General features: G+C 43.6%; 1 protein-coding gene across 1 annotated transcript; it reads left to right on the top strand.

Moving 5' to 3' along the window:
- The first annotated feature begins 34,757 nt into the window (after window positions 1–34,757).
- Window positions 34,758–55,527, top strand: OLFM4 (olfactomedin 4). Its single transcript, XM_046664733.1, has 5 exons — window positions 34,758–34,928; window positions 39,856–40,008; window positions 45,350–45,562; window positions 46,558–46,717; window positions 53,498–55,527. Exons 1-5 carry the CDS (start codon window positions 34,758–34,760, stop codon window positions 54,307–54,309), a joined length of 1,509 nt encoding a protein of 502 aa, XP_046520689.1. The 3' UTR covers window positions 54,310–55,527.
- The last annotated feature ends 16,562 nt before the right edge of the window (window positions 55,528–72,089 follow it).

Raw genomic sequence — 72,089 nt, 5'->3', positions numbered from 1 at the left:
ATTGCTAGAAGGGATCTTAGAGGTTAACTGGTTCATTTGACTCATTCTACCAATGCAGAAACAGAGTCTCAGATAAGTTGATTTGCCCAGACTCTTCAGTAAGTTGGGAGCAGGGACCAGACTGACTGTACATGTGGTCCTGCTTTGGGAGCCCATGTTCTGGGATGTGGTGGTTCCCAAGTCTGGCAGAGTGTCAGGATATCTTGTGAGCTTTTAAAAAAATAAGCTTTCAGGAGAGTCTGATTAAGGCGGGGTTGGAGTGAGGCCCAGGAATATGTTTTTTCAGTGCATTCCCGGCCTGCAGATCAGCCCATTGGTGTAGCTTAAGGAGCAATCAGCTGGGAGCTTCAGTTCTGGTTCTTCCTCCATCCTGCTGTGTGACTTGAGTCAGCCAACCTTTCCCTTCTCAGTCGTCTCATCTAACTCTTGAAGGGGTTGCACTGGTTGAGATCCTGGTCACCTCTGTCTCTCCTAATCACTCCCTTACACCACTTGGCTCAAGCTGACACTGAAGTTTGGATAGGATCAGGCTTGGAGGGAGGGCAGGGCTAACAGAAGTGGTAGAGAGAAGGTAGCTCTGTGAGATGAGCCTGGCTGGGGAGGAGGTTTCCTGTAGAGAAGGATAGGGAGTCTTAGTCACGTGGCTAGAGGAGGGCTTCAGCACGGAGAGCTCTGTGGGGCGGGTATGGGCTTTAGACATCATCGTACAGAGGAGCACTTCCCAAACTGTGTTCTGTGGAACATGAGGCCTTTGAGAGTCTCTGAAAGCCACCTCTGTGTCAACAAGTTTGGGCGATGCTACATCCTGTATCACGGTCTAGAAGATTTATAATGCATATTAAGAGCTCGAAAGAATCTGACTAACTTTACTTAGTCTGGAATGTTTCAAACTTCTTCCATCACAGAGCAGCTTAAAAAAAACATTAACTAATGTTCCATGGAACACATTTTGGGGAGCACTGTTATAGAAAACAGGGAGTCATTATAAGTTCTGTGCTTAGTTTTAGAGAACTGTTAGAGGAACTCGGGGAAGTGATCATTAGAAAGAACACTTAAGAAGAGCAGGAAATGAACTGGAATTTCTCAGCTTAGAGAGAAGAAGCCTCACACAATACATTTTTAGTTAGATGAATTGCTGTAATGAGCGATGTGATTGATTGTTCCTCATATTCACTGAGCATCAAGCCATAAGGAGTGGGCTTAACAGTCAGGCCTGGAGATTTAGAGGAAGAAAATGGAAATCTTTCTGATAAGGGATATAAACTAGAATTGTTTATCTAGGGAAATAATGTAATTTCCAGAGTCTCATCCATTTCATGTAATAAAATCAGCAGATAGCCTAGATAATAACTCGAGTCCCTGTATTTTTTCTTCTCTGTCTTTTGATATTCAAAGATCCACACAGCTACCCGGGAGCCACAGAGCACCCTGGCAGTCTAAACAAAGATCCAGCAGCTTACAGAACCGTATATTTGGAAAGAACTCAGCATCTGGGCCAACTTCCCACCAAGGCAGGAGTGTTTTTGCAACATATCTGCCCTGTGGCCTTCAGGAATATGCTGGGAACAACTCCAGTGCCTGGGAAATCATTACTTTTCTAGGCAGCTCATTTTATTTATGGATGGCTTTGTTAGCAAGCTCTGCCTTACCATGAACCAAGATATGTTTCACTGCCTCTTACACACTCTAGACCTAGTTATTTGTGTTGGAGCTCCACAGAATATGCTCGTTACATTTTTTCTACGGGATGATCCTTCAGATGTTCAAAGACAAATATCATGTCTGCACTAATCTTTTTCCAAAACAGGTAGTCCAAGTCCTTCAGCCATTTCTCCCTAACATATGGTTTCTGGAATCTTCACTGCTCATCCAGAGAATATGGGTCAATCATCACAAACTACAGCTGGGTTACGACCTCTTTGGATCTGGGCAGAGTCTTACTGCAAAGAGGCCACGTGTGCAGGGCAAGTCCCTTAGAGTTCACTCTCTGAGCATTCAGACCAGTCCAGCATGTCTGGAAGGCAGAGCCAGCAGATCCTTTTGGTCTATTTACATGTGGGATTAACAGGCCACAGGAAGAAACCCACCCTAATGTAAAAAAATGTTGATAAACACCAGTTTGGCAGGTTGATGGACACTCAGGAAAGGGCATTGTGGGAGGGTGTTAGGAATTAGAAAAGGTTGGACCCGTCGTTTCTCTAAGTCACTGAGTGCAATAGCCAAAGCTGCTTTGTCAACCATATCAACAAGGTGAAATGTGGAGATGCAGGAGATGTCACAGCAGCCTCCTGCATCGCGTCTTCCCAGCAGTTACACCATCATTATTGGGAACAGGTGAGGAGGTTTCAAGGGGTAGTGTATTTGGGACTGTATATGAGGCATCCCTGAGGGGGAGGGCAGGAGTGACTCAGTGACATACTATTCATGACTCTTCCTGAGACCACATCCACCCCTAGACCTCACCAGCCTGGAAATATGAGCCAGATTTTATTCATTTGTTCGATTCTTTCCCACTTCCAATAAAGAATTGCATTAGTCAGTTTTTGTTGTTTAGCAATCTTGTCACGCAGTTAACAAAAGTACTTTTTTTCACACAAACCACTATCAAGTTCTCTTGCATATTGCAGTAAATTCCTTGAGTCTAAGTGCAGGATTTTACATTTGTCTCTATTACGTTTAATTTTATTTATATGAATTTGTTGATGTTTTGAAAATTGTTTTTTCTAAAGTGCTAGGTATTCCTCCTATCTTGGAGTCCCCTTCACTTTTGATAAACAAACCTTTCATTTCTTCCATTTCTTTCTTGCCCATCAGACAAGAAGGGAGAGAGAGTTTTGTGGAACGTTACTAGAGCCTTCGCTTGAGTAAGATACTAGCCTTCTAATCTACTCTTTGAATTAAAATGTCCAGCTGGACATTCATTCACAGAATAGGACTATTTTCCAGAGTGTGTTTCTCAACCTTGTTCACAGGGAAATCAAGAACGACTATTGAAATGACTTACTAAACTCAAGATACGTATGTAATAGTTTGATATTTTTTTCTTTATATTTGCTATTCATGGGAATTTGGGCTTGATGGGAAAATGAACATATGTTCTACCAGACAGGACCTTCCTGTCGCTGGGTGATGCAGGTCTTGCCCTCCCAGTCACAGGCACACCCAACAGTTCATTGGGTAACAAGCAACAACTGCCTCTCACAGCGTCAAGTTCAAACTCAGTTTACAAGGCTTTAGGTAACCAGCTTACCTTCTCAGCCTTGCGTTTCTTTGTGTTCCCTTCATACTCCTATTCTCTTAATAGGCCACACTCTCTAAACTTCTGGCTACTGATACCTTGCTTCCACTTCCTGGACACTCTTCTCTTTCATTTTGTTTGAGTAGTCCTACTCATCCTTTAGGTTAGATCTAACTTCTGTAGGAAGCCAACCTAGATTCCCCCATGATGGATTAGGTCTCTTTCCCACATTTTCCTTCCCATTCTGGATTTAACCCAGTTGTAGGACCTGCCACTCAGGCGTCCTTGCCTGTGGACTTCTTCTCCCACTTGGCTGTTAACTCCTGGAGAGCAGGGACTGTGTCTGGTGCATAGTAGGCTCCCAGTAAGTCAATTAATAACTCCAGGCTGTGAGCTCATAGGGCACCGAGACACATTAGAGTATTCTGAAAGATCTCAAGGTCCTTTGTCAATATTTGGAGTATGGCCTTGAGCAAGTCATTGTCTTTTTGGGGCTTCAGTGTCTTTATCTGTGAAATGAAGATGATGTCTAAGGCTCTAGGCTAATGCAAAGACAATTCAAGTGAAAACAAGTAGCCCTGATCTGGATCTGCTGAGATAATTGGGAAAGGGTTCAACCCACTCACTTCTCTGAGTCTCCGTTTCTTTATTAGATAAAGAGGCTGAACTCTGCACAGTAGATGAGCATGGAATCAGAGACAGATAGACGGCTGTTGAGCAAGTCACTTTGTGCCTCAGTTTCCTTATTTACAAATTCCTCATTACTTGGCAGAATCCTAGTGAGGACTAAATGAGCCAGCCCCAGTAAGTAGAGGAAAGAATAAAACTAGATTGAGCACAACTCTGTGTTAAGTGTATTCGTAATGTCACAGCACTTTAACCTCCCAATGACTTGTATGGTAGGTCTTAGACATATCCATTTTATCAAAGGAGGAAATGGTTCAAGGTCATACTGTTTGTAAGTGGCAGAACTGGCTTCCCAAGGTGACTTCAAGGCCCATGGCTGTCCCATTTCTCCCTGTGGCTCCTCCTTTGTTCAACCCCCAGCATGGGGCCGGGCACAAAAGCTCTCTCCATCTTTCCAGGTCTAAGTCCGGCTGTGGGACCTGCTCCAGCCTCAGGAAGGGGCTGGTGCTAACAGGAGGCTCTCTGGCCTGCAGATGGAGCGAGGTCTGGCCGGAGCCTGCTGGCACAGTTGGCATGGCTGGCGTGAAGCCCTGCTCACAATCTCTCTCCAGAGCCATGGAGCAGGCACAGAGGCGTCCAGGCAGCGTGCGCAGTTTATAAAAAGCCACCAGGAGCACCGTCCTGGGACTGCAGTCATTTATCCACACTTTTTCCTTGTAAAATGTTACTGACTGTTTTACACCAAGGGCAGTTTATCCTGAATGGGCTGTACAGGCATTCAATTCACCTCTACTTTTTGCCAACTCTGCTGTTTTCCCCCCTTGCTCCTGAAGTTATATATGATTCTGAGAGAGGAAGCCATTTTCTATCTGAGGGGAAAAAAAGAGCTGACGACTTTAAACAGAAACCTTCCATCATAGGAAAGAACATTTGGTTGGAGAGATAATGCTGTTGTTTTTAAAAATGGAATCCTGCTTCAGTGGTGTTACATTCTTCTAAAATTGACCCCATTTCCGGTCAGGTGCTAAGAACTTTACAGAGACGATCCGTATTCGCGCACCTTGTGAGGGGAAAATGGAGGATAGATATGATCAGCTCTATTTTTCAAATGGGAAAATGAAGCTCAAAGAGGTGAAATCACTTGTTTAACACCACAATGGAAGGCTGCCTGCTGGGGCAAATTGGGGTTAATAGTGAAGAAACAGAAAGAAAGCACCTTTGACCCGGAAGCTCCCCCTCTTCCACCCCATCGCCATCCCCTCAACCAGCTCATGTACTTTTCTCCCAGTTTGTGGGACTAGTATGTTGTGATCGATTTGCAGATGAGGAGACTGAGTCTCTGTGACATTAGCGATTGGCTGAAAGTCACACACTTCGTTATTGCAAAGCAGGTCTCCAGCCTAAACCTTCTGAGTCCAGACCCTCCAGTGGCCTTCATTAGTACCCGCCACTCGCCTGCCCCAGCTTTCACAGAGAATCTAAATATAATGGATGGCTGCTGCGGAATGCCAGGGTATTTTAATTTATAGAAAAGAATGATGGGGTTCAGGTGAATGCCCTCTTCTGTATATTCTCTTTGGAATGAAGCTCAGCTTTATTGTCCTTTCACTTCCCGTTAGTTCTAGCTAAAGTGATTCCATAATGACATATAAACCCAAACATGAGTAATTGATGGCAGCCTCAGGAGCTTGAGCAGGATAAAACCAGACCAACTAGAATCTCCAGGGTGAAGAATTAACATTTATTGGTTTAGTGAAATGAATTTATGTTCCAATAAAGCCAGTTACGGACTAGACAGTGATTTAATGAGGTGCCTTCCATAAAAAGAGCAAATATGAACTTCCGGGCCTGGGATAGATTGTAACTGACATGCCACCTACTAAACCCGTTTTTCAGCTACGTTCAGAAAAAGCTATGAAATTTCCTTAATCCATGAAATTTGTGTTTAACCCATTCTGTCTACAGAGTTGAAAGTTGAAGAGAAATTGAATCAGCATCTCTAAAGTGTGAAGGCTTCGTTTGTTCATTCCTCCCACGAGATCAGGACTCTGAGCTCTCCTGGAAGCTTGAAGAATGACGATTAGGACAAATGCCACCATAAAAGAAAAGAAAAGAAATACTAAATCTAGATATGCATGACACCCTGTAAGTCTAGGAGCTTCTTTCTCTGGGTCTGTAGGAGGATGGGGAGGAGGAGGGGCCGAGAGAATAACGATCTGCAGCGCCTTCTCTGGGGTGGGGCGGTGGGCAGAGATGGCGATCCTTGACTACTATCCCTCAGCCCTTGGGCGGTCCATTTCTGCCATTATCTTGACCCCTACCTCCTACTTCTCTCTTTGCTTCTTCTTCAAGGGAACTGAGGAATTGGTTTTCTTTAATAATAAAATTCTCAGGGCAAAACCTCAGAGTTATCTTGACTCTTTTTCTTTTGTATCCCATATCTAACCCATTGGGAAATTCCATAGGCTCTACTTTCAAAACATCTCCAGAATCTGACCACTTCTCACTGTCTCCACTGCTACCTCCCTAGTTCAGCCTCTACCCTCTCCTTGCCCGGGTGACTTCAATGACATCTGAATTGGTCTTCCTGGTTCTATTCCTGATTTCCCTCCCAACCCCACACATACATTTACAATCTGGTCTTAATGCAGCAGCCAGAGGGGGACGCTTTTAGAATAAAAGTCGGATCCTGCCTCCTCTCTGCTCCAGTCTGCCAGTGGCTTTCTATCTCTCACAGAGTAAAGCAAAAGTCATGATAATAAATGGCCTACAAGGCCCTACACAGCCAGGCTCTCTCCCATGCACCCCCTTTCTTTGCCCTCCACCCCGATCACCACATCCCTGGCTCTTTCTGCTGCAGCCTCGCTGGCCTCCTTGCTGTTTCTTGAAGGCAGTAGGCATGCTTCTGCTTACATTGCTCTTTTCCCAGATATCTCTGTGGCTCACTCTCTTACCAACTTCACTGTTCTTGCTTGCTCTCACCTTGTCTGTTGAAGTCCACTCTGACTACCCTATTTAACACTGTAACCCCTCCAAGGCCCTCTGATCCTCCAGATCCATCTCTGGTTTTTTTTTTTTTTTTTTTTTTGGTGAGGAAGATTGGCCCCTGAGCTAACATCTGCCCCCAATCTTCTTACATTTCTTGAGGAAGATTGTCGCTGAGCTAACATCTGTGTCAGTCTTCCTCTATTTTGTATGTGGGATGCTGGGACAGCATACCCTCATGATGTGTGGTCTGTGCCTGGGATCTGAACCTGCAAACCCCAGGCCGGCGAAGTGGAGCATGCAAACTTACCCGGTATGCCGCTGGGCTGGCTCCTCCATCTCTGCTTTTTCAGAACACCTATTACTTTTTGACATGCTAGTTAATTCACTTATTTCTTATGTTTTTAGTTTATTTTCTGACTCCCTCATTTGAATATTAAGCTCTGCCAAGGCTGGAATCTGCCTCTTTTGTTTACCGATGCAGCCCAAAAGGTTGTGCCTCTAGGATGCTGTCCTCTAGGACAGTGCCTGGGGCATTGGAAGTCCTTCGTAGATGTATGTTGAATGAATGATTGAATGAATGAATGAGAAGTCTGCTGAAAGCCATCCTAAAATAGATTCAGTACGGAGGTGAGCAGCAGGACAAATTCAATTTTGTTTTCACAGTCTGATAATTTTGCAGCCTGATTTTTGTTATATGTTTTATTTTTAAGTCTGGAAAATAATATATATTGAATTGGATTGAGGCCATATTTTCTATGTCTATAAAGTTTTAAGATCTTGTGCGAAAGAATTTCAATTAGATAAAAAGAATTTTTATTTGAAAAATTACTCTTAAATCCTATGTTGTTGGATCATATTCAAAATTTTGAGATTTGAAACTAAGTGGAATAGCATTAGCAAGAGTGCTCCCTCTTATGTCACCATTGACACTGACAAAATATTTGAGTGCCCACTGGGTGCAGAGCACTGGAAAAACCCCCATTAAATACGTGGCCCACACAACTGGGCTGCTGTGAGGGCAGATGTTCTAGTTTGGGAGTTTTCTGTTTCCAGTACTTCTAAACAGGGATATCAGATTTCGAGCATTTAAATGAACTTAGTGAGGAGTGGCTGGTAAGTGTAAAATGTGGTCAACAGTGAAGAAAGCCAAAAAGCAGATTGGTTCAAGCGGAAATATCCTGAAGCACTTGGGATGATTTTTTAAATTATACTTTATCAGGCAAAATGTAGAGCAGAGTTGTCATCTAATTCACATTTGTACAGCATTGTGCAGCTTACAACGCACTTGCTTATAATAGATCATCTCAAGTGTATAGTCTCTGGGAAAAAATTTCCCAAAGCCATTGTCTCTCGCTGGGCAGTCAGTCTGTAGAGTTCCGTCTTGCAGCCCCGGAGGCCAATGGCTCAATGTTGCGTGGGGGAGGAGGAGCCCCCAGGTGGATCCCCCAAATGGGAGGCGGGCAGCCGGGACTTTGCCGCCATGCTGCCTGGCTTCAAATCCAGCTTTGCCTCTTACTTGATGTGACTCTTGGTGCCTTGGTTTCATCATCTGTAAAATGGGTTTAGTAATAGTAGCTCCTTATAGGGCTCCTATGAGAATTAAATGAATGTATAAAAGGACAGTGCTTACAGCAATTCCTGGCACCTGAGAGGACTCCCATGCATGTCAGCTGTTAGTCCTAAGGAACAGTCGAAGGATCTGCTTGTCCCTCATCTCTCCTTCAGTGTTTTGGTCAGAATGTTGGAGAATTTCTCCTTGGAGTCACTCCTTTGGATAGATAATCTTAACATTGTCAAGCAATAGAACCATATGAAAATCAGGTGAAACATGTGGACCCTTTTCCAGAACAGCAGACATATACACATGTATATACAACGTTAACTATAATTTCAGCAAGTTTATAAACTCCTGAATTCCAGATCAAGAATCTCCAGGTTAGGGCATTGTGTTTCCAGAGGCTCAGCTTAAATTGTCCCTGGGTGAATCATCACATGAAGCCACCGACGCCTGTGACCACGCTGGTACGAGTTATTTGACCTGTCGGTCTAGAACATGGAGCAGTGGAAGGGCAGACTCAAGGGGATTCTGGTGTGGCCCCTGAGAGATTTGCGAGGAGCAACTTGAAGTAGATAGAGACACAGACAGAGGAACAGGTGTCTCCAACAACCAGCTTTCCCAGCATAATTATTCTCCCGGGGCGCCTCTCCTCACCGCCTTCCAGCTGCCCAGCTCTCCTCTGAAGCCAGGGTAAGCCTGACACTCTCTCCTCTTCTGCCTCCTGGAAAGCTCAGTCATTTCTCCCTGGGGGCAGGAAGCTATTGAGAAGCCCTGAGAGGGAGAGAGACATCCCAGTGAAAATGAGGAAGGTATGAGCAGATCAGAGCCAGGACTGGAGCGTGATCTGACAAAGGGAGTTATACCATGGAAGCAGAGCTGTGTAATTGGATGTCAATATATGTGTTTCAAAACACCGTCTCCAGGTATCCCAACTTCCCAGGGAGATGAAAAAGAATCTTTCAATATGAAAGCTTGTTACATCTCAAAGAAAGCCCGCTGGTGCTTCCCAAGGACAGAGCGGGAAAGTAGAGTCACAAGAGCTGCATGACACGGGGTGTCTTTGACACCTTCTTCCATCACAGCTGGAGGGGTCTTTAGATTTCTGTTCTGTGTCCCTTTCTCTTCTGCTGCTTCCAAGAGTAGGGCAGGGTAGTCTGATAGTCAGCTTTTGGTTTGTGGGGGTAGCAGCCCAGTAGTTCGGGCCCAGATCCGCTCTGTAGAGGAAAATGCTGATTCTCCATATTTCCTCTGCTGCTAGAAGAGGATAATAAAAGCATTTTTTTTTTCTCCTCTTGGGGACTTGATAAAGATTAATTAGATGCTGCCTATGAAGTGTTTTACGCTTTGGCAGAAGAAGGTGCTGAGCACTATTTCTAAAGTGAAGTTCTTTAACCCATTCCATGAAATAGGGATCTCCACTCATTAATTGGAGTCTGGGTGGATGCCACCCATTCTTCAAAGTAAGATGGCTAGTAGGGTGGTGGTGGTAGTGGGGATTTGACAATGGAAACAGTGATTAATGTAATCTACCCACTTCCATTATGAACTGTGGGTGTTGGTTGAACACACCTGAAGGAGAGAGAACAGTGTGACCCACGTCACAGCAAGCGGGGCTCCCTCTGAGCCTTCTCGTCTTAGCGGTTGGTGAGAAAGGGAGGGGGCATCGTGACTGATGCCAGAATCCCCAAGATGGGAGTTTCCCCATGGCTTCCTGCAAGGCAGACAGCCAGACGGCAACACCTTGGCTCAAAAAGTCAACTTTTCTTCTTGGCCAGGCCAATTGTCCAAGTCCAGAAGTAGGCCTGTGGGTGGAGCAACTGTACCCCATGTTATTCCCTGTGTGAGAAGGGTCTTCTCATGAGTTCCTTCTCAGATGGTCTTCCTCACTTTCAGAGTGAAGTGTAGTCAGATACCTGTTCTGAACAGAAGATTCTGTTCAGAGGATTCTGAACAAAGTCTTGAATCAAGAAAACTTCTTTCATTCATTCATTTAATAAATATTTATTTGGCATCTACAATAGTCATAATTCTACATACTGGGGAAACAGCTGTGATCAAGATAGTCAAGGTTCCTGTTCCCAAGGGACTTACATTCTAGCAGAAGAGACAGCCAATGAACCAATGAAACAAATTCCCCTATTTGTTTACATCAGGATGTAAGCTCTACAAGGGCAGGGTTTTTTCTTTTTGTTTTTTTAATCTATTTTCTTCATTGCTGTATTCCCAGCACCTGGAGTAAGCCCTGATAGCTAGATATTAGGTGCTCAATAAGTATTTGCTGAATAAATGAATGAAAAAGGTAATTTCAGATAGTGGTAAGCACAATGAAGGAAATGAATTGGAGTGTAGGTAGGAGATGAAGATGGAGAAGCAAGCAAGAGTTGGAAGATGTAAAGTCTTGCAGGCTTTGGGAAGAGTTTGGATAAGAGCAATGGATTTTAAGCACAGAAAGTATGTAACTTAATTTATATTTATAAAAGACCACTCGAGTGCTGGGGGAGAACGGGCAGGAGCAGGAGAAAGTGGAGGCAGGGAAACCAGGTAGGCAGGTGTGTTGGTGGTCCAGACCAGAGGTGGCGATGGCTTGCCCCAGGCAGTAACCATGGATGTGCTGGGCACTGGCCAGGTTCCCGATGCATTTTGGAGGTCGAATGAGTGGGATTTGTTGAAGGACTGAATGTGGAGACTAGGCAAAGAGAACAGTCAAAGATGACTCTGGGGGTTTGGCCTGTGCAAATATATAGATGATGGTGCCATTTACTAAGAGCTGAATACTGAGGCTTCTGGAATAGTGGCCCCAGAGGTAGATGAGATTGGGCAGGGTGTGGTGGGAAACTCCTAAAGTTGGTTCTTCCGGGGTGAATATTGGGCACCTGGCACATTTTGGTTAGACTTGTGGAGGAGCAGGATGGGAAAGGGTAGGTTTGCACATGACAAGGCCAGGTAAGAGGCAAGCTTTGCAATCATACTATTTTTTTTCCACTTCATTGAGGTATAATTGACAAATAAAATTGCAAGATATTTAAAGTGTACACTGTGATAATTTAATATATGTATATATTGTAAAATGATTCCTCCTACCTACTTAATTGACACATCATCACTTTATTGACTGATTGATTTTTGTGGGAACAATTAAGTTCTACTCTCTTAGAAAATTTCAATTATACGATACAGTGTTATCAACTAGTTGCCATGTTTTACATTAGCTCTTCTGACCTTATTCATCTTGTAGCTGAAAGTTCGTACCCCTTTACCAGCCTTTCCCTATTTCCCCCAGCTCTCAGCCCTGGAAACCACTTTTCTACTCCGTTTTTCTATAGTTTGACTTTTTATTTAGATTCCACATGTAAGTGACATCATGCAGTCTTTCTTCCAGTCTTGTCGTTCTCTGTCTGGCTTATCTCACTTACCATAATGACCTCAAGGTCCATCCATGTTGTCACAAATGGCAGGATTTCCTTCTTTCTCAAGAACTATGTTGCATTGTTTATATATATACCACATCTTCTTAATTCATTCATCTGTTGATGAACACTTAGGTTGTCTCCATATCTTGTCTACTGTGAATAATGCTGCAATGAACATGGGAGTGCAGGTACCTCTCTGAGATCCTGTTTTCATTTCCTTTGGGTAAATACCCAGAAGTGGGATTGCCGGATCATACAGTAGCTCTATTTTTAGTTTTTGAGGAAACTCCATACTGTTTTCCATAAGGGCTACAAGAATTTACATTCTTACCAACAGTGCAAAACTGTTCTCTTTTTTCCACATCATTGCCAACACTTTTTATCTCTTGTCTTTTTGATGACAGCCATTCTAACAGGTGAGAGGTGACAGCTCATTGTGGTTTTGATTTGCATTTCCCTGATGATTAGTGATGTTGAGCACCTTTTCATGTATCTGGTAGCCATTTGTATGTCTTCTTGGGAAAAATGTCTATTTAGTTCTTTTGCCCAGTTTTTAATGGGGTTGCATTTTTTTTTTTTTTTTTTTTTTGCTATTGAGTTGTATGAGTTCTTGATGTATTTTGGATATTAACCCCTTATCAAATATATGATTTGCAAGTATTTTCCCTCATTCTGTAGGTTGCCTTTTCATTTTGTTGATCATTTCCTTTGCTGTGCAGATGCTTTTTAGTTTGGTGTAGTCCCACTTATTGATTTCTGCTTCTGTTGCCTTTGCTTTTGGTGTCAAATTCAAAAAATCACTGCCAAGACCTATGTCAAGGAGCTTACCCTGTATGTTTTCTTCTTGGAGTTTTCTGGCTCCAGCTTTTAATTCAAGTCTTTGTCCACTTGGAGTTGATTTTTGTGTATGATGTAAGCTCGAGGTCCAGTTTCATTCTTTTGTATATGGCTGTCCAGTTTTCCCAACACCGTTTATTGAAGAGACTATCCTTCCCCTATTGTATATTCTTGGCCCCTTTGTCATAAATTAATTGGCCATATATACATAGGTTTGTTTCTGGGCTCTTTACCTGTTCCATTGGTATATGTGTCTGTTTTTATGCCAACATCATACTGTTTTGATTACAATAGCTTTGTAATATAGTTTGAAATCAGGAAGTGTGATGCTTCCAGCTTTGTTTTCTTTCCCAAGATTGCTTTGGCTATTTGGGGCCTTTTGTGGTTCTATACAAATTTTAAGATTATTTTTTCTACTTCTGTGAGAAATGCCATTGGAATTGCCTGAATATGTAGATTGCTTTGGGTAATATGGACATTTTAACAAGATTAATTCTTCCAGTCCATGAGCGTGGATATCTTTCTGTTTATTTGTGTCTTCAATTTCTTTCATCAATGTCTTACACTTTCAGTGTTCAGATCTTTCATCTTCTTGGCTAAATTTATTCCTAAGTATTTTATTCTTTTTGATGTAATTGTAAATGAGATTGTTTTCTTAATTTCTCTTTCTGATAGTTTATTATTACTGTATAGAAATGCAACTGATTTTTGTATATTAATTTTGTATCCGGAAACTTCACTGAATTTTTTAATTAGTTCTAATAGCTTTTTGGTGGCATCTTTAGGGTTTTCTATATATAATACCATGTCATCAGCAAAGACAGTTTTACTTCTTCCTTTCTGATTTGGATGACTTTTATTTCTTTTTTTTGCCTAATTGCTCTGGCTGGGACTCCTAGTACTTTGTTGAATAAAAGTGGTGAGAGTGGGCATCCTTGTCTTGTTTCTGATCTTAGAGGAAAAGCTTTCAGCTTTTCACCATTGAGTATGATGTTAGTTGTAGGCTTGTCATATATAGCCTTTATTATGTTGAGGTACATCTCCTCTATACCCAGTTTTTTGAGAGTTTTTATCATTGAATTTTAAAAAATACTTCTTCTGCATCTATGAGATTATCATGAGATTATTATTCTTCTTTTTACTAATGTGCTGTATCACATTCATTGATTTGCAGGTGTTGAGCCATCCATGCATCCCTGGAATAAATCTCACTCGATCATGATATATGATCCTTTTAATGTACTGTTGAATTTGACTTCCTAATATTTTGTTGAGGATTTTTGCATCCATATTCATCAGGGATATTGGCCTATAATTTTCTTTTCTTGTAGTATCCTTGTCTGGTTTTGTTATCAGGGTAATGCTGACCTCTTAAAATGAGTTTGGAAATGTTCTCTCCTTTTATATTTGTTGGAAGAGTTTGAGAAGGATTGGTATTAATTCTCTTTAAATGTTTGGTAGAATTCACCAGTGAAGCCATTTGGTCCTGGACTTTTCTTTATTGGGAGGTTTTTGATTACTGATTCAATCTCCTTACAAAGAATTGATTAGTTGTAATGTCTCCTCTTTCATTTATAATTTTATTCATTTGAATCTTCTTTCTCTTTTCTTGGTAAGTCTAGCTAAAGGTTTGTCCATTTTGTTTATCTTTTCAAAAAACGAGCTCTTAGTTTCACTGATCTTTCCTTAGAATTTTTAATATTTATACCCTAAAGGGTCTTAGAAATATCCAAACCAAAGGTTTACCTTCCTCTCTCTGCTTTTAAAAGACAAGGACTCTTTTCTTCAAGTGAAAACTTACATAAAGCCTAATATGTAAGATAATTTAATTGTTCTCCTGACTCCAAGTCCAGGTCTTCTGTATTTGGCTGCCTTTTTTCATGCCTAGCCAGATGTATTCACAAAGGCAGCAAATATGTCTCATTCCAACCCACTGGTGGATTGATATCAGAAATTGCTAAGGTAGAGATTCATTCCTTTGACTTAATATTTCATTACCCATAAAACACAAAGCCCGTGGTGGCAAAGCACAATAGGACATTATTAAGCCCCACCGGTCCTTAAGAGTTTAGTGGAACCAAGTTTACATTCTTTCTTTGGAGTCAGTTTTGCTAGATAGAGGAAAAGTGGCTGCATCATGAAGATTATGAGTATGAGAAATGGGGCAAGGTCTAGGGAAAAGCTCCAGCAAGGAAGAGAGGCCTTGTAGGTTAGTCTTGCTGAAGCCTGTTGCATTTGATCATTTTTGCCTTCTAGATTTGCCCGCCTCACACCATCCCCAGGAAACTTTGAGTGCCTTAACTTCCTGTTGGTTTTGATAAATTTTGCTGACACACTGTATCTTCCTTCCCTGGTTTCTGGGCAATATTTTATGTTTTAGTTAGTGGCAGATAATTCAGAAAGGCCTCAGCCTCCTTCCAGGTGAGACACGCATAACGGCCAGCTAGACCCCTCCACCCTGCTGCCCTCTCACCCTCCAGTTATGGAGATAATCCAGGGGACTACTGGCAAGAACAGGGAATGGTTCTTTTACTTGGTTAACTGTAAACCCTCAGGGACTCTCTCAGCCCTGCCAGGTGGCTTTGCACATCATGGGTAGGAGAGAGATCTTCTTCAGGAAACAATTGCCAACGAGGTAGTCATCTCACACTACTGTTACACATTCCACGAGAGCTGATGAAAGCTGTAGGCATTTCCCCCAGTGTATGCACATCCACCAAAATTGTATGTTATTTTAAGGGGCTGATGGAACCCTTGAAGTCCCATCTCTAGAACCTCTAGGGGTGCATGGAGACCAGGTTAAGAATTCCTGAAGGAAGCTGGACCCTAGAGGCCATCACTGCCTTGGAGGCAGTCACTGGTGATTGCTACCAACCTAGCCTATTAAAAACCTGCAAACCAAACTGACATAGACCACAGAAGACAATGATTGAAAATGAGAAAGTCACTCACTTCTTCCCTGAGCTTCAGGTTTCTCAACCACAAAATGGGGATAAGAATAAGACCCCCTACTTAGCGCAAAGGGTTATTGTGGGCATCAAATTGTTTTTAAACTGTTACATATTATATCAAGGATCAAAAATCCAAATGCTGGGGCTGGCCCGTGGCCAAGTGGTTGAGTTCGCGTGCTCTGCTTCTGCAGCCCAGGGTTTCACCAGTTTGGATCCTGGGCATGGACATGGCACCCCTCATCAGGGCCTGCTGAGGCAGCATCCCACATAACACAATCAGAAGGACCTACAGCTAGAATATACAACTATGTACTGGGGGGCTTTGGGGAGAAGAATTAAAAAACAAAACAAAACTAAAACAAAGAAAAAAAAGAAGATTGGCAACAGTTGTTAGCTCAGCTGCCAATCTTTAAGAAAAAATAAAAATCCAAATGCCTCTAGGGGTGAGGGTGAGGGCCAGTCAAGTAACATAAACCTGTTGATTAGGGCCAGATGTAAGTAATAGAGAATGGTGGGGTCTGTGGCTCACTGAGACATGCATGTTGTAAAATTCAAATTTTATGAAACAATGTGGAGCCCTAAGAAACATCTGTGAGCCGAATTTGGTTTTGGGTCACAAGTTTTAGATCCCTGAAAAATGTAAAACAGGGCACTCTACTAGCTGTTGTGTGGGCAGTCCAGATGGCACGACGAAGGCCATAAACATAAAAAATGTGCCTAGCGTAGAAGGCTGATAACTTAGAGTGATTTGGAGTGGGCTTCTCCTTCAAATATCTCCCTCTCAGGCCTTCCAGGAACTGAAATCCTAACCATTAGGGTATGGGGAGTTGAGGTGGGGAGCAGTGATGATTACGGGATTAATGGTTCTCATTAAGATGTAAATATGTTATCTATAATGGAAAACCTATTGATTCTCTTTTGGCCCTTACGTTAAGCATTTTAAGACAGTAATCAAAAACCTCTGTAAGCTGTAATTATACCCTTTAGCTTTAATACTGCCATTTAACTACCTACTATGTATAAAGTACCTTATTAGGGGCTGAGATTACATCGATGAGTATGACTTAGCCCTGCTGTCAAGGCTGCAAGGGCCAAGGTGGTGCCTTTTGTCCACTCCTGGATATGTGATGCCCCACAGTGCCCAGGACATAGTGGGAACTTAGTAAATGGATGGCAGCTAGGCAACCCAATGACCCTCTGACGTGTATGACAAATGCTGAAAGTGAGGTGTAGTGGGGACTGGGAGTGAGTTTATCAGATTAGCTTGAGAAGGGAGAAGAGGTTGGGGAGATGGACATAGGTCGGGGGAGGGGGAGGGGTTGGGGATTGTTGAGGAAGGAAGGGATTCTGCGGGGACCTCAGCAGGTCTGGGAAGCTTGGGGGGTGGAGTCCCAGGAGAGGAGGATGTCAGTGAGCAGGGGAGCTGAGGAAGAGCTGGAAATGGGGAGACCAGCTGGAGCAGAGAGGGTGGCTGGATGGCTCTGAGGACTGGTGGAGCTGGTGGGGCTGGCTGAGAGGCTGTGCCAGGTGGGCAGTCTAGCTGGGCTGTTAGCAGGCTTCTGACCTGGGAGGGCTTCCCATGGGGTCCTACCAGGCGAGTGGAGAGTCACAGAGGCCAGTGTCCCAGGCAGCAATGGACTCTGTGAGACCTATAGCTGGCTTCATGGGAACATTCCTTGGGTATGAGTTACAGCCCTTTTCCCAAGCCCAGTGTTCTCATTCTTTCCCAGCACCTAGTGAAAAGGCTGTCTTAATCCTCTCCCAGACTTAAGCGATAATTTTAATAACTGCAGGGTTTTATGTTGGTAATTTGTCGCTGATAACAGAGCTGTTAATTGCGGCTCTTATCAACAGCAGTTAGGGCAGGGAGGCTTGATGCGAAAACAATGCTCCCAGGTGTAACTTGGATTCCCTCCCAGGTTTGGCAACTTGACTTGATTTCAAGGTCAGAGCATCCTGTCAGAGCCAGGAGGTGAGGATCTGGGCTTTACTCATGTATCTGTGAGTATTGGTTTTTTGTGGTTCCGCTAATCTCACTTGCAACATTTCAGCCGTGTTTCCTGCCCTTCCAACACTCAGTACAGGGAGCCAGAGTATGTGCAGGTACTGCATGTGCCTGACATTTCATTTCTGGAACTACTGAATGATTTGCCTCTTCTTTAGTCTCCACAAGCCTGATTTGCTCATTTAAAAAATAGGCACAGTCGGGGGTCGGGGGTAGGGGGGGCGGGCAGCCAGCCCAGTGGTGTAGTGGTTAAGTGGTTAAGTGCACAGCAGCCCAGAGTTCACAGGTTCGGATCCCAGGTGGGGAACACCACTCATCAAGCCATGCCGTGGTGGCATCTCACATACAAAATAGAGGAAGATTGGAACCAGATGTTAGTTCAGGGACAATCAATCTTCTTCAAGCAAAAAGAAGAAGATTGGCAACAGATCCTATCTCAGGGCCAATCTTCCTCACCAGAAAAAAAAAAATTGGGACAATCATATCTAACTCATAAGTTGCTGTGAGGAAGTGTGGTGTGGTTGAAAGAGCATGGATTTTGGAGTCAGATGGACAAAGGTTTTAATTTCTTCTCTCCCACTTACCACATTACTGTGTGGTCTTGGGTTATTAATAACTTTTTAAGTCTGAGTTTCCTCAACTGGTAAAATGCACGTAATCACACTGCCTTCCATTTGGCACAGAGAAGGTGAGCTGAAAGGATAGTCCCTTCCCTCCCTTCCTCATCTAGATGGCTCATCCTTAAAGTCTTAGCTCCCTCGTGGACAGGTAGTGGAGGCTCATGATGGAGTCTTATTCTCTCACCTTCCCTGGGCTCCACCTGTCTCAGCCACTCTTACCCTTTGCTGCCAAATGACCACTCCTCTCCTCGTCATCCCACTCCCCCAAGAGGTTGGCCTCAATTACCTCTTGGGAGGAAAGCAATCTGATTAAATTGATCCCTATCAATGTGCCAAAGAACAACCTACCTTTAAGCTTTACAGAAAGCTTTTTCCATTTTCAAATGGAATTCCGAATTAATGGCAGAATTACCCTGGTAGAAGTTCGGGCTGGAGGACAAAGGAAGGTACAGAATTTCAGGCATTATGGAGGAGGCAATGGTGTTAAGGTTGGGAAGGTAGCATGACGTTGAGGTCGATCAATTACTCAGCCCCGTTGCCTGCAGTGCCTTCCCCTGAAGCTATCGCTGGGCAGGGTGTGAACAAAGGCCACAGCTATTTGAGAGCTAAATCCAGAGTGAGATGCTATCTACATGCACCCAAATGCTATTCCCTCAAAGATCTGGAGGATTAAGATCTGGCCTGCTGTTCAAATTATTGTCTAGAATTTGCATGGCCCCGTTTTACTTTCAAAGTTCTTTTTATTCATTAATTAGTTATTCATTTATTTAATGCAGTTTTTAATTGTGTGCTTATTCCATCTTGCAAAGGTGGAATTATTCAGAGGAACATTTAGAAGAAATTAACAGTATGACAGGGCTTATAATTGTGCTTTAATCTTAAATTAATATCCCTCCTGTTTTCACGTTACCAGAACAATTATCCCGAACGGTACCAGAAGCAGGAAATTATGTATTGCCCTATATATGGCATTCCCTCCCGGAGAGCACACCATTTATCACGGCTTTTTAATCTCCTCCATGTGCATTGGAAGATAAAACATCTCTGCAATATTTCAGTGTTTGGAGAAGATAAAAGCCCTGCGTACATTTCCGTTTGTGTCACCCAGTTCCGCTACTGCGTCTAACTGGGTCAGAGTTCAGCAGGGTTTGATACGCCTTCAGGAATGTGGCTGTTTATCTGGAGTTTCTGCGGACCCTCTGAAAAAAATCACATAAGTAACCCTACCCGGAAAAACTGGAAACATGCATGTTTCTCTCAATATTTCCTTCTCCCAGCACTTCCTCTTTTTAATGCTAGCCCAGTGTGCCTGGAGACATTCGCTGAGCTAAGAGTGAAGAAGGCAAAGCCAGAATTTAGATCCTTGGACTGGCCGTGGATGTCCTTTCCCTTAGAGAGGAGCCCCTAACTTCATGCTGCAGCCCCCAAATGGAAGCGCTGTCCCCACCTGGTCTGCCCTCAGGAGAGGCCTGAGAAAGATGCTCTGGATCCTGGAGAATGGCCTATCAGAAACTGTGTTACTCAGAGAAACATAAGCAACAGGGCAAACCAATATAAACAGGAGCCATACAAACCACATGGCTCACATGACTGTGGGGGAATGCTGAGTCCAAAATCTGTAGATCAGGCTGGAAATTCAAGTAGGAGTTGTCATTGAGTCTTGAGTCTGAAGGTTGGAAACTCAGGCAGAATTTCTACACTGTGGTCTAGAGGCAGAATTCCTTCTTTTTTGGGAAATCTCAAGTCTTTGTTCTTAAGACCTTCAACTGATTGAATGAGGCCCCCCACATGATGAGGAGTAATCTGCTTTAGCTAAAGTCAACTGATTGTAAATGTTAATCACGTCTGAAAAATACCTTCTCAGTAACGCCTAGCGTAGTGTTTGACTAAACAGCTGGCACCATAGCCTAGCAAAGGTGACACATAAATTTGACCATCACAGAGACCAAGCACCCTGCTGACTGTGAGTCCATAGTACCTTCTTCACATGACAAGCAGTGAATTCCAAGGCTACCTCTTGCCCTGCCTGTGCCTGGTGAGCTTGTGCAGCAGGCAATTTCCTCTGTCAACTGGATTTCATCCTTTGGAGAAAAGCCATGTATGTCCCTTGCAGGATGGCCAAGGTTTCTTTCTGTGCATATCTTCCTTTCTTGTGGCATCACTTCCCTTCTTCCTGTCTCAGCTCTCTTGACCTCCCATGCGGAGCACAGGGTCCTCTTCCACAACATCATGTTTAAAGAGCAAACTATTTCATATACGTATAATATACATACAGAAAGAGCACAGACCATAAGACCACAGCTTGATGAATTTTCACCATGCAGCCTTCCTCATCTAACCAGCCCTGGACCAAGAACCAGAGTATTCCCACTTCTCAGATGCTTCCCTAGTGCCACCACCCCTGTCACTACTCCCTGGCCCAAGGGTTATCTCTCTCCTGACTGCTGGCACCACACATTAGTTTCCCTTTATTCTGAGTTTTACACAATGGGACAGTACAGTAAGTCATCTTTCACCATACCGTAGTCTTGTGTGGAGCAATATTGTGATGGGAAGCACTCTGAGTGGCTGTGTCCCCTCCTTCCATCTATCCTTGCAAACAACAAACATGGCTGGTCTGTTACACATGGACATTGTGCCAGAGACTGTGGACACACACGGTTGCCCAAGTGCTGTTACAGAACAGCACCTGGAGGCTCTGTGGGGAAAGCGGGCAGGGGCCCAGCCTCAGCTGTCTCACAGCTGACTGCAGCCCCTGGTCTGTGCTCTCAGAAGCCCCTCTAAGTGAAGGCAGCACTCCCGATTTGCCCTGTGGACAAATGGTACTGGAGGTGCTCTCTTGAACTTTCCCTTCCAGGCTGGTACCGTTCTGTTTCTCCTGACCCACCTGTTCTAGCCTCTCAGGACACTCCTGGTTCTCTGTTATTTATCTATTTTAAGGAAGATTAGCCCTGAGCTAACATCTGCTGCCAATCCTCCTTTTATGGTTGAGGAAGACTGGCCCTGAGCTGACATCTGTACCCATCTTCCTCTACTTTATATGTGGGACGCCTGCCACAGCATGGCTTGACAAGCAGTGTGTAGGTCCACATCCGGGATCTGAACCAGCGAACCCCAGGCTGCTGAAGTGGAACATGCCAGTTTAACTGCTGCACCACAGGGCTGGCCCCTCTCTGTTATTTTTGGATAAACTGGTTGCTGATAAGCACTGTGGCTGATAACAATTTACCACATTATCCCCTCTGATAAGGTGTTCTATCTTAATAATGCCATAACCACTGAGCAGCTCTGCTCCAGTGCAGCGACCCAAGGGGTTTATTTGCTTCCATCTCCTTCAGTGGCATCTTGCCTCCAGACCTCTCAATAGGATGTTACCCAAGGTTGTATCCTCATGTCCCTCTCTTTATTACATTGCCCTTAATCACAGATATTAGTTCCTTCCGTACCCCTAAGCACCCCTGACACTTCCCCAGGCCCCAGACTGCGTTTCCTCATGGGGATCTTGCCCATGCCTCAGACTCCTGCTCCCAAAACACCCTCTTCCCCTCCCCCACCATCACCCTGCCACTCTCCTTGTCCAGCTCTCCACAGGTCACCAGTCCTCTTCACTCTGCCTGCGAGATGCCTAGTCCCCTTGCCACCACCCTCCTTCTCTCCCTTCGGCCTCTGTCTGGATTGTTGAAAATGCTGCCCTTCCCGCTTGATCACCTTCCATCCCCATGTTCCCTGCATCACCATCAGGTTCGTTTTCTAGTCAGCCTCCAATTGCTGCTCAGTGCCTAGGGGACAGAGCCCCACTCGTTGGCCGGGCATCTAAGCCCTCTGTGACCTGTCCCCAGAAACTCATCTCAGCAGAGATCCTGTGATTTCCCCCAGGCACCCTCAGTCACAGCTCAGCCTTCCCCACTCCTGTCGCTTGTGCTGCAGCTGCTTCTGTGGGACACAATGCTTTAGCACCAGGCAGATGGGAGGGATCACAGAGATCAAGCCCCTTACCTCGCGGGGTATCCTGGTCTCTCCTGCACACCACACAGCCCAGTGGCCTGGGAAGCCTTTCCTGATGAGCTGGGCAGGAGGTGATCTTTCCCTTCCTGAACTCCGCCATATTGATGATCCACATGGCTCTTACTTTATGTTAGAACTATTTTATGTCTGAATGTTTCCCCTCCCTGTTGCTGACAGAATGAGGCTCCCCCCACCCCGACCCACCAAAATGTCCCTGTTCTAGTCCCTGGCCCTTGTGAATATGTTATGTTACGTGCAAAGGGGAATTAAAGTTGCAGATGGAATTAAGGTTGCTAATCAGCTGACCTTGAGATGAGGAGATGACCCTGGATTATCCATGTTAACCCAATGCAATCACAAGAGTCCTTAAAAGTGGAAGAAGGAGGCCAAAAAAAGAGCCAGTGTCAGAGTGACGTGGAGTGGGCAAGACCTGAGCAGACACTGCTGGCTTTAAAGATGAGGGAAGTGACCATGAGCCAAGGAATACAGGCAACCTCTAGAAGTCGGAAGAGGTAAAGACACAAATTCTTCCTCAGAGACTCTAGAAGGGAGCGAAGCTGTGACAACACCTTTGATTTCTGCCTGGTGCGATCTGCTCTATAACTGTGACTCAATAAACCTGCATCGTTTCAGCCCCCCAATTTTGTGGTAATTTTTTACAGCAGCAGTAGAAAACTAATATACTCCCCAACTAGATTTAAGCATTTAGAGGGAGGACACATTTCTTATATTCTTTGTATCCCACAGGGAATAGCGTGCTGCCTTGTATACTATAGGTGCTCAATAGATGTTTGCTCGATGGCCCCTGGCTGGTTCCAGGAAACTGAAGAGGGCAGAGCTGGGCTTTGAGCCTTCCCACTGACCCCTCAGAGCCCATAGGCCCTCCTGGGCTCTCATTCTGGCCTCTAGTCATCAACCTTATCTGTATCCCATTCCTGATAGTATGTAATCTCTGTTAATGGATAATATTTTAAGGCTGGACCCCTTCTTGGAAATATTTACATTTAAAGGAGTAACCCGGGAGCTATAAACACATCACACCCAAAGGCATTAAGCCATAGTGGCAGAACTAGGCAATGATGCCTTTGGCCTTGAAAAGGCTTCCTATCTGGTCCGTAGCTCTCATTGTCCATTTCCACTTTGGTGAACAAGGGGCCAGAAGACATGGGTCCTAAACTTGGCTTCTCCACCAACTTTCAGGGTGTTGTTTGAAGAACTCCTTAACCTTCCTGACCCTGAGAAACAGGTTAATTAAGCTCTCTCTGGCTCAAGGCTGTAACTCCAGGCTACCTCAGGAAATGGGGGTGAGGTTGACCCTGCCCAGAAATTCAGCAAGTGAGGCAGTGAATCTGGAACATACCCATGTTTGTTTGGACACCACTGGAAGACACACCATATTTATCCCGTGGCCTTCCACACTCCTGGCACACCGAGGGTAAGAATCCTGCAATCTAGGTGCTTAGCTTGGCTACCATGTGTCCATCTTAAATGTGACCTTTAAATTACAATAAACATGGGCACATTACACACTCATCATCTCACTTGCTGAATGTCTGGGCAAAGTCAGCCCTCACTCCTGCTTCCTGAGGTGGCCCGGAGTTACAGTCACTTGGGCCCGAGGCTGCTGGCTCTGCTCTCATTCGCACTTTTCCTTCTCGCCAGATGGGACTTCTCCTTTTACCCTGACCCTGGGCTCAGATAGGTGAGCAGAACTTGGAGCTGGCTGCCCACTTCCCTTCCTGGACAATCACACTTCTCCGTTTTCTTCCCCCGTGCCCCACCCGGGTTAATTCCCGACCCTCTTGCCTAACCTCCTGGTGTAATTAGCTTTGTTACATCCTCTGCTGTGTGGAGCAATGGGGTTCCCCCTTCCGCTCAGGCACGCCTGTGTCCTGCTGGATGGAGCAATGGGTTGTCCTTGTGTGATTGGGGTCACAATCAGTGTTCTGGTCTCAGCTCTGCCACCAGCCAGCTGGGAACTCTAAGCAGCTCTATGGGCTATCCATTCTTCAATTAAAAAGAGGGGCTTAAAATAGATGGACCTAGAAAATGGGCCAACCAAGAAACTGCTCGGAATTTTTTAAGGACTCCCATTACCTCAGGAGGAAGAGCAACCTCCTCATTATGGCTCACAAAGCCTTTCAGATCTGCTCTGTCTTTACCTGGAGGGCTTCAGTCTTACTCTCCAACTCAGACTCTAAGTTTTGGCAACAATGAATGGCTTGAAGCTCCTAGACATGCCAGATTGTCTCTTATTCCTACAAGTTTGCAGATGATGCTCTCCTGTCTTCATCACATTTTCCATGTCCTTTCCTGCCTCTTTCTCCCTTTGATTCTTACTTACTTCTGGGGGTTCAACTATGACTTCACTTCCTGAAGTTGTCTTTCTGACCCTGCCTCTTCGGGGGTCAGAAAGGTGCTGAATTAGGTGCTACTTTCTTACAGGCTGCTAATAGCTGCCTTTATCTCTATTTTGGCACAATTCTAATAGTCTTCTTACTTGTCTGAGTCCTCTCTATGCCCAACAGCCTATAGGCTTCTTGAAGACAAGATGTGATTTGCTCACTGTAGACTCCTTAGTGTCTAGAGCTGTACTGGCCAATATGGTAGCCACTACCCATAGGTGGGTACTGAATACTTGAAATGTGGCTACTCCTAGTTGAGATGTGCTGAAAGTATAAAATACACAATGGACTTAAAGACTCAGAACAAAAAAAGAATGAAAAATAATTTTATATTCTCATTCATAATTTTTTATATTGACTACTTGTTGGAATGATAAGACTTAGGATATACTGGGTTAAATAAAATATATTATTATATTAATATCACCTCTTTCTTTTTACTCTTTTTTGTATGGCTACTAGAAAATTGAAAATCACATATGAAGCTTGCATTTGTGGCTTGTGTCATATCTCTGTTGGACTGTGCTGGTCTACAGTGTATTGCCTGGTACATCTGTTGAGTGAATGAGTTGGTAGATGGATCTATAGGAAAGCATAGGTGACTGTCTTCCCATCTCAGCCTCAGCTCATGTTGCTTTAAGTGCTGGCTTTGCTCCAGGTATCACCCCACAGCCCTCTCATGCTCAGTGGTTTGAGCTTGGCAGCCTGGCTCTTGGTTGTCTGTGGGCCTTCGCCCCCAAGGGATGGAGAAAACTGGGGTGGAACACCTTGCCTTCAGCCTATGGACCCACAAGAGTAAAATATTAACCTGACATCCTCAATTGGGAACAGGACAGATACTCATTCCAAACAATGGCAACACTAATATCATCAGGGCCATTCATTCCTGGCAGCAGTGGGTGAGGACTCTTTTCTTACTGGAATTTCTTGTTTTATAGTATTTTTATAATATCTGATACTGTAATCAAGCAATATATTTTGATTGATTTGGGAATTTTCCAAGGTTCTGCAATCTTGAAGAACAAAGAACCCCTTTCTTAAAGAGTAACTGTAGCTTTCCTTTGTGTATAGAACTCTGATTTTTTCCTCATCCTGCATTTTTCGGCTGATTGTGAAACCAGGTTAGGAAGGGGAGTTTAGTAGACCCTGCTTATCGCTGTCAGGAGTCTTTGAACTCTGATCTTTTCAGGATTTAGTGGTTGCTTGGAACAACCACGGGTGTAGCCAGAACACAGTCTTCTGAGGCGCTAAAGCTCTAACTGGGCACAGAATTCTTGAGTCTGGCTGACATTTTGAAAGCCATATTCTTAGAACACAACAGGTTTAGGTTCTTATAATCATAGCCCACATTTACATAGTTTTTATAATTTTCAAAGTGCTTTCACACACAGTGTCTCATTTGGTCTTTACATTTATTTGGTGCGCTTTTAAACAAACCTGTTTGATAGAATTGTCTGTACTTGCTGCCTTTAATTTCTTTCTTCTCACTCTCTATTAAATCTCCTCAATCATGCTTTCAGACCAACCACTCTATTAAAATTGCTTTCATAAAGGGTCACCCTGACCCACACTTCACTAAATCCAGGCATCCATTCTCACTCTTCTCATTTTACTTGACCCATTTGTGTCATTTGACACAGTTGATTACTCTTTCCCCCTTGAAATTCTTTCTTCATTTGGCTTCAAGTATGTCGCACTTGCCTGGCTTTCTTCTGACCTCTAAGGCAGCTCCTCTCCATCTCCTTGGCTGTTACCTCCACATCTCCCTGGCTTTTGATCTTGGAGCCTTCCAGGTCTCAGATCTCAGACATCTTCTCTTTTTCATCTATAATCACTTCATTGGTGATTTCACCCAGTCTCATGGTTTTAAATATCATTGATACTCTAGCAATTCCTAAATATTTATCATGAGCCTGGACCTCTCCTCTTAATTCCAGTCTCTCATAACCAACTACCTACCCAACATCGCAACCTGGATATCTAAAAAACATCTCCAAGTTTACATTTTCAAACTGAGCCCCTGAACTTCCCCACTGAACATGCTCCTTCTGTAGTCTTCTCTATTTCAGTTCTCTACTTCAGCCAACTTTGTCCTTCCATTTGCTAAGGCCGGGGACCTCAGAGTCAGCTTTGACTCCTCTCTTTTCCAGCCCACGGCAAATATTTTCATCTTTAGCATCAAGCTTCATCCAGATTGTGATTATGTCTCGCCACCTTCACTCCTGTCACTCTGGTCTGAACCACCATCATCTCCTGCCTGGATTCTCTCAGAAGTCTCCACAACTTGCTCAGCAGAGTCTGTTCTCAATGGAGCAGAGTGACTCTGTTAAAATATAAATCAGGCATGTCACTCCTCTACTCAAATGGCCCCCACTTACCCAGAGTAGAAGCCAACGTCCTTCTAATGCTCTTGAAGGCCCAGTGCAATGTGGTACTCCCTCTGACACCATCAACTCTCTCCGCTTCATTCCATGCCAGCCGTACTGGCCTCCTTGCTGTGTTATTCAATGCCAGGTGATGGGCCTCCCCTGGGGTTTTGCATTTGCTTTTCCCTGGAATGCTTTCCCCTTACGTGGCCTTGTGTCTTTCTCCCTTACCTCTTTTACTCCTTTACTCAAGTATGTCCTTCCCACTGAGCGCTTCTCTGACACACTCTACCTAAACATGCAACCCCTGCCCCCAAACTTTCCCTATTTCCCTTTCCTACCTTAGTTTTTCTCCATGACACTTACCATCTAACATACTACATATCTTACTTATTTATATTGTTTATTGTCTGCCTCATAGTAAACTGTTAGTTCCATGAGTGCAGGGATTTTTATTTTTGTTACTCTTTTTCCTGGAGCTTAGAACAGTGCCTGACCCATGGGATACACTCATTAAAGGCTTGTAAATGAATCAATAGTCCTATTAAATAAGCATTATTATTCTTTCTTCCATTCTAAGAATGAAGGAATTGGGAACTCAAAAAGACCAAAAATAACACCAAACATTCATACACACACATAGATACCTACACATACAAAACAAAACAAAACTTAACCAAGCACAGGTATAGCCCAACCAATGTGCGTGGCCCAAAGAAGGGTGGGAGCGCTGGGTCAAGATTATGTATAGACTAATTGTATTTGTTAATAGTTGGGCTGGTCACTGGAGGGTTGTAACTATGCAATGCACTTAAGAAAAATTCAGGTGTAATGTTTTATAAATGTTACATATTTTTCAAATAATCTTGGAAACTTTTCATTAAATATTAATTTTCATGATGACATCAAAATCACCATCACTCTAATGCTAAGGATAGTAGCAAGCTTTACATCCTATAAGGAAAGTTGGAATTGTAAAATATTATATAGCAACTGATGTGCAAAATTCTTAAAAGTAAGATTAAATCAGAGAAGCCTCAGTCCCTCTCATCACAATATTGTTGGGTCCTTCAGGTTCCAGTAGTTAGTTGCCAATTGCCGTTTGATAGGTACAGGAGACAGCTCAAAGAGTACCTTTTCCATTGTGATGCTGCAAAGTCCATTTTTAGATGATGCAGATTAGAAAATAATGTTTCCAGTCTCAACTTTGGGTTTTACCTCCTGTAGGCAGACTTTCTGAACCCCCTAGAACTGATTAGATATCCCTTACCATACTCAGGGCCAGCTTCACGGGCATGCAGCCTGTGCAGTCTCACAGTTAGAAGCCCCACGCTAGAAGGGTTTCACACATGGTCTAATGCTTTGCTATCACTGCCTTAAAATTCTTAATAATTTTTGAATGAGGGGCCCACATTTTCATCTTCCAGTGGGCTCCACATGGGCCAAGCCACCCTGATAAGTCATAGCTGAACTAGGGAGGAAGTGTTAAGTGAGGCCCGGGGTGGACAAGCCCATAACCAACTCCAATTATGTTTAAATGATCATAGATGAGGTTGAGTTATTTGATAGTTTTGTGATCATAGTTGCATAAATTTCCTGCACATGTTTGGCTATTGCTTCATTTTATGATTCATTAAATTTTGTTCCATTTAAACGGCAGTTTCAAAATTTGTTTCATTGTGTTCTGATTGTTTCCCAAAACTCATAAATCTAGGTTTAGTGATATGGCATGTAATTCTTGGTAATATATTTTAACGTTATGCTGTTCTTCTGATGAAATAGGAGAAATGCAATATCCAAACTGCCACATTCTTTTTTTTGAGAAAATTTTCCTTGCCTCTGAAAAGCTGGTTTTTCAAATTTGAAATCTTGAGAGCAGGAATTCCATATCCAAAAGGCCTATAAAAGCTAGACAGTTCATGCACATAAAGGAAAGAGACCAAGTGTGAATGGTAGGGACCATGGCCCACTGGGGAGTAGGTGTATGGTCTACAGGGGCAGCTGCTTTCCAGCCCCAGCTCACTGATGTGGGGAACGTAGGCCTGCTGCTATCAGATCTTTCTTTTACCCACAAAGGAAACCCGAATATAGAAATTCATGTGAAATCTCTTGGTTTTTAAAAATATGGGCTCAAATAAAACACCATGTGACCACTCTTGAAGTAACTCTTAGCAGGATGCCTTCACTTTGTCCCAAATAACTCCAAAATATTTTTCCTTTCTTTCATATGATAAGCTTTTTAAGATAAGAAAAAATTATCTAAAATTTTGTTTTGAGGCTCTTTAGAAAGAATTTCTGTAAGATTTGACATTGATGAAGAAATGTTAAATTCGAAATCCAATGACAGCAACCCACCTGGTTAGCTAACCTCCTGTCAGTGGAAAGAGCCATTTGGACAACTTCCGATGTTTTAGTAACTTTCAGAGCTTCTCCATCACAGCTGGTAATGCTGCATGCTCCACCATAGCACTGTGCAATAGACGTATAATGCAAGCCACATATGTAATTAAAATTTTTCTAGAAACTACATTAAAAAAATGGATAGGTGAAATTAATTTCAATAAAATATTTTAACTCAATCTATCTAAAATATTACCATTTCTACATGTCATCACTAATGAGATATTTTACATTCTTTTTTTATATTAAGTTTTTGAAATCCAGTATGTATTTTATATTTAGAACACATTTCAGTCCAGATTAATCACATTTTAAGTGCTCAGTAGACATATGTGGCTAGTGGCTACTCTATTGGAAAGCTCTGGTTTGACACATTCTGCTGTGCTTATGAGCCCAAAGTCACTCAGCTAGGAAGTTGGTAGATCCAATAGTTGCACTCAGTGTTTTGGACTCTTTGCCCTTCTCACGACATTGACTTTTCTGTAAGTGCAGAATTCTGACACCTAGCTTGGGTTTGGCATTTGCGGGGTTTGAGAAGATTCAGGCAGGGAAGTAATGGAAACAGAAAAATAAAAGACATGTCTAAATTTGAAAATGCTGCAGCAGTAGCAGTGATCACATTAAGAATTTCCAGGTGACAAGTTCTCATAGATGCAGAGTTTGCCTCTTTCTCACAGTGAGAGGTGTATGAGGCTAGACATTTGCAACTAGCCGTGGAGAAAGCAGACCTAGCTGAGAAGGCTGAGAGTATAACTCAGGTGGTTTGGATGTGAGGCCAACAGAGCTTCTGCGATGGGGTGGATAAGCAAGAGGAGGAAGTCCTTTTACCTATGGTTGTGGTAAACCAATGCACCTGGCCTTTGGGGGATGACTGGGTGATTTATAATATCCAGTAGGTGTGGAAAACTCAGGTGTTGCTGTGGGGATGAAGTGAGGGTGTGCCTCAGTGCAGTGGTTAGGAGATGGCAAGAGGAGTTTGGGGGGTGGTCTTTAGTCTTAACTCTCTGGGCAAAGACTCTCTCTGGTAGGGGTCAGATATAAGCCTGAGGTTTGGAGTCTCTTGTGTCCCGGTGGTGGTGGGTGTTTCCTGATTCCACACTTACAACCCTGGGGGAAATACTTCTGAGCACTCTTGTGGATCATTAGTCCAAACTTTGTCTTAGAGGAAGTAAAGTTTCTCTTTTTTCTAAAAAATTAGTATACACAAACTTTCCACACTGTGTTGTTATTGTTGCTTTTCAGCATTTGCACAAAACTTGGCACTGCTTTCCATTAGTTGAGCTTTTGACTGGCTTGGTTCTGTATTTTGTCAATGTTGATGATTTTGCTGCAGATTGAAAACACAGTATTTGGTTTAAAAATCTATATTTTGGGGTTTGAATCTTCTAAACCACGATGAGATGGCTGAATCTAGGTAGTTCCTGATACAAGATATGCTTAGGGAATTAGAATGTGGATTTAGGGGTTTGGGTCAGGCTGAGGAACAACCTTAGGAATTCTGATCTGAGGATGAGTTGCTAAGGTGGCTACATGAGATGGCAGGGGCTTGGGCATAACTGTGACCCTGGAGAGAATTCAGGTTTCCTGAGTTCTTTCACTCACGTAATTTCTCTTGCTGGGAACTCACTCTCTTTTCTCCAATACTAATATAAAAAATTAGTATTTTCTCCAATAGTAATTTAAGAATTTCCTTCATGATTTTTATTAAATCAACCCATTCATTCATATATTTATTAAATGTATTCCTTCAGGGTGCAAATGTTTATTGGACATGAAGTGCCAAGCACTGGGCCAGGTGCTGGAGATTCAAAACCAACAAGGCCTTCATCTCCATCCTCAAGAAACTCACCACCTGGTGAATTCTATCCCCATCGGCCCCCCTGGGTTGGGTCACCATGGGGTCTTATCTAGCCATTCCCCGGTATTCATGTAGTTGGTCTTGTGTTCAGTTTGTTGTTTTCATTCCTAGGATATTCTCTGAAGAGGCCTGGCTCCCCTAAGTGACTAGACATTTTCATTAGCAAACATTATGCTGTCTTCTTTCTTTATAACTCCTCATAGGGCTGGATACTTTGCAAAGAGTGGGGCCTAATACACATGGTCAAACTTCTTTCCAGGGCGCATGAATGGTGTCAGCTAATTATGATTTTTACACATGATGACTGGTATTGCTAATGGAGATTTGAAGGTTGTTGGGGTCGGAGTCAACAGATATGAAAAGTTTCACCCCAACACAGCTTCTACAGTCAGTCTGTAGACTGCACCTGGCCTCTGTTGTCCTTTCACACATCACAGACCTTAAAGACACTCTCTTCTGAAAGTACCACGGTATGTTTGGCATTGTTTTTTAATGACGGGGGATTAAATTAAGGCTATATCTATATGGGTATCTTTCCCGTGTGTTGCAACTGTTCAAGAAGTACAGGTTTATGGAGTTCCCCTAATGAAGTGCGTACACAGTAACTCTCCTTCAAGCTGTCAGGGAGGAATGCTGAGTTACTCAAGTGAATTTCAGTGACCCCCTGACTCTAGAGGGAACCCAGTGTTAGAACAAATTTTTATAAAGAATACACTGTTTGCTTTGCACTGCTGATAATTTCCTCCTGTCTTTGAGGCTGTCAAATAACCAGGAGGCTTGTTGTTTCTTAGGACAAAGGTATTTGCAGAGGAACTGATCAAACCATTATTATTAATAATCTCATTACTGAGGCATCACCGATGCTTTTGTGCATTTGAGGCTACCAAATAGATTAAAGTTTTCTTCTGAAAACTGTGGAGGCACACAGGAACAAAGCGGCTTATGAGCACAGCGCGGGGAGGGCACGTTTGTGTTTGAGAGAATTGCTGTCTCATTCCTACAGGAACGCAAGCCCTCTGGAAAGGGGTCTCCTAAAGGATTGGTCATAGAGGCCCCTACAGGTAGTCATGACTAGGGCTACCATTGTTAATGAGATTTTTTTTCTGACAAGGGCACCGACATGCTTCTTGGTAAAAGGGGCAAGGAAAGCTCATTATAGCCACAGATAGAGGCTACTAGCAAATGAGAAGAGATTTTCCTCTTTGCTTTGGTGGGAATCAGGAGTAAGAGGGACTTGTGATGGGAGGGAGAGGAAAGCTCTCCTCCCTGTATGCACATTCATAGCGTTCAGTCTCAGGACAATGAGTTCATGTGCACCAGAGTACTCATGCCCTGTGCTCTTCCTGTCTTGAACTGGCTAGAACTAAGTGGCTAGAACATTCAGCCAAAGAAGGCAAGGCTGAATTGCTTCCCATAGGGAACAGTGAACGTCCCAGCTCACATCCTGCCCCAGGAGACTCGGCCCAGGTGGAGCAAGCAGCCTTCAATAGTTGGGTTACCAGATAAAATACAGGACATCCAGTTCAATTGAATACTAAATAAACAACATACAGTTACTTTAGTATGAGTATGTTCCAAATATTGCATGGGACATATACTACAAAATGATGTTATTTATCTGAAATTCAAATTGGACTGGATGGCCTGCATTTTTATTTGCTTAATTTGACAACCCTACATAGGACGGAATATGAGAGGTAGGGGCTTCAAAATACTCCTCCTCCCCCCTGACAACTGGCCACAAATCACCTGTTCCTGACCTTAGTCTTCCTCATAGATTGGCTTTGGAGCAGATAATGTAGGAAGACCCTGTTGTTTCCAGAAAGCTTCTAGGAAAATGCTCCTGTCCTTCCTGAGTCCACTCTGACTGCCTCTAATCACCACATCCATATGAGTATGGGTTTCAGGTTGCCTGAGCAGCCACCCTGTGTGATTTGACAGGTGTGTTTCAATGGGGAGGCAGCAATGACAGCCTGGATGGCTGGGGCAGTATGGACCCTAAAGTTTGGGAGACTGATCTGGGTGTGGGTGTCCACTCAGCCCTCAGGGTCGGGGGGCAGTATGAGGCACTGGACCAGTGATACAGCCTCAGGGGGCCTTGGATGCACCAAAAAGAGAAAGACTTGTGTTTCTTTCCCCCTTTCCCTCCCTAGCTCTTCTCCTTTCTCACTCTCTACTCGTTCACTCATATTTTTCCTGCCTGTCCCCTCCCCTGAGCATCTGAATAGTGTATCAGGGGTTTAAGACTCTGTTTCTCACACGAGCATAGTGTTCATTCTGAGAGTTTGGGCAGCAGAGGGAGAGAAGCCTTCAAACCAGGTCTTTCAAGCACTCCTGGGGTGGAGTGGGCATGGAGTGGGGCAGGGGCCTTCTTTCTCTGTTTTGAACCCCAAAACCACACATATTGAGCAAGGCTTTAGGAAATTAAAAATATAACCAAAAAAGCACACAAGTCTGACATTTGTATAGTACTTCAAAGCTTATAAGCAACTCCTCATATAATATTTCATTTAATTCTAACAATTTAGGAATTGTTACACCACTAGAGGGGCTAAGTGACTTGCCTGAGTGACAGAGCTGGTTTTTAATATTCAGGCCAACACGTTTTTCATGCTACACGGAGGAAGGCAGAGGTCACAAAGGTGTATGAAATGTTGGAGAGGCGCATATGGAGCCCGAAGACCATCCCTGTTTCTCAGTTTCATGATGAATGAGCCTTGAGCTCTTGACTGCCCGACCAGCTCACAAGAGCATCGGGGACAACGGAGGTCAGACAGAGCCTTCTGGACAGAGAAGCTGCTCCACGCGGGCCTCCCTGACTGGGTCTGGAGTAGCCTCCTCTTGTGATTCTTTCTCCTACATCAAGCTCACGGGGATGGGTGCTTGATAGTACGAAACCCTAACTGAGTTTCCAGGGAACAAAACACTGCTGGTCTCTCCTTCAGAGTGGGCTTGTGGAGAGAACCTTGTCTGGAGGCAGACACTGCAAGGGAGAGGTCAGAGACAACCTGGGCAGTAGCAGCTGAAGAGGGAATCCACCTCCACTCCAGTCACAGTCTCTAAACCGAGCTCCAGAACTTGTTCTGGAGATCAGCAGTCAGTAAAATGGGGGGCGGGCAACTAGAAGTGGCTGCTATGAGGTTTGCTTTTTCTTCCTGGGGCCTCCAAGCCCTGTTTCATCCACAAAGAATCCTTTGATCTAATCTCTTTCAAAGAAGTATCAAGTTGGAAATCAGATGTTAAGCTTGAAAAAGCTCATTTGAGTTAATATTTCACAGGAGATAACCAGATCTAAGGGCAGCTGGCAGAGTGGGGCTCAGAAACAAGGTGTGGAGGTGACTCAGTTTCCTGGGTGTCCTGACCCTCTTGGGGCAGTCCCTGGTGGCTTCCTCTTTCCCCACAAACTAGCCATGGGGAAATCCCCACGGGCCACTATAAGAAGCCCCTGGGCTCTATGCAGAAGCCAGCTGCTCCAGCCAAGAGGACAAGATGCGCCTGGGCGTCCCCTTCCTGCTGGCCCTACCGTTCCTCCTCGGCCCAGCTGCAGGGGACTGGGGGGATTTGGAGACCCTCTCCCCTGACCCCAGCCCCAGCTCCTTCCCAAGCTATGACTTCAGTCCCGGCTTCTCCTCTGGCTCTGGCTCCAGCTCTGTGTCCCAGGTGAGTAGGTCCCAGTCTGACAACTGCACTCATTCCCTTCCTCTTGCTTTTTGGGGACCTGAATATAATTTCACAGATGGCTAGACCTGAGCACTCTAAAAGATTTATGACTCTCTTTGTTAACTGTAGGCACCCTGGAAATGAATTAAAACCTAGGTGAAATAATTAAATTGTTAGCAAGAGATGGCATCTCGATTCTCCAGCTGGGGGCTTTTGGGAAAGAATCTAAGCTTTAAAGAGGTTCTCAAACCTGGCTGCACTTTGGAATCAGGGGCGGGGTGGGGGTGTCCAAAAAGTAGAGATGCCTGGGTTCCATCTGGAGGAGAACTGTTAGGGAAGGGGTCATGCCAGTAGTAGCTCCAGAAAAGTTTGTCCAGTTGATTTGCTGCCCAGCAGGGACCCCTGGGGGATGAGTGCTGTGACGCTCCAGGGGAGCCCGGACAGTTTCTCTGAGCCTAGTTTGTAAAGGAGATGGGTGACAGAGGTAGGGAGAGGAGTCACTGGTCTTTAGCAAAGTGCTGTTACACATGGAGGAGTGTTAACTCTTTTCAGTCTTCCTTGTAGGGAATCTTTAGAGCCATTTCCAGCTGAAAACAACAGCAGCAGTAGCAGCAAGCCAACCCAAAGCATGCGCTAGAAAGGGACTGGTCCAGCTGGTCTACGTCCCTAGAACGTATAGAGAGCGGGCTCCTTGTGGATTTGGAAGCTAAGGTGTGACTCGGGGTTGGGGAGGCTTACCTCCTTCAAAACCCGTCCCTCTGTGCTTCTATGATCCTTACCCACAGGTCAGGTCGCTGCTTACGTGATCACATCTCGATGGAAGGACCCGTGGGAAAAGCGGAGGAAAAGGCTTTTGTTTGTCGTTCTCATTTTCACCATTAGAACTATATAGATAGCGAAAATTTGCTGATTAACAAATGTTTTGGGTAGGGTCCAGATGGAAACGGCAGCAACAATGTTCGTTGAGTGCCTAATAAATGCCAGGATGAGGTTAAGTACATAGCACATAGTATGTTGTTTAATCCGAAGAGGTAGGTAGAATTAATGGTCCCATTTTAGAGATGTGAAAACTGAGGCTTAGAGAGATGAAGTCATTGGCTTAAGGTCACTAAGCTAGTGAGTTATAAAGCTCAAATTTAGTCTGCTCATGCTCTTCACCATCTCTTTCTATTCAACGTTCTATGTTTTCAGGGAGTATAGATGAAAACTGCTATTTTTAAGAAGAGAATGGTTTGGGAATCATGAATATGCACAAAGATTCCTTGTAGCCAGAAATCAGATGCATCATTTTATTCCATGATACTAAATGATTTCTGGGGACAATTAGAACTAGTTAGCATCCCCCAAAATAAGGTTAACAATAATAATTTACTTTGAAGCTTCATCACCAATCACAACCCAATATTTGGGTAAGTTGATCACTTAAAATAATAGAAAATAAAATGTAGGTCAAGAAACAGAAACTGAAAATGCTTGTTGTCTGGTAAGGAGATAAATATTTAAAAGCAGATAAGGAATGGTAGTTAAATTGTACTAGGAGGTTTTAATTTCCTTCCTGGTTTACTTCTCTCCCTTTGGTGAGTCAATATCAGAACTCCAACATTTTTATGGTGGACTAGGTGTTGCTTCCACTATAAACCCAGTTTTCTAGGGCTGGCTGTCAGCTTGATGAGCTCTTTGGAAAGTGGAAGAAAATCCCTTTATAACTGTCATTGAGCAAGTTCCAAACGTATCATTTTCTGTGCTTTGAAAATGTTGAGTACCATTATTTTATGCCTTGAATCTTTACAGGCACTTAGACTTGGCTGCTAATTAGAGCCAATTGCAACCTTAAATCACAAATGTGTCGTACCTTCTGCTGTAGTTCTCAGGGCACTCTACATGCCTCAGATGTCACCCTCCAAAGAAGGGGCCTCTCTCGGGGTCCTCTTTCACAGACGAGAAAAGGTTCCGCGCTTTGCTCCCCACAGTAACTGACAGAGTCGGAGCAAGAATGAGTCATGTGCTTTTGTCATCAGGCTAAGCGGCTTGTTGAAGAAAAAGACACTGAGACTTTCCTAATGACAATGGGCCTGATTTGCTGGGTTTTATTTATCTCTCTAACACCAGAGCCTGGCAAGTTGTAGACACCAGTAACTGTAAATTGAACACATGCTGAGTGAGAACCTATCGGTGTAAGGTGTCTTGTAGGGTACATGGGGTCCTATTCACCCTTCACAAGGCCAAAGGGATAAGCACTTGTCTTTGCCTCCCATTCCCCATCTTACACTAGCATAGAGTTTAGGCATATCACCGCAGAGAGAGACCCATCACCATTAGCTTCATTGTCTTTGAATGAGAGGAGCAGAAATATCTCTAATGGGAGACACTGATCAAACTTATGGACCATTTTGATGTCAGCTGAGCCCGCTGGGCTGATGATAAGCAGGATGGAAGCTGGGGAGTCCACAGTGCTGGGACAGAGATGTTCAACAGAAGACAGCGGAAGGCTGTCAGCAGGGCTCATAATTATTTGCCTGCCTTTCAGGTGAACTTCAGGACTGAAAGTTATTAGCTAGTGGTTTCTAGTTGATTGTCTAGAAACTGCTTGATGATCTCCACTGTTTTCTGAGTTGACAGAGCTTTGCAGAGAACTCTAAGAATGGTCCAACCCTGTCTTGTGCAGCTAATTAACCTCCCCCTGTCAAAATGCAATTCGAGAGTTTTTGGGAGGGTAGACAGTTATTATAATAAGCTATTTCTTCAAAAGTCCATGATATACTGGTCCTCCTGTAAAAGCCTTGGCTTTTTGAGTTTTCGCTGGAGTCTTTCTATCTACAGTGGGAGCGATAAAGCTGGTTCCAAGGGAAGCTGGCCTCTCTGACAGGCTCCCTATATAGCTTGTCCGGTCCTTATTCATCCCTGGAGAAGACCCTTCCCTTCCTCCATCTCAGCCCCTGTGTTCAGCATAAACCTGCCTGTCCCTCCTCCTTATTCCCCAATTCCTGCAGGTGTGGGGTGTTATTGGCAAAGAAAATTGAGGCCAATGTCAAGAATTTACCTGGCATAGAGAATTTTGGTTACAAATATATGTATCTGTATATATATTTACGTACAGAGGTCCTAGACTTAAAGATGGTCCTCGACTTAGGATTTTTCGACCTTATGCTGGTGGGAAAGTGATATGCTTTCAGGAGAAACTGAACTTTGAATTCTGCATTTCAGTCTTTCCCCAGGCGATCCAGGTGTGGTACAACACTGTCTTGTGATGCTGGGCATCGGCAGTGAGCCGAAGCTCCCAGTCAGCTGCGTGATCATAAGGGTAAACAACTCACACACTTAACAACCATTCTGTACCCATCCAACTATTCTGTTTTTCACTCGCAGTACAGTATTCAATAAATTACATGAGATATTCAACACAGTTATAAAATAGGCTTTGTGTTAGATGATTTGGCCTAACTATAGGCCAATATAAGTGTTCTGAGCATGTTCAAGGTAGGCTAGGCTAAGCTGTGATGTTCAGTAGGTTAGGTGTATTAAATGTATTTTCAACTTACGGTATTTTCAACTTAGAATGGATTTATTGGGACATAACCCCATGATGTGTCGAGGAAGATCTAAATATATATATATGTATATATTTTTCTTTCTGCTCATCTTAAAGAAGATTAGGTTAAATTAACTAAATTAGTTGTTAAATTAACAACTTAGTTGCAAAGCCCTCAGTTAATTGGTCCAAAAGTCGCTGACAGAATAGATCTTGATTAAATCTAGCTCCTGCTCGTTTGGGAGTCATGGAGGTTGGTAGACATTAAATGCACAGAGCACACAATCTCAGCTGCAGCCAGCTTACCTCTTAAACTTTGAGAGGTATAGCCTGCGTCTCTTCAAACTCTGCAAGCCATTGCCCTCCCCTTGGTAATTTCAGAAAGATGTTCAGGCTGATGTTCCACAGGTGAGCTTTGGGCTGGCTGGCAGATGAGATCACGGAAGGGCACAGCCACTTGGCTGCCAGGAGTTACTCTATAAGGCAATAACAGTAATAAAAAAAATGTTAATTTTGCCAGATCCCCTTGGGGAAGTTCAATGGGGACAAAAGAAAAACAGGATCTTTCAAATCTGTCATTTTAAAATATGCAGCGGCACCAAAGTGTGAGCTTGAATATCTTAAAGAAACATCAAATATTTTAAAACGACTTTCCTGCAAGTGGTAAGCTGGAAAACTTAAAAAAATCTGCACAAAACCTTCAAACTCATACATCGTTCAGTTTTTAACAAACGGCTGGTTTGTTTCCATTTTGAAGGATATTAGTTATACAATTTCCCAGGTGAAGAGAGGATGTGAATTGCATCGTATAGTTTCACTATAACCCATATCCTGATGTTCTCCTCATTCTCTTGGAAGACATTGGGTTGGGGTTCGGATACAGGTGAGGAAAAGAAAATGAGTGAGTAGAAAGAAAGGGAAAGTGACTGGTCTCCTACCATGTGCCAGGGACTTGGTTTGCATTATTCAGTTAATCTTGAGGACGACCCTGTGAAGTTGGTTATCTTCATTTGACACGTGAGGAAACTGAGATTTAACGAGGGTTCATGTCCAGTAAGTGGTAGAATTAGAATTCAAAGTTAGGACTCTCTTCACTTCTTTACTTTCCTTTCCTTGCATCTGGACAGTAATAATTTCCTTTAAGACTCATTAAGAAAGGAGAATCTTCCTCTAGGTGAAGGTGACTGATGTCGTGGTTCAGCCCAACAGGTGGAGATGCAGCTGAACAGAGTGTAATTACGGGTGTTGTAGCTTGTTTCTATGATTCTACTCATTTATGTATTGGACCCACTTGCTTGCCTCTAAGCACGGTTTGGACAAGCCAATTTCTGTCACTCCAGTTGCCAAAAAGCTCATTTCCCAGCTTATTACTCTCATTGAACTTATTTTTATTTGCAGTCGTTTTCCAACTTCACCGGCTCCAAGGATGACCGCGGGACCTGCCAGTGCTCCATTACATTGCCAGACACCACCTTTCCCGTGGAGAGAGTGGAACGCTTGGAATACACAGCTCACATTCTCTCTGAGAAGTTCAAGATAGAGCTTTCTAAAGTAAGCATTTTTTTTTTTCTCTTCCAGCAATATCGTGATAAGAACAATCTAACAAACAAACAAAACAAAACACTTTTTTATTCAGGACTTGATGAGCAGCCGTTCTTCAGTGTGTCAGAGACAGCACATTTGCATCCTGTGGAGGTGTTAGCTTTTATCTCACAGTACACCTCTGGAGTTCTTTAGAGCAGGAAAAGTGAGAGCACAGGAGGAAAATGGGATTGAGATTCTTCCCGCCGTGGATAAACTCGCTTCAATATTGTGAGGCTTGTGCTGATGGAAGGAAGCCTGGGCTCTCCCCGCAAGCCCCAGCTCTGCAATTTTTATTGTTTTCTTTCTTTTTCCTGTTGGTCTTCCCTCCAGCTCTGCTTTCTTTTCTTTCGTCTCCTCTATCCTCTTTCTAATCTATTGTCTTCCTTCTCTTTCATTTTTCTTCCTATTCCCATTTTATTCCTTCTTACTTTTGTTTTTATTCTCCCCTTGTCTCAACCCTTCCTTTGTCAATCCCTCCTAATCTTTCCTTCCCTTTCCTTCTTAAATTTTTTTTTTTTTACTCTTTTTGGTCTACTCATACTTTTGGAAGGCCCCTTCATCTTCTCTTCCTCCGCCCTCTCCTCCTCTACTCCCCCGAACCTTCTGCCTCTTATCCTCCTTCCTTCCTCCTTCTTTTCCTGTTTTTTCCTCTTATTTTCTCTTTCCAATTTACTCTTTTCCTCTTTCCTTCTCCCTCTCTCTCTTTCTTGATGTTATCCTCTGTTGTCTCAGCAGGAAGATGACATTAGACGTGTCTAACATTGGACCAAAACTGAAGGCTTCCTTGGGAATTTGAGTCAAGACTAGCAGGTCCCTCAGTGCTGGTAAATCCCTGATTCGAACTCCCTGATTACCACTTTTCTCTGGCCAGACGAAGTTGTCTTACAGAGTTTGCCTTTCTCTGAGCTAGCTGGAGCAAAGTGACTTGGCATTCCAGTTTTGACTCCTTCTACTTTTTTAGCCAAGTTAAAAATCAATTAGAAAGGCTCCCATTTTCTGCACAGGTGAGGTCCAAGCTAGGCTATAATCACATTATGCATTATTTAATACAACTCCATTAATTTACAAGGAGCTCTGTCTTTCCTGCAAGATTCAAAATAAGTTTTCCTGAGAAATTTAAGCTTAGCTACCTCCGCATCCAGCACAGTTATCCTTTAAGACAAAAATTAGGGTCAGACTGAGACCCTGCTTTCAACCTGAATTGGTAGCTAAATATTCTAAGTTTAAGTGAGTGGCCAGGAAAATGTGTTTGACTACTCCAGGAACCTAGCTTCTTAAGAAATAAAATGTCCTTGAATTAATCAGCAGAAAAGGCACAGCACTAAATTATAAATTCAAGCCATTAATATTCATAGCCTTATTCCAGCATAATCAAGTACAGATAAGAAGTTATGCATAAAAACATAACAAGTGGAGGAAAATCCTAGGTAAAGATCTTTTCAGTTAGAGTCATTTGCTTTGAAACAGTGGAAGCTACTGATTTGCATGTCCTCTTTGCTGGCAGGAGTGTGAAGGGCAGTTTGAAACCCCATGCTGCTCCAGGCAAAGTATGTAGCTTGCCAGGTTTGTGAGTATGGGACATTTAATTCCAATCCCCAAAGGGGGGGCAGGTGACATCTGCCTTGCTAATAATTGGCAGGGAAGACGTGTGGAGTAGGTGGGAAAACTTTTAGTTCTGAAAGTGTCAGTAGCTGGTCCTAAAAAATTTGTGATTGAAGTCTGAGAAAGAAATTGACCTGCCAGCTGAGATTTGTGTAATAGATTCGGTGTGACAGGTGATAATAACAACAATAACAGTAACAGCTTCCCTTTGTGCTTTTCTTAATGCCTCCAGTTCTATTTTACTCTCAAGCAACAGTTTAAGGTAGATAGGCCAGGTGTTCTCCCTCCCATTTTAGGGATGGAAAAACTGAGGTTCTTAAAGGTAAAGGGACATAAATGGAGAGATCATCCCTCTCGTGCTGGTTAAGCCAGGTCAGGAGTTAGGCTCTTAGGAATTATCCCAGTTCTCTTTTCTCTCGGCCAGGCCATTATCATCCTCGCATGCAGACCCAAGAAGAGATGCAGTAGGTCAGTAATGCCCTTCAAATCCAAAGTTATCTCTTCAGCTGAGGGCTTTTGAATTTCCACGTGAATTATTATAGCTGTCCCTCAGTTGCCTTGGAAATCACCGTTTATCTAGAAGCCTGGGGAAATGCCCATTTGGGCAGGCCAGTAGAAAAGGGTTTTGACTGCCTTCCATTGATTCATTATCTGTCAGTACACAGAGAAGACAGGGAGCTGCCTCTGCATAAGATGCTGAAAGCATTTTGTACTTTTCTATTGTTTGTGATATGTCCTCTCGTGACTATACTTAGGAAGGGGATGACACAAAAGGCAGCTCAGGATTTTCTTTCTCTTGAGGATTATGGTCTTTGGGGCAAGTTATTTAATATAACACATTTGCTAATAGATCCTCATGCATGAGAAGGTTGAGGCAGCCCGGGAGACATTTAAGCAACCCATAAGCAAACAACATTGATTGAGCAATGTTTTGTGCAGTGAAATATAATAAATTAAAAGGTCACATTGAAAAAACCTGAAATCACTGTTTCTCTAATAATTACTGTAATTTATAGGCCAACCATTATGCTAGGCACTTAATATGCATGATCTCAGGTCTTTACTATAGTCTTGTAAGCTTGGTATCATTGCTCCTAGTTTTTAAGAGGAAACCAAGGCTTAGAGAGTAAATGAATTGCTCACTCAGTACTGAAGTCAAATCTGAGCTTAGGTGGGTCTAGCTCCCAAGTGCTTCATATGACTTGATGGTCAATTCAAGCTCAACTAATCTTGTTGCACTTATTTTTAAAGATATATTAAAATAACAGTATGTTGCAAAGAACATTTACTCATTTCAAATAACCTGGCCGTAGTTCTCATCACAGGTTTTGAGGAGCTGGCAGAAGCATGAGCCAGACTAATTCTTTAGCTTGATAGCCAGCTGTACTGCATTGTTATCTATTACAAGACCACATTTACTGTACGGAACAACAACAAACACCCTGGAAAAAATCCCCAGACAAACTTTGAATCTTAGAACCCATCAGTGACATAATACGTGCAAAACAAACAAAAGAACGGAAACTCTGAATGTTAGGCTGGTGATTTCAAGGCAAGCATGGACGAATCTTCTCAAGCTGAAACTTGAAGTGATGAGAAGCTTCTCAGTAAAGATGTTGACACAGGATGTGTCCTCTTAGGGCTAGACCCATATTCTTGCGACACATCCTCAGGGAAGTTGGGCTGCCTCTGCCGACACTGTACCTTCTAGGAAGACCTGGGGTATTCTCAGAATGGTCCATGCTGTCTCAACACTAGGGATCTAATGAAGAGTTTGTACTAACAATCTACTTAAATTGGTAAAATGCACACTGTGAAGTCTTTCTGGCCCATCCTCAAATTCTCTCCTATCTTCTAGAACTCCATGGGTGGTTCCCGTCTTTCTGAACATCACTGAGCTTTCCTTTCCTGTATTTTCCTAAACAGTTCTTTAGACACCCTTCATTTTGTGGGCGAACTACGGCGGGCTCACCACACACTCTCATAGGTAGCAGACTCCAGACTATGCCTTGCTTGTCAGCAAGAATCTGAGAGAGCCACATTTTATTTAGCAGAGATGACACTTGAATCACTCATTTTTTTGGAACAACAGCTGAGATCTGCCACCAAAATGTTCCAGGAAAGCTGAGGGTGTTTCATTTGCCCCAAGAGCTGGCAAGGCCAAATGCCAACAAGAATATTCATTTCACAAACTTCCATTTCTGCAATAGATTGGCACTTTATTGTTATTTTTTGTCGGGGGCAAGGTTTTACGTCTGGTTTTTGTAGAAACTGAAAGCTGGTTACCTTATATCTGTGTTTGCACTTTTGAAGGAGACTTGTTAGGTTTGAGATATATGTATTTTAACCTCCTTATCCACCAAAACGTCAACAGCCCTATGAGCCTCCAAGTGATGGCACATCTGATGGCGATGAGGATCAGTTGCCCGAGGAGATACCCTAGAAATGCCAAGGGCTGTATTTCCAACTTTCGTTAAAATCCTCATTGCCTGAAGCCCTAGCCCTTTAGGTCTGCAGCCTATGAGCCTACTTTAATTCGCACACTGGAGTTAAGTGGAAGGGCTAAAATGACAGAAGTTAGGGCTGCCTTTGGTTTTAGAAGGATTAGAGGCCAACATCTGGCTCTGAACTCACCCAGGCACTGTGGATCAGCTACTTGACGTTAGTGCAGTTTGGGGAAAAGTATCACTTACGTTCAAATTTTTAAAAAGAATATAAAACCAGCAACTTTTAATGAGCAGGTCCTTAAAAAAGCCATGGCATTTCTTTTAGAGACCAGATACAGAAAGAACCACCAACTGTGTTTATTGAAATATCCATTTGGAGATTCCAATTATACACTAAACCATCAAGGGAATCTTTGGAAGTATTTTAACTTAATGATCAGACATTCAAATATATGCAACAAATGTGCAATTTAAAGGTCTGATTGCAATAATCAGTTCTTGAAATAAATGTGGGTGCACTTAATGAAATGTGCACTTTACAGTTCCACATACACTCACATATTGTGTAGTAAGTTGGGTCTTTATGCCACTTTGTAAAAGGCAGAGGGGCTCAAAACTCATTGCGTGTGGCGACCAAAGAAGTAATTCTGCTTAGTGCATTTCTCCCTCTTTCAGAAAATACTAGAGCAGTGGTGGTGGTGATTTTGCCACCAGGGAACATTGAGCAGTGTCTGGGATGCCTTTGGTTGTTACAGCTAGGGGGTGGGTGGATGCTATTGGCCTCTAGAGGCAAGAGTGGCTGCTAAACATCCTACAGTACATAATACATCCCTCCACAAGAAAGAATGACATAGCCCAAAATGTCAATAGTACTGAGGTTGGGAAACCCCGATCATGTACATTGAGGGGAGGAGGGAGGGCAAGAGACTCTGATTCAGACCGCTTTATTTGGAGAGCTAATATCTTCAAACATTAAAATGGAGATTAAAATGTACTTGCAAATGATGATTCTGAAGCAAAATTATTTTGTGTAGGCAAGTGCAAAATCCGCCCCCCAAAATGTAGTAAGTTCTTTTAGTTTGTATTTGGATAGATAAAAAAGTCTAGTTAAAAATACTTTTGATCCATCTCTTTACAAAAAAAAAAAAAAAAAAAAAGGAGATTGACAGCAATCAAATCATCTCCAAGGGCTTGGTAATGGAGGAAGACTACATGATGTTACTCTGGGAACTGATGTGAGCATTTTGATTCGCCTTCAGGTGAAGGAGTATGTCCATTTAATCAGTGTGTATGAAAAGAAACTCGTAAACCTAACTGTCCGAGTAGAGATCATGGAAAAGGATACCATTCAATACTCTGAACTGGACTTTGAGTTAATCAAGATAGAAGTGAATGAGATGCAGAAACTGATCATACGGCTGAAGGAGAGTTTTGTTGGAAGCTCAGAAATTGTTGACCAGCTGGAAGTGGAGGTAAGGAGTGAACTCACTTCTCAGTGTATTAATAATAAATTCTCTTCAGTGATCATGTTTTAAGACCAGGATATGAATCTCTCTCTTCCAACTGCTAGTTCTATACTCTTTTGTGATCAAGTGGCATGTCCCGTGTTCTGCTCTAGATGGATGCCTGTCTTTGAATACTAAGTTAAACACCTCGGGAACCCGTTGATTGAGGAGCAGGTGTTGTCTGATGGTCAAAGTCCTGCCCCAGAACCAAAGGGCCTTTCCATGTCTCTAGAAAGGAGATGATATAAATCTGAACATCTTCATGGCCACACTAGATCAAGGGTCTTCTCTGTTCTGCGTTTAGCCTAGGGGGACTACAAAGCCAGAGTTTACCTGATTTTGGACTTGCTAGGTCTGCTTCTCCTTTTGGGTGATCACGTAATCCTTGATCTCTTTTGGAACTCTTCTCCACATACTGGTAACCCCCTTTAAAGAAGTTTCTTGTGAGTATGTTTTAGTGAAGACTTTTAATCTCCGTGGATAAAGACCATCACATTAATGCTATGGTTGGATAATTTATATCCACAGGAATTTACTAGCACAGTCGTGTCATGGGCTATAATTGAGAATTCTAGTTACATATTTTAGAATTCAACTTTTCTCTGGCCCTCACCGTTCGTTAGAAACTTAATTATAACACAGCATGAGTAAACACTAGTTTATAGGAAGAGGTTGTTAGAAATGAACTTTAATGGACATTTGTGGATGCTTAGTCTGAGCCCATGCATTATTATTAAAGCCGTTAAAATCTTTGCCATTTTCTCCTTGTCACACACATCTGCCTGTGATCTGACAGGCGTTCACACTAAACCATAAAATGTATTCTTCCAAATGAAACCATTCAGAAGAATCTCAGGTGTGTTCTCCAGCAATGTTTCACTAAGTGACAAATTCAGCCCTGGAATGTTTATGAAAGAAATCGCATGATAATATAAAGTCACTCTGAATTTTTATTTCCTTAGATAAGGAATCTGACTCTTGTGGTAGAGAAACTGGAGACTCTAGACAAAAACAATGTCCTCAGCATTCGCAGAGAAATTGTGGCTCTGAAGGACAGGCTAAAGGAATGTGAAGCCTCTAAAAGTGAAATGGTTCCTGCCACGCCCCCTCCTCCCGCTCCAGGTAAGCATGCCATATTTTTACCACTTGAGCCAGGCCCCAAGAGGAGGTGGGGAAGGAATTCAGGATGGCAATCGTGAAGGAGGGATGGGGTTTCTTGCACCATGAGTTTACTCCTTCATGCTTTTAAATCTCCTCCCCAGTAGCTCTACATACTATCACATTCTGCGGCTCACGGAGGAAAAACACAAACAATAAGTTGATTTCAAACAAGATCCACACGCATACCCTTTGCATTTACTAACAGGAAAAACATCTCTATGGTGATGGAGTTGCTATTAGGGGGCCAGGTGAAAGCTTCTGGAATCTGTGTGGCATCCACGCTGTCCTGGGGATTTATCTAATGAGCTGGGGTTATGCTTTGAATCCTCCTTCCTTCCTGCCTTCTCGCCTTCCTTCCCTCCTTCCACCTTTTTATTTTTCCTTTGTGCTTTCTTTAAATGCATGTTAAGCACCCGCTGTAGAGTGTATCCTAGGATTCAATGAGGATTAAAGGGATGGCCCCACCTGTCCAGTACTTGTGGGTGTGTCTTGCCCTCCCTCCCGGACAGTGCGTTCCTGGAGGGCAGGGATGGAGTCTCGCTCTCTAATCAATCATCCAGGGGGGTCAAGTATAACACAGAGATGGGTGGTCCATAAATACCCCTGTGAATGGAGGCAGTGGAGTGTGGGGGCCAGGATCATGGCTTTGGGACCCCAGAGACCTGAGTTTTCTGGCTATGTGGCGGTGGCAAAAGATCGTTAATCTTGCTTGTAAAATGCAGAATAGTGGCACCTACCTTGCAGGGTTGCTGTGAGGATTAATGAAACAAAGCTTGCGAAGCTCAGAGCTCTGTGATCGGCACTTACACACTGGCAATTGTTATTATTATAGTTGAAGTGAAAGCCTTGCTGCAAACCAAGGCAGTGCTAGGTCCTCGTGCACTTCAGCACACCCCTCCAGGTCAACTAAAGCCAGCCTCTCAGCCGCAGCATGCAGCCCTGTCCTTTAGAGACACCCGTGTCACAGGGAAGCTCTCTCTGCAGGTTGCGAGCATCTCAGCGTGAATGGGGAAGGAATCCTTTCATCAACTCTACAGTTCTTGTGATTTTCAGTAATTCCTATTGCTCACAATCTGTTTCCTTTTAGGCCGTGCGTCTCTGGCTCCTTGTCAGTGTAGCTGGTTTCTTTAAGGCTTTAATTAGATACCGCCATAGTTATAAGCCTCTTGGTGTTGTTCAGGGGACTCTCCCTTCCCTCTGCAGTTGAGAATCTGTCATCGTATGACGTTCAGAGGAGGTTTAGGACAAAGGCTGTGCTCTGTCCTCTGTAACAAACTCAGGCTAAATTTGGCCTGGGATCAGTGGTGTCAACATGCATTGGAAATGAGGGCTCATTCTGCTGGGCTCCTTGAGGACAGGATTTGAAGCAATGACAACCCCTGATAATACCTGAGCAAGTCTTTTTTTCTTCTTTTTCTTTTTTTTTTTTTTTTACCTCAGCAAATCTTCCTCATGGAATAGATTTTTCTAGCACAGGTTTCTATGCATCCCTTAGAATAAGGACATTTTTATAGCAGGAAGGAACATTCAGGGCCATCTAGCTCAGGCCCATCATGTCTCAGAGGAGGGGACTTCAGTGCTGAGGATGCTGCTTTTCCTGAGGCTACACAGCTGGTTAGTGACAGAGCTGAGGCTGGAATGCAAGGCCCCTCTCTCACCTGGTCATCTCAGGGCCCAGAATGTCTGGTGTTAGTAACTCAAGGACAACAGTAGGGGAGAAAGTACACTGCTTAGTATCTAAGGACGGAAACAAGTGAATCTGTGGATTATTTTTGTTAGAATTTTTTTCTAGAACTTTCCACGGGGTCCTCACACTTAGACTTTTGTGAGCCATCTCAGCCCAGCTGTGTTGTTTAAGCAAATCGGACCCAGATTTTCTCTCACTTTCCCACAACCTTGGCTGTAACTTGGATCCCTGCCAAGCCACTTGGCCTTCCTCCAGCTTTGTTCATATGATATTTATGATGTTTATATTAAACTGACTTTTTGTCATGTTTTTAGATCAATTTCTTTCACTTGCTCTCTTTCTGTTTGGATTGGTTGATAATGCAGAATTGGAAAATCCCCAGGCACCACAAACTTGTCAGCCTGTGGAGACTTTAATTAAAGTTACTCACTATTATGGAACTTTAAAATCTGGCCTGTCTGCTTTTTTCGCTGCAGAGTTGCACAGAACAAAAAAAAGCCTGTATGCAAGTCTCAGCTATAAAGTAATTCTGTGCTCTCTCGGCCCCTCCCTGCCATTTGCTGTTTGCTACCCCTGTGGTCAGCTCGATCTTAGAACCAGTACATGTAGTTAGGGTTCAATAAAATGTGCTTTATATTTGGTTTATGCTGCAAATGGCATCCTTTTCTGCTTCATTTCATAGAACTTTCTAATCTAAAATAATTGGCCTCCTGCTCATTAACGTTTTTTTTTTTTTTTCCTGAAAACAACTAGCTTCAGTCTCTTTCTGTTTTTCCCCTGAATCTAATTGACTGCAGCTAGGCAGAATGTGATGCGAATGCCCAGGAGTCAATCACCATTATGCTTGGAGACGCTAGGCTCCTTGCTGACACAGAGCAGGTGCTCCGAAAATGGTCAGGGACTGAGTAGGGTATGAAAGGTGTGGGGTGACCTGCCCAAACCCCAAACCTAGGGAAGAGCAGAGTGTTGGGGAGCATGTATCCAATAATTCAGAGTCAATTTATTCTTGATCATTGTATGATTATGACCAATTTAATTGCCTAATTCTCACATGTCATTTGTACCCTCCTCTTTGCCCAAACAAAATTCAGTTGCCCAGGTGAGAGAGTGAAATGATGGATCCAAGATTGTTTCCTCTGTAGGCATATCATCTTTGGCTTTTTGAAACAATGCTACTAAGCATGAGACTTCATAAATGCCAACTTAGATTATTTTAAAATCTCACCATGTGGCTTCCCAGGGTATTTTCAGAATACCATGGCAATATCTAATGAGCTGCATGTTGAAGAGATTGCTAACCAAGGCTACACTTGTGTAGAGGGCTCCTCGCATTGTGTTTTGTGGAGAGAATACCAGGATCTTTGAAAAATTCAGATACGTAGCAGGGTAGAGGGCTAGTGTTTTGTAGGTAAGGGTAAGCTTGGTTTGGGAGATTTGATCAGTCTTTCCTTCCTTTATTCCACAAACATAATTTGGCACCACTGTGTGACTGGTCCTGTTCTGCGTACCAGTGTTACCAGGATGGGTATAGAAACCTCCAAAACCACTATCCGGGAAGGGAGATAGTTGCGTAACCTTTAATTGTAACATGATGGGATTAATGCTGATAGTTACTATTTACTGAGTTATGTGTACATACTTTCCCTCTATTTTTTCCTGATAGTCTTGCAAAGTAGGAATTATTATTATTTTTGAGGAAGATTAGTCCTGAGCTAACATCTGCTGCTAATCCTCCTCTTTTTGCTGAGGAAGATTGGCCCTGAGCTAACATCTGTGTCCATCTTCCCCTATTTTATATGTGGGAAGCCTGCCACAGCATGGCTTGATAAGTGGTGTGTAGGTCTGTGCCCGGATCTGGGCCCACGAACCAGGGGCTGCCAAAGTGGAGCGGGTGAACTTAACTGCTATGCCATGGCCCGGCCCTTAATATTATTTTTTAACATGAGGAAACTGAGGCTCAGAATGTTAAGTAACTTGCTCAAGGATACACAGCTAGTAAGTATTGGAGTCAGGATTTGATTGAAATCTGTCTGGCAATAGTTTCACTGTACCAGACTGCCTTCCACAGATGCTCTAATAGAGAGGTGCACCTGTGATTCCTGGAGTGACAAGAAAGTTCCACCAACTCACCGGCCTGATTAACACCAATTACCTTTGCTTCCTTGCATGTGGAGCAGCTAAAAGTGTATTTTTGCTCTCAGCTCTAGTCTGTGTTCTCTTCTACTGGAAAATGCAGAATGATTCATTTGTCCTTCACAATTCTTGGATCATGGCTAGGCAAGGCGTTGTCCCAGTGGCTGGGTGAAGTTGGATGGGAGGGTCAAGAAGGGAATGGAGTATCTCTAAGACCTTGAAATGAAGGAAGGGGCTGGGAAGGGATGTGAGATAAAGGAGGCTGGGAGAAGTTCTGGGTAGATGGGTGGGGGGATGGATATTCCAGCTGGACTAGATAGGCAGTGGGCACAGGACTGGCTGTCACTTTCAATATTGTTTCCAAGATGGTTTGCTGCCAGGAGTTGGGAAGCCCGCCATAGCCTTTTCACTGGTCTGTCACTGCCGTAGCCACATCTGTAGTATTGGCAACAAGGCTTCGTTCTCTTCTCTATTTCCACTTCCTTCTGACCATAGCCAGCAACATAAAAATGGCCCAAAGGAGACAAAGGGGAGATGAAAAAAAGGACAGGAGAGTGTTTAGGAATTGTTGGGAGGTGAGAAAAAGAGATTTAAGTTTCATAGAATTTTAATATTTATACCAGGTACAAGTTTAATTTCCTGGCCACCTTGTGAAGTGATGAGCCATCATTATTATTACTATTAGCGGTAGTATGTAACAGTAGTAGTAGTTTTTCAGAGAAGATTATTTTGGTTCTTTCATATCTAAGGATTTCCACATCCAGGACAGAATAGTTTGTGATCTTTAACCTCATGATAATGCTTGAATTAGTTCTCTGCATAATACATTTTCCTTAACTATTCTCTTGCTATTGGTTTGGGCTATATCCTTTCCAGGAAGGCAAGATTCACTTAAGAAAACAACTTCTAAGTCTTCTAACCTGCAAGAAAAAAAGAGACTTTCTTTCATTTCTTCAGAGTGAAATGTAATTGAATAAATAAGTTCCCAGGAAGATATTTTAACTAGAAAATCCAGTTTGTAGCATATGGAAACTCAAACAGTTTTTGTTATCATTAAACCGAACACACCACTAACTTTATTTTAATAATTCATGCATTGTTTCATAAACAAAAGCAAACAAGCATTCATCTGAGAGATCACTTTTAGGAGAAGAAATAATAATTTATAATTTTATTTATTATTTCTTTAGTGGAGAGCAGTCTCTTGGCTGAACACACGTTGCTTTTTTATTTATGAAATGGTGCATGCATTATTAAAATAAACCCGCGACTGCGTTCTGCTTAATGATATGCAAAATTATTTGAGGTTGGGTATAGAGTGGTTTCATTTCTCTACCTGTTGTATGGTTGGCTGGCTTTCCCACCAACTGCGGATTTATGAGAGCATTTAAGGGGCACGTATTTAATTCTGGAACCAAAAAGCCCCAGCAGATTGGAAGAATGAAAGCAGGATTTCTAGTAATGGTTTCACCTCTGAGCAGTCCTTGAGTGAGGAGGAGAAAAGGGGGAGACATTTAGCAAGGAAAAGAATAGATTTTTCCCTATCTGTCAGAGGCAGAGGCTGAGAAGCAAAAGCTTTGCTCCCCCGCAGCCCCTACCATGGTAATCTCAGGCAATTCTTTGGAGTGCTACTTTGGGCGCCAGTTTACCTCACGTGTTCTCCATGCCTCCTGGATTCCCTCCAAGCATTTAAAGCCAGAGTCAGAGATTCAAGCCCTGTTCTCTCCTTCTTTTACCTGCTCTGCTCCAGATAGCAGGATGAGGGAAAATGACCTCAAATGTACTTGAAGCTGGATTTTCGTTGTCATCCAATAAACTCTCTCTCTCTCTTTGTTTTAAAGGATATTTATTAAGATCCCAGAAAATATGTGTTCAACTCTTTGGATAGTTACTATAAAAATACTGGAGGAATTTTATTTTATTCTTTATAGCTTGTAAACGGTTTGGGTTGGCAGGCATTTTAGGGGGTGTACAATGTGAAGCGCCAGTCACCCAGCCTGACTCATTTACCCAAGTGTTACAGGGAGTGTAGATTCAGTCGGCCAGTGAGTCCGGTCTCACTTGGTTGTATACATTGTGACAATTACAATGTCAGAATGGAAAAGAGAAAGTATTTTCCTGTCATTCTACGGCATAGTAGAATATGGGCTATGAACAGTAAGATCCACTTTACAATTCTGCAGCAAGATGATCACCAAGTGATCTATGTGATGGGCTGTGCTTTGGGTGCAAAGCAGGCAATATTGTCCTAAAATAACTTCCATGGCTTCTAAGGGCTGAACTTCCACCAATATAGGATCATCTTTCTCAATCTTTAAAATACTATATTAAAAAATCCCCTTCTAAGATTGGTCTGGGGTAGTACTGGTACCTGGTGTGGTTATGGGCTTCGGGTCCCAGGGAAGGGCAGAAGGGTGAAGAGAAAGGAGCCTTGCCCAGGACAGTTTTCTCCTTCACCGCATTTCTCCCTGACCTTGGTGAATAGCACCTCCTGGTTTTATGGAAATAGGGCAGGATTCTGGGATGACCTTGCCTCCTCTATAAGAAACACGAAGTAAAATCATATTTGCAAAATGCTTCCAGATAGAAGAATATTTATAAAATTCACCAGGTCCCCCTTTCCTGTCTCTGGGCCCTCAAATCTTTTTAATATGGCTCTTGGCAGTTTTGTTATCCCCATTTTCCAGATTGAAAGCCCATCCACGGAAATAGAAGGTAGTTCTCTCTAGAGCTGACAGTGGGTTTGCATTGAGACTGAAACCAAGAGAAGGTTTTGGCTCTTCTCCATCACAACCACTGTTGTCATTGAACCTTGACAAGAAAAATATTTATGGATTCCTTTGGTTCTTAGGACATTAAACTGTTTGTATCTTGTCATTTATTTTCTCTAACAATGCCCTTTTATTTTCTTGTTTGTGTAGGGAGCTGTAGTCACGGTGGTGTGGTGAACGTCAGCAGACCGGCCGTAGTTCAGCTCAACTGGCAAGGGTTCTCCTACAAGTATGGTGCTTGGGGTCGGGATTACTCTCCCCAGCATCCAGGGACGGGGCTGTACTGGGTGGCACCTTTGAATACAGATGGGAGGTATTTGGAATATTACAGACTCTACAACACACTGGATGATTTGCTATTGTACAAACATGCCCAACATTATCGGATTGCCTATGGCCAAGGCAGTGGTACAGCAGTTTATAACAACAACATGTATGTCAACTGGTACAACACCGGGAACATTGCCAAAGTTAACCTGAGCACCAACAAAGTTGCTGTGACTGAAACTCTCCCTAATGCTGTCTATAATAACCGCTTTTCATATGCAAATGTTGCTTGGCAAGACATTGACTTCGCTGTGGATGAGAATGGATTGTGGGTGATTTATTCAACTGAAGCCAACACTGGTAACATGGTGATTAGTAAACTCAACGACACCTCACTTGTGGTGCTAAACACTTGGTATACCAAGCAGTATAAACCATCTGTTTCTAACGCCTTCATGGTGTGTGGGGTTCTGTATGCCACACGTACTCTGAGCACCAGAACAGAAGAGATTTTCTACTACTATGACACAAACACAGGCAAAGAGGGTAGACTAGAAATTACAATGCATAAGATGCAGGAAAATGTGCACAGCATTAACTATCACCCTTTTGATCACAAACTTTATGTCTATAATGACGGTTACCTTCTGAATTACGATGTTATCTTCAAGCGGGAACCCCAGCAAGATGTTTAGGGGTTTGGGTGAGAGAGAAATAAAATATTCATTGAAAAAGTGGTCTTCTCCACTTATTTAGATACCTGCAGGAGTATTTGCTTAGTAGTAATATTTGGGAATATAGTTCTACCACACTAGAGACTTAGGATATTTGACCTGATCTGATGAGTTCTCTTGGAAGCCATCACTTCCTAGGATTCATTTCTCTTCTGAGATAAGGTCCTTCCGGGGCAGTGGGATTGTTAGAGATCTAGGGGCTTTATGGGTCCAAGGAGGCCATCAGTGAAGTGATATCTGGAAATTAAGGAACTTAAAGAGAACTCTGTGTGGCTTCTGGGGATTCTTTGCACAGGAGAGTGGACTCAGCAAACAGTTCTCCTCCGTGTAGCCCGGCTAACTCTTCCACACCTGAAAGAAACCTGTGGCTTCATTGGGCAGATTAATATCTGAAGCGCCATGAGGGACCAAATCTCTAATTTTGTTTTTCTTATTAGCACCTGGAACAACGTTATGTACATAGAAGATAAGTAAATTCAGCATGCTTATATTATGTCTGTAAAATGCTCTGACTTTTATTGAGAAAGGTCCCTTCGGGCTTTAACTTATACACTGCAAATCAGACCCAAATGAACCTGCAGAGGAGGCACTTGATTTTTCTTTTCTCCCATTGTCGACTCACGTAAGAGTCAGTAGACCCCTCCTGCCTCATAGCTTCATTCCAAAGGCAGCTCAGAAGATTAGAACCAGACTTACCAACCAATTGCCCTCATCTCTTCCCTACTTCCTACTTAAAAAAAAATTAATCAGTATTTTATGGAACAGATATAGGATAAATAAAATTAATTTTTTTTGTCTCACCATGAACTTTTACTTACATGACTCTAAGACCATAAGAAAATCAGATGGCAGTGATAAAATGATAGCATATCTGGTTATATAATAAAGCCCTTGGAACGTATGTGAGACTTGTATTAAGTCATATTAATTGTTTAATGCAATTGTTGTCTTTGTTTAAGCCCAAACTTTAAGAAAATGAAATTTTAATTTTTTTTGAGGAAGAAATGTAAAAAGACCATTGAAAGTATGTAGTAAATCAGTGCGGTTTGAAAACCTTACAGGTGTATGTGTCTCTGTGCTTTTGGATGGCTTTATCATCTGGTCTTGGTTTCTTCCTTTACTGTTTATGAGTCCTAGCCTATAGGATTAGCTTCTTACACGCTGTACTCTTCCCCTTTTAATAAGTGATTAAAATGTGTTTTGAAAAAAATGTTCTCTTTCGTTTTTCTAGCTCTTTTATTTTATTAAAAAAATCTCCTAATAGCATAGTCCACACCTTGCTGAGAGGTACAGAGAATGGTTCCCTCCCAGACACTGAAGCCCAGGAGACCATACACCTCACAGCAGGTAGCATCAGTAGCTTTTAGAGGAGTTCAGAGTGAGGGCTGGCTCTTTAGTTTTCATTTCCCTTTAAAATCCATTCTTTCTGGCAGCTTTTGTTGTATGAGGCTGCGCTCTTTTCTCTTGGGATATGACCTTATGTACTTATTAATTTGCATGACTGATCTGATTATTTCCAATGTTAGACTATATTTGTGCAACTTATGTTCCTTTTCCAATTGAGCTATTAACATGGGTCAGAAGCCTCCAGATCATCCCCAAAGAGGAGGTCTCAGACAGAAAGCAAAGGGGCTAACTGGCTGTATTGAGGAGAGAAGTACCTTTATGGAAGAGAACGTGTAGGGGGCTGGGTGTCTAGAGCTGGAAGGACAGAGAGTCTAGGCTTGTGTAGTTAGTCTTACTAAGATACTCATTTTTAATTCATGCCAAGTTTTTTCACGCAGGTGATAGCTACAATATTTAGAGTTTTTAGCAAGATTTTTCTCTATCTTTCAGAGCTGAGCATAGAGACAGGTATGGCCTCCAAAATGCAACAAGATATGAAGACAAAGACAGGTATGTCATGTGAGATGTAAGTTAAAAACAGGGATGTTATATTTAATCTGGCTCTAGGCAATTTTCCAGATGAATGTTTCTACACCAAATACACAGTTACTGACCTCTGAAGATTCGGGAAAGGAGGCAGGAAGCCAAGGTAACCCTAGTAATCAGCTTCTTATTTAAACTGCTATGGAAGCATTTGCCAGAAAATTCTCTTCAGAACCTTCTTCCCACTGGGTGTGGTGTATCAGCCTGCAGGAAGTCTGCCCGCTGGGGAGGTTGAACAACTTAGGGATTCCGGTTGGACGGTTTACTGCAATGCAGTTACACGATGGAAATCTTAACTTGGAATGTATCAGCTAGCACCCTTTAGGGGAAAAAAAAGTGTATATATTTAAATCAGTTTTATTGAGATGTAATTTACATGCAGTAAAACCTGCCAATTTAAAGTCTAAGATTAGGGGCCGGCCTGGTGGCACAGCGGTTAAGCGCTTCGGCAGCCCAGGTGCGGACATGGCACCATTTGGCATGCCATGCTGTGGTAGGTGTACCACATATAAAGTAGAGGAAGATGGGAGTGGATGTTAGCTCAGGGCTAATCTTCCTCCAAAAAAAAAAAAAGATTAAATGATTTTCGACAAATGTATACAGTTGTGTACAGTCTGCCACAATTAGGATATAAAACACTTTGGTTACTCCCCAAAAGTTCCCTTGTTTCATTTAGTAGTCAACTCCTCCCCTCGTCTCCTAGCCCCTGGCAAGCACTGATCTGTTTTCTATCTCTATGGAATCAGTCAGTATGTAGCCCTTGGAGTCTGACTTCTTCAGGTTTTCTCTTGAAAAAGAGAACTAGTGGTCTCAAATTACCCCGGATGTAACTGAACATTGCCAGAGGTTGTCAGGGTTCCCTCAATTTTTATTTTTTGAGAGGTTGGATAGAGGAGTATGGAGAAGTGTGGTGACCTCCCGCCTTTATAAGTGTTTCCTAGTGGCCTGGAATTGCCACGGGAGGTACCTAGCTCTGGGCATAATCAGGCCTACCTGGCAGCGCTCCAAAAACTGGAAAGTGCCCTTGCCACCAGCCTGATTCAATGTTTGTTCTCCAATATCCACCCCAGTGCCACGAGCATCTCTACCCAGGCGAGTCCTGATACTAATAAACATGTCTAGTGGGTAGAGTGTGGGATTTGGAGTCAAGCAAAACTGGATTTGACTCTTGGTTCTGCTGCTTACAAGTGGTAGGGTAGGTTCCTTAATTTTTCTGAGATTCTATGTCATTTTCTGTATAACGGGATAAAACCACCTACCTCAGAGTCTTTTTGGGTGAATTAAATGATATTAAGTATATAAAGTGTTTAGTACAGTTTTTGGCACCTGCTCTGCCCTCAACAAAGAGTTATTATCCCTGTTTCTCATTTTGAATTTTAAGCTCAGAGTGGTCATTGGTTTGACAAGATATAAAGCTGATTAACGATCAGAGTTTACATCTTCTCCTCTATAAGACCTGTTGCAAGTAGTAACTCTTTCAGCAGGTGCCCTTTGGGCATGAAAGAGATCCAAAGACTGGAACATCTTCTCTTTGTCCTCAACTCCAAGATTGATCCTCAGAGCTATGTTTTCCCTGTTCTGACTCCAAAAGACAGACTGACATAAGCAGCGGAAACTGAGGCTGCTTCTCTTTTCTTCTGAGCCACTGAAAACCTAAATGAGGGTTGGCTTTCATGGAGCTCCATGGGTGGGACCAAAATAGATGCACACGTTCTCTTGCTTGCTTTGCTGTCATCAACAAGGACATCAGCCTTCTCAGAACAGGGATGAGTATTTGTTTTGCACTCTACTTTTAGTAAAATATATTTGCCTTTTAGGGTTTGTTTACATTGTAGCCTTAAGAGTGTGTTTTTTCCTCTTCTTGGTTTGTGAACCACTGAAGGGGAAATGATGATGGATGGACTGAGGGTGACTATGTGGCCGCCTTCAGGATGATGTAGGCTGGTTCTGGGCCTGAGCCCTTAGTCATCTCAAACAGATGTCACACTATGAAGGATGATTAGCCTCCTGTGCTCCAGAATGTTCCAGAACAACAAAAGGATGAATTGTGACACATCAGAAAATAAAAGGCAGGCATGTTTCTAAGGCATGCTCCCAGCCAGTGGAACAGACCAGCTGGCCTGGCTCATCGATGAGAGATGCTATTTGAGTTGTCAGTTCGGTTGCCAGGCCTCACATCTGTAGCTCGGATGCACCCACTTGTCTCTGAGATCTGCATCTGCTCCTGAAACTCATTCAAAGAGAACAGCCCTGGAAGGAAGGTCCAGTGTAGAGAACGATGGCCTTCAATCTGTCCAGAGGGGAGGTTCCCCCTTGGGTGCCACCGCTGGACATCTTGGAACTGGGAGTTCCACTGCAAGGATGATTTCCCAGACCTTGGCTCCTGAGGAATATTAAAAAAAGAATTGTGGGGCCGGCTCCATTGCCGAGTGGTTAAGTTTGCGCGCTCTGCTGCGGCGGCCTAGGGTTCGGATCCTGGGCTAGAACATGGCACCGCTCGTCAGGCCACGTTGAGGCGGTGTCCCACATCCCACAACTAGAAGGACATGCAACTGAGATATACAACTGTTTACAGGGGGGTTTTGGGGAGATAAAGCAGGAAGAAAAAAAAAAAAGATTGTCAACAGTTGTTAGCCCAGGTGCCAATCTTTACAAAAAAAAAAGAGAATTGTGCAGGGGCCGGCCCGGTGGCTGAATGGTTAAGTTTGCACACTCTGCTTCGGCGGCCCAGGGTTTCGCCAGTTTGAATCCTGGGTGGGGACATGGCACCGCTCATCAAGCCACAGTGAGGTGGCATGCCACATGCCACAACTAGAAGGACCCACAACTAGAAATACACAACTATGTACTAGGGGGCTTTGGGAGAAAAAGGAAAAATAAAATCTTTCAAAAAATAAAAAAAGAATTGTGGTGTATTTGGGGGCTTCCATGTAGCCTTTTTGGAGCTCAGTGTATGTGTGTGGGTATGTATGTGTATGTGGTGGGTTGTGGAGGATGAGGATGGAATATGGGCAGGAGCCAGGGTTTATATGACATCAAAGGAATTTCACTCCTGAACCTCCACCCAGGAAATTTATACTGACTCCAAGTTTCTCTTTTTAAGGCAGATTCTGTTAGCTCATGTGTTCTTTTTTCTTTGTGGTCTATAGTGTTTTAATGTATTACCGGTGACTTACCCTGACTCTCACCTTGGTGGCTGTTAGCAGTTAGAGTTCAGTGCAGAAACAGAAGCAACTTCTTTTAACTGGGGTGCTGCTAACTCCCGTGTTAGATAAATCTCACAATCCCAGTGACTTATCGCAATAGCAGGATTTTCCCCCTCACTTCAGCGACCACTGCTTTCACCATTTGGTCCTTAGTCATCGCATCTATAACATCTTCCTTATCTTCAACACCATTTTTTCCCCCTCACATACCAGCTGTGGTTTTGTGGGGTGCCCCCATGATGGGATACAGCTTCTCTTCCAAAATGATTCTCTTCCAAACAGTCATTCAGGGACCCAGGCTCATTCCATTCCATCCTGTGGCTCCACTGTCTCCACACACAGCTTCCAAGGTCATTGTGCTTGTCTGTATCACACAAGTAGAAGGGAGGAGAGCATGGGTAGAGGTTGTTTAGCTCACGTCTGAAAGTGGTGTCCAATTGTGATGGCTCACAATCCATTAACATAGGGTCACACCTAACTGCAAGGGAGGCTGGGAAACATATAGTCTAGCTAGGTACACAAGAGAAAAGAAAATGGGTTGGTGAGCAGCCAACCAGTCTGCTTTACCACTGTAGGCATTGCATGGAGAAAGGAATGCAATATAGAGAATTAGGTGCTTACAAAATCACTGGAAAGGCTGGAGGCTTGGCAACCAGAGGCTGCCATTTACCATTAGGCTTTGAGGTTACACCCCTGTCAACAACCCAGAAACCAAGAAAATGCATCTGCCACCACCACTGGTGTCATACCCGCACCCGCCAAACTAGTACCCGATGTTGGAACATGAAGTCCGTCTACTGCCAACTCTCGCTTCTGCTGGTGCCCTTTTATCCACTTGCACACCTGGAAAGCCTTCCACCTTCCAGAGCTAGCATAAGTGGATCTCCTTCACTGCATGCTAATGAACCCAGACCTGCATCTACACAGGAGAATGGAAAATGTTGTTTTTATTTTCCTCCCTTTGCGATACAGGGAAGATGATGGAAGAGGTTGGAAATTAATGTCAGTGCCAATAGACAATATCTGGCACAGCAACCTCATTCGGTGATTACAGCTTTCACCATTATTGCTGCTCCCCTTTTGTCTCCTGTGACTGTTTCTTTTAGCACCTCCTTCATGCCCTGGTCATTCATCGCTATATTTTTTTAAAGATTGGTACCTGAGCTAACATCTGTTGCCAGTCTTGTTTTTTGTTTTTCTTCTTTTCCCCAAAGCCCCCCAGTACATAGTTGTATATTCTAGTTGTGAGTGCCTCTGGTTGTGCTATGTGGGACTCCACCTCGCATGGCTTGATGAGCAGTGCCATGTCCGCGCCCAGGATCTGAACGGGCAAAACTCTGGGCTGCCAAAGTGGAGCGCGTGAACGTAACTACTCGGCTTCGGGCCAGCCTCCATCACTATTTTTTTATGCTTACATCCAGTGATGGCTTTGCCTGATGTCATCACAGTGGGAGAGAGTTTCTCCTCCAACAGTGGTCACTCTGAGTGAGCTTTCAAAGGGGAGCTGACTTGTACAACTTTATAGTTCCTCTGCCAGACTCCTTCAGAGTCTTTGGAATGGTACCCCATGGTGAATCCATCTCAGGGACCCACCAGTGTCCTAGGACAAACTTGGGCTCCTCAATTCCTTTTTGTAGATAAGAATAAGAATTTCTTCTATTTGTGGAGCCATCCAGAAATTTCTAGAATTTGCAGTATGCCATGTCCCTCATTTTCCACCTGTTCTTCATCCCTGAAATATCAGCAGACCCAGGGGGGTCCTTTGGCTGACAGGCTGCCTTTAGGAGATGATGCTTTAGCCAAAAGTCCTGAGGTGGCCGTGCAGATAGAGACCACTCTAGGGCCTTCAACGGGCTCTGATTTGCTCCTGAAGAGAATCCTGGTAGGTATGGCAGTGTTGTGTTCCTTTCCAATGATACCACACAGTTTGTCAGTTTTCTCAGATCCATGCTGGGTGGGGCTGCACCACGATGAGTTCCACTGAGACCATCTGCTGCTTGCTGGAGCCTGGATGGCAGATTTTCTAGCAGGATCTCAGAAGTCAATGAGTGAAGGCAGAACTGCCCTGGAGAGGAGGAATTCTGGCAGCCTTAGCTCAGGGAATTAGTTTGAGAAAGAAAGTTTATAATAACAGTGTTCTAGTTTCTGCTGAATAAAACATTTGGAGAGCTTTTCTTCTCCCAGCAGAAAAACAAAATACTCTGGTGGCAATAGAATGGCTGTTCTTTTTAAATGTTGTTTTTAATAAAAATCAGATGCTTGCAGTCATTTGACCTCTATGCTGCTCCTCCCCCTGATCCTGTACTGGGCATTCCATGGGTGCATGTGGGACACCATGTCCTGGGGCTGTATCGCGGCTCTCTTGTATAAGCAGATGGGGAAACATCCATTTGAACAAATGGGGCATGAGCCCAGAGAAGGTAAAACCAGCTGCAAACAGACCAGTAAATATGGTTGTTACACATCTGGTAGGTAGTTGTACAGCGATGCAACTAATGGTGCTGGTATTTAAATGGCCATTGGTAGACTCTGGATATTGCGCACCCAATTAAGAAGTACCCTGGAAGCTCTCTCTTGGTGCTGCTCTGCTGCTGTATTTGGCTGCTGACCCGGCCAGCAGTAGAGCTCCAGTTTGCATGGCTATCTTCACTGCCTGCAGGGAGAGAAACTTTATTTTTGTCAACAGGAGAGAAGATGTTCTGGAGTGGGCCCCACACCGATGGGGCATCTCAGAAGTGATACTTCTCAGAGGCGATACTTCCCTCAGCCTTCTCCTGTGTGGGTGAGGTTGCCAGCCTGGCATGTCATGCACTCCCAGTGTCTGGCTCTTAATAACCCTGAATCGACAAATCCTAGAGCCAGTTAATCCTAGGGCTTCGATATTCATGAGTGCCAGGTTATTCCCTTTAAACCCTCTGGCAAAGGGAAGAAGGGGGAGGTGCTTTTACATTCTGAACGGACCTCACCTGACCGGAGAACTACCTTGTAGGATTCTGAGGCGGTCCCAGGCTGCTGCGAGCCGATCCTTTGCCTTAGGGATTTGTTCACAGTTAAAATGCAAATATCTTTGGCCATGAGAATTTATTCAGAATGGCTTGATTTTTTTACAGCTTGCCTGAGAAGTTTGAATAATGGAGAGCTTAAAGACTTTGAGGAAGGGGGGCTGAGCATAGATGAGGGGCATCTCTGACAGTTTACAGGATAGGAAAAGGGGAGATAATGACAGGACTCACTTCACCCATCGCTGATGGTCCAGTCCTCCCCTGGCCTCTCACCCCCAGAAAAACTCTTGCTTTTTTCTTCTTGTTTTTCATAGGTATCATTAAAAACACCAACCACCACTACTGCCACCTCCGAATATGCTACACACTGCATAGAAAAGAGTGGTGACATGGGCGCTGCCCTCTGCGACTCAATGTTCTGCCTACACATCTTGCTTTGCTTGGGCCGGTCTGGTTTGTGCTTGTTGTCCTGCTGTAATTATGAATAGTGGGCCCCCTTTCACCGTCTGAAGGTTCCAGTTTGAGTTATCAGTCATAGTCATCCTCATCCATCGGCACGTCACAGGAAAACATCATCTGCTTTGTCTCTTTTGTTTAATCTCTTCATGTTTTTTTTCTTGTTTTGGGGAAGCAGCAAGGAGACACAAGCTCCTACTTTCATACAGTGATTTAGTGACGGGCAGAAATGTGAGTGGTTTAGGAAAAACCAAGGCATGGGGCGGCCCGGTAACGCAGAGGTTAAGTTCACACGTTCCGCTTCTTGGCGGCCTGGGATTCGCTGGTTCGGATCCCGGGTGCGGACATGGCACCGCTTGGCAAGCCATGCTACGGTAGGCGTCCCACCTATAAAGTAGAGGAAGATGGGCATGGATGTTAGCTCAGGGCCAGTCTTCCTCAGCAAAAAGAGGAGGACTGGCAGTAGTTAGCTCAGGGCTAATCTTCCTCAAAAAAAAAAAAAAAAAACAAGGCAAGCCTAAGAGAAATCAAGCTGCACAAAAATGCAGATTGAGGTGGAACACAGAGTCCCTGGTTCCTCCCCATCCCTGATGCTCCCTGTGATGGCTGCTCAGCACCAATGCGGCCGCTCCAGGGCCCCAGGGGAGAAGCTTTGCGAAGCTGGCCTGGTGGGCTGGTCTATTGATGGCCCAGCAGCCTGAATGGAACTTTTAGGCACAATATGTTGAAGAGGTGGCTATGTGGTAGGAGTAGCATGTGACAGAGGCACTTACAGTCAGGGTAGGTGGCAGTCACATCTGCTCCCATCTCCAACAGTGACGGGAAGGCTGGCAGCTGCCTCAAGTGGGGAGAAGGATTCTTGGAATTAGGAAAGATGGGCCCAGCATGGGCTTGGGCAGTTTGCTCTGCTGGACAGCCCTGTGTTCAAATCCCCGGGCGTTTGGAGATCTGTATGCAAACACACACACACATACGTTCACACACACACACTTCCATCCATGGTATTTACTGTACAGTAGGCACTCAACATGTGGATTGTAATGCAGGCTTGGCAATCTGAGGAGTCGAAAGAAAGATTTCTTGGACTCTCAAGGTCTGGTAGTAGTGCTCCTTTATTCAGACAACAGCATAGGGACAGGACCCATAGGCAGTGAAGGGCTGTAAGCATGGGGACAGGACCCATGGGCAGTAAAGAGCTACAGCATGGGGACAGCTCCCAAGGGCAGTGAAGAGCTGCAGCATGGGGACAGGACCCATGGGCAGTGAAGAGCTACAAATATGGGTTGAGGGTAGGGCTAAGTTTATAAGGCATGGTTATATAAGTTATTTCTGTACACGACAAAGGAAAGATTATGTAAAACAAGTTGTTAAAATGGTATCAGCGCAGGTGGGGTCTGGTTATCGGGTGGTCCTATAACTTTAGATACGAGTCAGGTCGGATCAAGTCAGGACGTCCTATGCTTCCCGGAGGATGATATAGATCAGTATGTAGGCCAGGATGCCTTGGGCTTCTCCCTTGGGCAGCCTTAGTCCTCAGCAAATAGGAGGTGATAGTGTGGCATAATGGGAACAGATCTGGTCTGAGGGGCAATCAAACTTGGACTCGAATCCCCCCCAGCTGAGTGATTTATTAGCTGTGTGGCCTCAGTCAGGTTTCTTAAACTTTGAGTCTCAGTCTCCTTAACTACAAACTGTGGTAGTTGTGAGGATTAACTGATAAGCTATCTTCCAGTCCTTAGTTCCAGGTCTGACCCATAGGATCAGTAAATAAATGGCAGTCACTAGTTTCTCCTCATCCTTATTCCAGCTCTAGTTTTAAGAACCTTTGAGCAGGGGGAGGCTTGCGAAAGGAAAATGTACTCTCTTCTGGCTAGGGGTGCACGCCCGCAGTCCATCTTTTATTTAGTCTCAGTTTCATATTCGTTACCAGTAGCATCCAGGTCTGAGCCAACTCACCCAACTTCATATACTCCGTAGGGCCTACCATGTGCCTGGCCCCTGGCTCGCTAGCTGTGTCACTGTCGTTACTGCTGTTGAGGAAGGAAGGAAGTTGGAGATGGAGCAGGGAGAGTGGTTTACCAGGGGCTGTGCGGTGTGGAGTTATGTTTTGGTTCCTTGAGGTTTCTGCAGGTGGATCCTGTGGAGATTTAGCATGGGTGTTCGTCTCTCGAAGACACTGCTGAGGGCCCACTCCCCTTTCTGTTTCCTGCTGTCCACAAACAATAAGGTAATAGGGTCTGTCCCCCAGAAAACGGCCTGCTTTTGGCCTGTTTCTATTGTGCATCATCTGTGTTTGGCCTTGATTCTCCTGTGTTCTGCACTGTGAGCAGAATATCAATTGATGTGGAGGAGAGGCAAGCCAGGCGCTGCCAGCCCCGTGCGTGCATTGTCAGGGGGGAAATCATGCTACATGCACAGAAAATAACTTCCTCTTCTCATTTTATAAATTAGCTCAGCGCTCCCTGGGATTATGAACCCTTATTCCCATAGATAGTGCTTTAAAACGAAAAGGAAAACAACAAAGGAATCAGAATGCAGTTGCTTGGCAGTTCCAGAAAAGAAGCATGGTAGGAATGTGGTCTTGCAACACTTGGAGCACCCAATAGTTCCCCACCCTCCTGATCCCACTTTATCTCCTTAGCATCACCTCTGCTTTGGCTGCTTTATCACAAAAAGCTTTGATTAAGGCCTGTGATCTCAGTTGGGGCTGCCAGGCTGGGGAGAAGAGGAGGGTCCTGTTTTCTGGAGGAGAAAGGCCGTGCACGATGTTGCATTCCCATGCATGGTAGTCTACCAGACTTTTCGGATATAGGTTAATTCTCTGTGCTGATTTTGTCATAGAAGCATTGACAATCAGAGCAAGAAATGAACCAAAACACCATCTAGACCAATTCCTTCGTCCTACCCATGGATAAGGAAATTGGGAGACAGAGAAGGTAAGTGACTCACCCAAGGTCCTCACACAGCAGATAGGTGGCTGAGCTGGGTTGGGGCTCAGGAGAGAACAATTATGCTTCTATTTCATTGTTTCCCTATCAAGGAAACAGACTTAGAGTTCCCAGGGGAAAATGGGCAGCTCTTTCCCATTTCATTTTATTCTAAAGTAAAAAACACATTCCCATTTGTTCTTAATCTACTTGTAAACTCTAATGACTAGTTCTAGTGTTAAGTACTTAACATAATTTACTTAATTAGTTAATTGCTAACAATGGAAAGTAGTTTTCTTTGACCTTTTATAATCCATGTGCCTCCCCCAGAAAAGAAATTCCAGTCATCAGTGTTTTGGTGACATTGGTATAAAAGGTGAATTACTTGGCAGAAAACCAGAGTCCAGTTCCCGAAGGCCACGCTTTCCTCTACTGGACACCTACACTCCCTGATAAAGTAAAGTGTAGGGAGAAAAGAAGGGCAGCTTTGAATTAAAAGCATTACACATATCTATATATTTACTGATCATAGAGAAGAGTTAATGTAGTGAATAAGTGTAGGGAGATGGGGCTGTGGGGGCTGCCTTCAAGCCTTGCCTCCACCCTTTCTTAGCCGGATGACACTGAGCAGAGAAACTGTCTCTAAGTCTCTGTTTCCTGAATAGAAATATGGGTTTGATAACTGTGTCTATTTTGTAGAGTTATGAGGATTAAGCGGATTGCTATATCTAAAGTTCCTGACACCGTATCTGGCACATAGTAAGTCTTCAACAAATGTTAATTATTATTATTGTTAATGAATACTTTTGCTAATGCTGTTGAGTGGATTCCAATTCCTGGTGACCCTGTGTACAGCAGAGTGGAACCCTGCTTGGTCTTTTTGCCCCTTCCTCTCACTTTCTAGCGCTATATCAGACAGTGCTCTGCTGTTATTCATGGAGTTTTCATGGCCAGTTCTTTTGGAAGTGGGGTGACCAGGTCCTTCGTCCTAGTCTGTCCCAGTCTGCAATCTCCTGTGAAACCTGTCCACCATGGGTGACCCTGCTGGTATTTGAAATACCAGTGGCATAGCTTTCAGCATCACAGCAACACGCAGCCCCTGTAGTATGATAACTGACAGACATGGTGTGGTTCCTTGGTGGGGAAACGAACCCGGGTGGCAGCAGTGAGAACACCGAATCTTAACCACTAGACCACCAGGGCTGGAAATAAACATTTATCAGAAAAAAATTTGAAAGTTCAGAAAAGGATGAAGAAGGAACGCTGCCTCGATTTCACTCTTCAGAGTTTGCCACTCTTCCCACTGTGGAATCACCATGGCATCATCATGTCTGCATAATTTAGTAGGCTGCTTTTTTCATTTAGCATTCTTTTGTGAACATCTTCCCTTATTCTTCAGACACATGATTTTTAATGTCTAAAAAACATTTCATAAATGATGTACCATAATTTATTAAACTATTTCCCTATTGTTGCAATTTAGTTTGTGTTTCCTATTTTTTATTTTCCTTTATAAACATCCTGGCATATAAATCTTTGTCTGCTCTTTTGATCATATTCTTAGGATAGATTCCTAGAAGTAAAATTATCAGGTCAAAACATAAACACATGTCAGGATCTTGATTCAAACTGCCAAGCTGCTTTGCAAAAAGAAGCAGTGATCTCCTTCGTAAAGCTCATTTTCCAAAGCTGCACATGTCAACATTTCCACTGGGCTGTTTCTGTGAAAGGGGTAGTCAAAGACCTAACTAACATCCTTGGTCAATCAAGAGTTGATTTGCTCCTCTTCCTCAACTGCATATAGGACCATTGCACAGGTCCTAGATTTGGGGGTCCTTTGGAATCTCCTCGTAGGGTAGCCCTAGGTGCCCTGGTTTGAAAAGTTACCCAAACCTGAGCTGACCTCATGACCTCAGCTGATCTAATCCAGTCTTTTGACCAGTGGAATGGCATCCTTCATCATGCCCATCTTTAAAAGCTTTCCCAACAGTCAAGCCCATGGATTCTTTGCTTGGTCTTTGCTGTATGGATAATACCCCTCATTTGCTAGAAAGTTACTGCTTAAGTTTACCCCCCAAATCCTTGACCAATTTGGTGCTGTTAAGCAGAGCTCTCCAGGTGCGCACATCTTCTCCCCACAATGTGTGAGTGGTGACCACATCACAGGGGTGCTTTGCAGATACCTCTCTGGGTCCAGCACAGAGAATGCTTGCTACATGGTTTAGGTATTCTTAAGTTTCTCCTCAAGCTTCTCTTCCTTGGATCTAGAATCTTTACCTTTCCTGGAATCACCCTTTCTATTCTCACTACCCTTCCCCCTCAAGTCCAGGGCTCTCATTTTTCGTGCCTCAGGTGCTGCGTACTTACCTGATTGGTCTCTGCTGCCAGCCTCTTCTTCCTACAACTCATCCTACATGCGGTTGCCAGATTAATCTTCCTTAAACATAGTTCTGAGGCTGCCGCCACTCTTCACTGGTGACCGGATTAAGCACGCTGTCAAGGCCATCTGTTGTGTAGACTCCCTGGTTACCCCATAATACTTTCCAGCCAAACTGTGTTACTTGCTGTTCCCTGAGTGGACCCAATCCTTGTCAGATGATTATTTCCCTTTGCCTTAATTGCTCTCCCTTTTCCCTCATCTCTCTTGAAATTTCGTCTATCAGTGCCCATCCCACATACCTGTATATGAAGCCTGTCTTAACATCCCTTCATCAGAATGAAAGCTCACTCACTGTGAACACCTATGCACATGACTTCCCTTTTCTCAGTGTGCCTCATAAGACAGTGATTTCTAATCTTCTCTTTGTCACAATCTTGGTAGACAGTAAAGATTACCTACTTCTATTACCTGTCTCTTATTATCTAATCCTCCCTTTGTCCCAATCTCTGTAGATAATAAACTCCTGGAAGGCAGGGCAGTAACTGCCACCTCTCTGTCCCCTGACATCACCCCACAGGGTGCTTTGTACATGGCGGACACTCATGTTCTGAGACAAGTTCTCTGACACAGCCCTCCTCTCATGCTGCCGCGGACTGGGAGCAGGCAGCTGCCCGGATTTATTGCTTTTCCCAGGAGAGGCAATTATAACGCTTTATCTTCCCCCTTTGGCTTTCAGCCAGTGGCTCTGCACCTAGTCTCTAATTTTCTTTTTGTTTAAAGGGATGTTCTGTTTACTCAGTCAAACAAAATGATGATGGTGATGAGAGTTGTTGCTATTTATTGAAAGCCTACTATGTGCCAGACATTGTGCTTTACATATGGGATCTCACTTATTAATCTTCGTAAAAATCTTGTAAATTCGATATTATTATCCTACTTTATGGATGAGAAAATGGAAGCTCAGAGAGGTTAAAAAGCCTGTACCCAAATCATTAAAGTGGTAGATTAGAGCTGGAGTCAAGAGTTCAACCTAGATCTGTTGGCCTAAGTCCTTTCTGATATGTCCCACTGGAAAAGGATGGCTGAAGGGTGAGGCGGATGCAGGCTCTGGCTTAGTTTTCCTGGGGTCTAATACCTGAGGCTTTTCAATGGCGGAAGGGCAAACTTCTTTTGCAGCTTGGTCATGCTAAGCCCCTGCTTCATCTTCATCCTGGTGCAGTGCCTAGGAGAGGACAGGGAAGTGGAGTGAAGGCCCTCCTTGGGTCTGAGCGCCGTGGATGAGCAGCACGTAATTAGGGCCCCAAAATGGTTGATTCTGCATGTACTCCGTGCTTCCTCCAGAGATCTCCAGAGCTCCTGGACCTATCACTGCATCAATGGGAGACATTAAATTATGGGAAACTTGACTCCTTGCTACACTCTCCAGGTCATCTGCTTGCTGGTGGGAAGGCAGTTGAAAATGGTGTAGTGTATACTAGATTAAGACAATCTCAAATGTCTTACTTTAGGCATCAAAATTGGGTATGTTGGCATAATTTAAAGAACTCTGGGAAACAGCATCCTAGCATAGTGCTGAAAATAAAGTAGGTATTTAGTAGACATTAATTGGATAAATGAATGAGTGAATTCAGGAATATAGGGATGAATGAATGGTATTTAAAGTTTTCTTTTGGGGGCCAGCCCATGGCCGAATGGTTGAGTTCACATGCTCTGCTTTGGTGGCCTGGGGTTCACAGGTTTAGATCCTGGGTGTGGACCTATACTCTACTCATCAAGCCATGCTGTGGAGGCCTCCCACATGATTTACAGAAACAGAATGATTTACAACTAGGATGTACAACTATGTAGTTGGGCTTTGGGGAGAGAAAAAAAAGAGGAAGATTGGCAACAGATGTTAGCTCAGGGCCAATCTTCCTCAAAAAAACAAATAAATGACGTTTTCTTTTTTCATGGCAAGCAATGAGGAATAATGGGGAAAATGGTATGTTCCAATGATTAGCAGTGTGACTCTGGGTAACTCATTGTCTCTGAGACTCAGTTTTGTCATGTGTAAAACAGTCATGCTAATACTTGCTGTCAAGAACTGTGAAAAGTCTGAAACTTTATTTTACTTGCAGCTAACGTGTTAGCCTGCCACGGTTTCAAAGATGCCAGCAGAAGATGTGGACTTTTGTGTCAGATACATGGACTTTATTACTCACGGCACAGCAAAGCATGAACATCACCATATTTGTTAAGGTCCCCTTGCAAACGGCTCAGGTGGATGCCTGCATACAGTGAGCTGTGTTACAGGAGAGGAGCCCCAGGCTTAGGGATCTTGACTATACAACGGGCAGTAAGCATGCCTGCTCTTTCCTCTGGAGGGTGATACTAAGCCTACCTTTCCAGGCTGTTTGCTATACGAATGTCCTTGAGAAGATATTTTGACACAAAGGGAGTTATTGCTTTACTTGTAAGACATGCAGAAATGCATGACACCCAAGAAGAATCATCTCCCAACATTGCCTTGTGGATCTTTTTTTATGAGGATTAAATGAACTAACATATTGTATCAGTCAAGATAGTCCAGGTTATGGTCTTTGGTTCAGAGGAACCTCATAGTGGTCATGGACTCAGATTGTTCTCTGGGTAGCTGTAGCTATGGTCAAGAAAACTTTCAGTATTCCCAGCATAAATTTGTGTGCCCAAGCTTGTAAATCAAATTAATCAATACTAATTATTAACACGCATTCAAGTTCACAAGTTTGTTGGTCAACATTAAAAAAAAAGAAACATAGAATTTCTCCCAATCCCCAATTATTACACAGAAATCATAACTAGATTGAGAACGAAAAGAAAAATGTTGATTTATTTTTGTTCATGATACAATGCAATCAGCTGAAATACTTTGTGACTTGAACTGGTCCCCCCATATGATTAGAAATCATTGAATGCCATAAAATGAAACAAACATTAAAGACTATCACAGCCTCCATGCTTTAGAGTTAAAAAATGCCAGACAACTCTTAATTCATTTCGTCAGTAAATATTCTTTGAGACCCCTCTATCTGTCAGGTTCTGTGTTAAGGATCTGAGTATAGAATGAGAAACAAAACAGACACAGTTCCTGAAACCATGGAGCTTAGATTCTGGAGGGAAAAGAAAATCAAAATAAAAGCTTGCCCTTATTCATGGCTTGCTTACTTGGAGCTGGGTGCAGGACTGTGCAATATGCCTGCATTTCATGAAACAGTCAACAGCCTTGTGGCAGTTTATTACTCATGAGAACCCTGTGGAGGTAGTAGGAACCATGGCTTTGACCTGGTGTAGGCAGGGCTCAGAAAAGGTGTTTGGCATATTCTGTGGGTACCAGAGGAGCTGGCGCAGAATTCAGGTTTCAGTAGCCCACATTACAGATGCATCAACACCTAGACGTTTTTCACTAACCTGCATCACAAGAACCAACCTTCTTCACAACCAATCTCCAGCCTGTGCCTTCTCTTAGCTTATATTCTCCATCAATGAATGAATTATTCAAAGAACTTATTGCATACCTATTAGGTGGTAGGCACTGTGTACTGATAAATATCTTCCTACAATTATCTGCAAGAGTAGGAATGACTGTCATCAGTTTACAGGTGAAGAAACTGAGGATCAGAGAGGGGCCCTGTTATTCCAGGGCTCAAAACTGGTAGAGGGAACCAGGATTGAAGCCACCATGTCTTCCCAGGAGCATGAAACTGCACCCCCCCCCCCCCCCAACTGCAGGAGGGTCTGGCTAGTGGGTGCTCCCAATCCTACAAAACCATGGCTCCTGCAGGACATCCCTAAGTCCCCCTACAATAATGCCAGGTTATGAAAT

This window comes from Equus quagga, chromosome 6 (assembly GCF_021613505.1).
Source record: "Equus quagga isolate Etosha38 chromosome 6, UCLA_HA_Equagga_1.0, whole genome shotgun sequence".
Lineage (NCBI taxonomy): Eukaryota > Metazoa > Chordata > Mammalia > Perissodactyla > Equidae > Equus > Equus quagga.
Note: the sequence above shows the minus strand (reverse complement) of the source record. Positions and strands in the feature narration are given on the sequence as shown.

Coding starts and splice junctions, on each gene's coding strand:
- OLFM4 (XM_046664733.1), top strand. CDS start 34,758: ATGCGCCTGGGCGTCCCCTTCCTGCTGGCCCTACCGTTCCTCCTCGGC. Junction 40,009..45,349: donor TCAAGATAGAGCTTTCTAAA/GTAAGCATTTTT, acceptor ATTCGCCTTCAG/GTGAAGGAGTATGTCCATTT. Junction 45,563..46,557: donor TTGACCAGCTGGAAGTGGAG/GTAAGGAGTGAA, acceptor TTATTTCCTTAG/ATAAGGAATCTGACTCTTGT.